Source organism: Callorhinchus milii, unplaced genomic scaffold, assembly GCF_018977255.1.
Source record: "Callorhinchus milii isolate IMCB2004 unplaced genomic scaffold, IMCB_Cmil_1.0 Scaffold9, whole genome shotgun sequence".
NCBI classification, from domain to species: domain Eukaryota; kingdom Metazoa; phylum Chordata; class Chondrichthyes; order Chimaeriformes; family Callorhinchidae; genus Callorhinchus; species Callorhinchus milii.
In genome coordinates this window covers 23,730,852-23,802,006 of record NW_024704750.1, presented here as the reverse complement: position 1 = coordinate 23,802,006, position 71,155 = coordinate 23,730,852, and the positions used below count along the sequence as shown (strand labels likewise).

Below are 71,155 nucleotides of genomic sequence, written 5' to 3'. Positions count from 1 at the left end.
CTTCGAGACGTCTCAAAGCGCTTCACAGGATAGACTGTAAAGTGAATTGACTGTGCATTTTGTGGGCTAAAATATATAACGTGTAAATTAAGCGGCAAGATTGCCACTTAATAAACATGATGTGATGGTCGTTTATGTAAATTGTAAAGCCCTTGGAAGGTATGAACATGATATTCTCTTGCGGTTTGCTAATTTGCGGCTCTGGACAGAGCAGCAAATTGACTGATAGCTGGTGTATGTGACCCACTGTATGTTACAGTTTCCAACTTTTTTCTTAACTCAAATTATTCATTGCTACCCACCCACACACACACCCACACACTATTACCACTGACAGGGAAGTTACAGACCAGAGGGCAGTACTTTTTGTGCAACATGTTCCATGTCTCTTCTCTTTAAAGAAACTGCCCACAATTCTCCTCCCTGTTAGATGAAAGATTGGTTTGATAAGAGTATTTCCGGCTGCACAATTTGCTGCTATTTCTGTTCTGTTGTCTGCTCCTGATCTGCTGTGGGGCACAGTTTTTATCAGAGCATCTCAAATGCAAAACAGACTGACTCCATTGACATTTATAAGAGCTACTAATGACTAGCCTGAGGCCAAGATAGAGGTGTCCAAATCCGGACACGTCACTGCTATATAAATCAGAAAGCTTCTACAATTTTCCCTGTTATGATTTTATTTTCGGTCGGGTATCCCAGTCAGTCCTGTGCCCGGAGGGAAGGTAACCACGAACTGTTAAAGTTTCTCCCAAAAGTAATCCAAGCCAAACTCCAGATTATGAATCCGTTCCGACAGCCGTATTTACTGCTCTAACCGGTTGTGTTTAGTCTGTACTTCTAGCAACATGAGTAACTGTGTACCCTAACCCTAACAACAACAGCAACAAAACTACATCTGTAAAGCGCCTTTCACTTCGGGAGGATGTCCCAAGGCGCTGGACAGAGAGAGTTTCAGACCCGAGCTGGGGGTCGGGGTCGGGGAGGGGGGATGGCAGGGAGGGAAGCTGGGTGATTGAAAGCACGGTCGAAGAGGAGGGTCTTGAGGTGGGGCTTGAAGATGGCAAGGAAGGGGGCGAGGCGGAGGGACTGTGGGATGGAGTTCCAGAGGGTGGGGGCAGAGTGGCTGAAGGCTCGTCCGCCGATAGTGGGCAGAACGAGGCGGGGGATGTGAAGCAGGCCGGAGCCCGCTGAGGATAGGGAGCGGGCAGGATGGCAGGTTAGGAGGTCGCAGAGGTAGAGGGGAGCGAGGCTACGGAGGGCTTTGAAGGTGAGGACCAGGATCTCGAACTGTATCCAAAGTAGGAGAATGTCAATTTGACCGCAAGAGATGATTCAAGGACGATTCCTGTACATCATTCCACACATAGGCGAAGTGACTTTGCACATGCATCAATTCCCAGAAGAGATACCGGAGATTTTCATGCAATGAAACAAGAGGCATATTTTTCTATTGACCTGCCAAGAGCAGACACTTGGCTTTCTTACCCAGCATTTGTTTAACATTCATGTCCGATGGATTAAGCTCCTGGTAGAGAGCAAACAGAAGATTCTCCCTGTGTTCTGCATCGAGCAGCTGCAGGAGGTCGAGCACTTTTGAATCAATATTGGCTAAATGTTGACCAGTAATCCCAGACTCTGAAGAGAAAAAATAAGAAGAATTTATTTGCTCAATCCACCGCGGTTTTGCGGAAAGCCGTGCGGCCAATTTGCTTCACAGTCTATCCTGCGAAGCGCTTTGAGACGTCTTGAAGACGTGATAGGGGGCACCATATCACATGCAAGGATTAGCGTTAGAATTGCAAAAGGGATGCCACAAAGCTGCAGACGATATTCGCACTGCTGTACACGTTCTTGATGCAAGAAAGCACATTGACTAACGAAAAGCAGTCGTTTGAACACTCCTTGGAACACTTCCGTGAAGATATCGTGGAAATGTGTGTGGGCTGTGGGGAGGTGTGCGAGGGCCAGATACACTTCAGTGAACTGTATTTTTAGAATACTGAATATTCTGGTGAACGTGTGATTCAAATGCCAAAAAACATCGAAGTAGAAAGTCAGAAACAGGAAGAGGCCATTCAGCCCCTCCAGCCTGTTCTGCCATTCTATAAGATCATGGCTGATCTGTACCTCAAGTCCAATTACCCCCCCCCTTTGCCCCGTATCCCCTGATACCCTGACCTGACAAACATCTACCCACCTCAGTCTTGAAGATGTGAATGGATCCAGTCATAATCCACAGACTTTTGCGGGAGAGAGTTTCAGATTTCCACTCCCCTTTGGGTGAAAAACTGCCTGACTATTGAATACTATTGAATGCGGACTTCAGTACATTTATCAGTGTTTAAGAACTTTGGTAATATGTGAAGAAATACCATAAATTATTTAATTCCAGAGTTCTGCCCCAGCAGTTGATTCAGATAAACTGTACAATGTTTAATCTTTTCAGATTTATTTTCCCTTCAGTCTATTTGAAGGAATTTCAAATACAGTGTATTTCAAAACCAGGACGAAAGAAAGTGGGAACATAAAAATGCCCTAATGTTTGTAGAATTGGTCAGCTGAACATTACTTTCTACTATGTTACATAAAGGTAGCCAGCACCTAAAAAAATATCTTTTTTTTTGTATTTGTTACAGCGCCTTATCACGTCATTCAGACATCTCAAAGCGCTTCCCAGAATATACTGTAAAATGGATCGACAGCGCGTTGTGTAAGCGAAACGGTGAGTTTCCAGCCAGAGGCCCTTATGCGATGAATTAGAGGCTGTCTTTGAGTCACTTAACCATTGCCTTGATGAACAAAGCAAATCCAACGATGGTGGGAAAAATTATTCTACGGGGAAAAATGTTCTGAAGCTTCCGGGGACATGACCTAATCAGTGTAAGCTGTTGTGTGCTCAAGTAGAGGGTATATCCAACTGAGGACATTTAACCGTGGTTCTCTGTTACGATAGATGTCGATCCAAACACTGTACCTCTTACTTGCTTGATACATGTTTCAAATCCAGAGTCCTCCAGCCACTTGCAGACCTCATCAGTTGTCATCTTTTCCAGGGTTACAGATGTTCCTGAAACGTCAGATTCCTACGAAAATGATTTGATAACAACCACAACATTACATTTACACAGCGCCTTTCACGTCGGGAGGACGGCCCAAGGCGCTGGACAGTCAGTGTTTCGGACCCGAGCTGGGGGTCGGGGTTGGGGAGGGTGGAGGGCAGGGGGGGGAGGAAGGAGGGTGGTTGAAGGCATGGTTGAAGAGGAGGGACTTGAATTGGGTCTTGAAGGAGGCAAGGGAGGGGGTGAGGTAGAGGGACCTCGGGATGGAGTTCCAGAGGGTGGGGGCAGAGTGGCAGAAGGCCCGCCCGCCAATGGTGGGTTGAGGGAGGCGAGGGGACATGAAGCAGGCTGGAGCCCGGCTGAGCAGAGTAGAGGGAGCGAGCAGGATGGTAGGGGGTTAGGAGGTCACAGAGATAGGGGGGGAGCAAGACCATGGAGGGTTTTGAAGGTGAGGACCAGGATCTTGAACTGTATCCTCTGGGTGATGGGAAGCCAGTGGATTCGGGCGAGGGTGGGGGTGATAGGGTCGTGGAGCCCGGGGCGGGAGAGGACACGGGCTGCAGAGTTCTAGATGATCTGCAGCCTGCGGAGGGAGGAGGCGGGGAGGCCGACAAGCCTGAATTAGAATCAGAACGAAAATAAAGTATGACGTGACACTGTGACACCCTGACGATTGATGTGACTTAACTTTGGGCTCCTACTTTGCAGTATGTCTTAGAATATTTCTTAATTATGCCCCTCAAAATGTTCGGTTCCTTGGTTGTTTGAGATTGGTTCTTTGCAAATAGGCTGTGAAACATGTTTCCGAGGACATGTAGAATCTGCTAACTACAAATTCTTTCACAGATTCTCGCAACTTAGAGCCCAAAGTTGAATTGCTTCTCGTGCTGCTCGTCACCTTGTCAATTCCGGCCAAGCTGTGAGCTTGCTTTGTTAGCTGACGTTTCACAGCTTCCTGTTTGCCTGTCTTCTTCTTGTTGACTGAATAAACACAAACAGAGACTTGTTTTCACAGACAAAACAGAGCCTTTGTTTTGCACACATACAGACCACAGATATATATATTGCTTTTTCCATTGCAACAGAAAAGATAATGCTTCTTATAGCAAAAGCAAAGCTATTTTCCCACCAACAGCTATTATTACTTGTTTTTTATTTTTTTGAAGGGATTATTATCTCTGGAAAAGCGATCCGCCAATCGGCTAACAACCAGGTTCCATAGAGGTGTGTGTGTGTGTGTGGAGTAAACAACAACAACAAGATTCCATCTATAGAGCGCCTTTCATGTCGGGAGGACGTCCTGAGGCGCTGGACAGTTGAGTCAGGACCCGAGCAGGGGGGAAATGGTCAGGGTGAGGGGAGGGGAGGGAGGGGGCGAGGAGGGGGGAAATGGTCAGGGTGAGGGGAGGGGAGGGGAGGGAGGAAGCGAGGAGGGGGGAAATGGTCAGGGTGAGGGGAGGGGAGGGAGGGAGCGAGGAGGGGGGAAATGGTCAGGGTGAGGGGAGGGGAGGGAGGGAGCGAGGAGGGGGGAAATGGTCAGGGTAAGGGGAGGGGAGGGAGGGAGCGAGGAGGGGGGAAATGGTCAGGGTGAGGGGAGGGAAGGGAGGGAGCGAGGAGGGGGAAAGAGAGTCGAGAGGGGAGCTGAAGGCTGAAGGTCAAAGAGAAAGGTCTTGAGACCGGCCTTGAAGGAGGAAAGGGAGGAAGCGGCGAAGGCACTGGGGATAGAGTTCCAGAGCCTCGGGGCTGAGAGGCTGAAGGCCCGGCCACCGATGGTAGGGCGGTTGGGGCGGGGGATGTGGAGCAGACCGGAGCCAGAGGAACGGAGGGTACGGGCAGGTAGGTAGGGGGATAGTAGGTCGGAGAGGTAGGAGGGAGCGACGCCGTGAATGGCCTTGTAGGTGAGAATGAGAATCTTGAATTCGATCCTCTGGGGGATGGGGAGCCAGTGGAGACGAGCGAGGGTGGGAAAGAAACTTTCCCAACGTTTCGCCCCCCCGCCCAGGAATCGAACCCAGGTCCTCTCGCTTGAAAGACCAGTGCTCTAACCACTGAACTACAGGACTCCACAATGTACTCACACAACATGATTTTGAAGTTACATTGTTTTGTCAGCAGTTGGTATCTTAGGGTGTTTTGCAAGAAATTGCATTCCCGCTCTGCCATTTCAATCAACTAACACATGTATCGTGCGAATAGAGTCTACAACGCAGTTTGAGTGAACTGCAGATTTCTGTAATTATGCAATCGATCACTCATGAAAATAACTGCACAATGTTCTCCAGTGGTGTTGGAAACAGTACATGTTTTGCAACAATTATGATAAGAACATAAGAAATACTAGATGGAAAAAAGACCAAGGTCCACCTAGTTCCCTTCTGCCTTCCTGCCGGTCCCACGCACATATGTCCCAAACTACCTCGGTCCTATATCCCATAATGTTATTCCCTAAAAGAAAACTATCTAATCTGCTTCAACCGTCTCTCTCAGGAGCCTGATCCACAGGTTCACTATTCGCTCACTGAAATAGTGTTTGCGTAGATTTGTTCTGAATTTGCCCCCTTCAATCACAGGCCATGGCCTCTGGTTTTACTATTCTGGACAAGTTTGAAGCAGCCTGTCATGATCTACATTGTTTTGCCACTTTAGAATCTTAAAGACAGCAATCATGTCTCAATCTCCTCGTTTCCAGTGTGAACATTTTGCCCAATTTACTGAGTCTCTCCTCTTAGTCCAGACCCTCCATTCCCTCAATCATTTCGTTGCTCAATCAAAATCAACTGTGATATTGTGTAAAATCCTGTGAAAAGATTAAATCTCTTCCACCTCACAATGAGTAGCACTTTCCTTGTGGTATTGTTCTTGATGATATCTCAGGAAATGTATTCAGACATTGAGATATCATCAATCTGAGCCAAAGGTGGAGAAACCATGAACACAATATTGAGAAATCTCCATGGAGCCAACTTCCATCTGTTCAGCAAAGAAGGAGTTACTATTTTATAATGGTTTCCAAGCTTCACATCGTAGATACGTCTCTGCAGACGGGGAATGCAATAAACATTATTTAACTGACTAATGTGGATCCATCTCTTCTGACGATATAGATGGACATTGGCTTTTCGTGGAAAAAGGACGATTCTAAGGAAAGCTCACACATTTAATGATGAACAGCTCCACTGTCCCTTCCCATTAAAGCAATATAGTGTGTTTCATAATATCTGTCTCAATCCGGGCACAACACCGGAGATCTCCTGGTTAATTCCAGGCATAACCTATGTGCTGAGCCTGAACAGAAAATGCTGGTTGATTTGATAACAGCGTTTAAGAGCGAAGTAGATAATTGTTTGGGAGGACAAGTTTGCCGGGCTAAGGGGAGAGAGCGGGGGAGTGGGGTTGATCGGGGCTATGGGGAGAGAGTGGGGAGTGGGGTTCATTTGGAAGCTCTTTTCAAAGAGCCGACACAGACACAATGGGCCAAATGGCCTCCTTCTGTGCTGTATAATTCGATGATTCTATGATAAAATGTAACTCAAGAATTGATGCATTGAGTAAATAATGGCCCTCCTGTTTGGCTCCGGCAACTTCTCCTCACCTCAACCGCTGACATTATCACTATTGATGGCTGCACTCTTCACCTCACCAATACCAACCCTTGGTGTCCTTTTCGACCCTCAGCTAATCCTCACATTCGTGCCGTGACCCATTCCACTTACCCCACCTCCACATCATTGCCCTCCTCCGCCTCTACCTCTCATCGCAGAGCGCCGAGACCCTGACTCATACTTTCATCATGTCCCGGCTTCACTACACCAACTGCCTCTCGCTGGACTTCCCAACTCGTCCCTCCACAAGCTACAGATTATTCAAAACTCTGCAGCTCATGTCTTCTCCCACACCAGGCTCCATGAACCAATCACCCCTATTCTTGCCCGGTTTCACTGGCTCCCCGTCCCGCAGAAACCCTCGTTCTCACCTTCAAAGCCCTTCACGGTGTTGTTCCCCTCGACCTCTCCGACCTCCTCACCCCATATCAGCCTGTCTGCTCTCTCCGCTTGGCGGACACTGGTCTACTTCAGGTCCCCCGCACTTCCCGCCCCACTATTGGCAGTCGGGCCTTCAGCATCTCGGCCCCCACTCTCTGGAACTCTCTCCTGCAATCCCTTTACCTCATCCCCTCTCTTACCTCCTTCAAGTCCGTCTAAAGACCTTCCTCTTTGACAGTGCCTTCAGCCACCAGTCCTAACCCAACCCCCCAATCCCCCCCACCCACCCCGATCCACCGCCCTCCACCCTTTCTGATCCTCACTCTCAGCTCGGGTCCAAAAAACCCCTGACTGTCCAGCGCCCTGGGATAAAGGGTTCCCTCTCACCATTTCCTGAAAGCGATAACGCTTCAAGAACTCTGTCACTTCTGGTAAAGTCCTAAATAGGTCAATATTGTGATCACTCCAACCCAGTGTAAGTACCTGGTCCTGAAAGGTCAAGAGCTTCTAAATGCTCCACCACCTTTGGTGGTCTCAGACCATTCGGAGGCTCCTCTTGCTCCGTCTCGCTTGCCCCACGATTAATTCCGTCTCCCGCCAGGACGTCATCCCGCTCGCTTTCCTGTCCCTTTTGCTCCGCCACGGTTTCCAACCCATGAAAATTCAGTTGCTCCAATATGTTTCGTAACCCTCGGCTTTCCTGCGCACCCTGCGCTCTGTACCGCTTGCCCCTATCACACCCTCCCTTCAAAGTTCCTCCAAATCCTTTGTCCCGAATTGTAATGTCGCTCCTCTGCGGCAGCGAGGCCGAAACCTGCTTGGCCGGGCTCGCCAGGTGGCGGTGGTGTTTGTCAGGTGGGACGCTCGATTTCACCTGCGTCTTAAGCAATGAAATGGACAGCAGAGAGCGAGTCTTCGTGGGGTTGGTCTGGGATTCGCTCCTTCTCTCCTTCATCGACAAAGTCAACGTCGCGACGTTTAAAGATGGATTCTCTTCCGGTTTTCTCTTGTGGTTCGGTGAAATGTCACTGGACTTGGCTGTTCTCACCTGGCCCGTTGTTTGGCCCATTAATTTCTTGTCGCCGTGGGCACCAACAGAGAACTGATTGGTGTCAATCCTTGTGGCGCTCCCTTCAACCTCCTTGTTCTTCTCATTGTCAGCCTCGATTGTGTCCCTTGAGCAAAAACTGATGTGGTCACCATGATCTTCAAGGTAGTCGCTGGCGTACATTTCCCACTCTTTCTCTCCCTTGGAAAAGTTGTTATGATCTTTGTGAGATCCCATCCAACTGGCTGCTGCGCTCGAACTCACCTTCCCACAACTCGACTCGCTCGAATGGTCAAGATGGCTGCTGTGAATGGTCTTCACGTAGTCATTAAAGCCGGTGGCAGAGGAGACATGGAGTGACGAGTGTTTGGCGGTGGGAGGTAAGGGGCAAGGGGTGACAGGTTGGGAAAGGTTATCAAACTGCTTCGAGTCTCTGTGGATCCCACCGTCAGAAGCGCTCCCGAAGCTTTCCTTCTCCGAGAGTGTTTCCGACATTTCCCGTTTTTGGAATATTGTAAAGCAGGAACTGGACACGTTTGCGGAAGGAACTTTCTTTAGGTTGTGGTGGTAGATGTCATGGAATGAGGGCGGGTCCTCCAAAGGAGACATCTGAATCACAGAAGATGAATGGGGCTGTGAGCAAAGCCATTCGATCACATAAGATTTAGTGGAGGTTTTATCCAAGTCCGATAGCTGCCTCGAAGTCTCCAATTCATCTTCGACTGAAAACCTTTTTTCCGACTTGATTTTTTTATCTTTCCTCCTTAATTTTTTCCAGGGTCTTTCAGCCATTTTCATCAAGCCGAAAGCAAAGAAAAAAAACTTGCGTCACTTCTCTTTGCGGAGTAAATCTTGCTCTGTCATATCTTTCTGCATATTTGTAAAAAAACCTATTGGGTAATTTTCAACTGGGGAAAGAAATGCAGAGATCATTGAAATATTTTTCTCCTGATCATTTATCTTTCAGCATCTCTGCCCCCCGAACCCCCCGCCCCCGCGCCCCACCCACCACCACCACCACGCTCTGGAACTCTATCCCGCAATCCCACCGCCTCGCCCCCTTCTCTTGCCTCCTTCTTTTGTCCCATCTAAAGACCTTTCTCTTCGACCATGTCTTCATGCACCCTCCCACCCACATACCCCCCTTGCCCTCCACCCCCTCTTGAACCCGACTGTCCAGCGCCCTGGGTTGTCTTTTCGACGTGAAAGGTGATATACCAAGTGTAATTTGTTGTTGTATCTTGTCTTCCCTAGCTTGTATTGAGCGCTATGACAAACTACAAGGCGCTGGACAGTTGGCTCAGGACCCGAGCAGGGGGGAAATGGTCAGGGTGAGGGGAGGGGAGGGAAGGGGGAGCGAGGAGGGGGAAATGTTCAGGTGAGGGGAGGGAAGGAGGGAGCGAGGAGGGGGGAAATGGTCAGGTGGGGAGGAGGGAAGGGAGGGAGCGAGGAGGGGAAATGTTCAGGGTGAGGGGAGGGAAGGGAGGGAGCGAGGAGGGGGAAATGGTCAGGGTGAGGGAGGAAGGGAGGGAGCGAGGAGGGGGAAATGGTCAGGGTGAGGGGAGGGAAGAGAGGGGAGCGAGAGGGGGAAATGGTCAGGGTGAGAGGAGGGAAGGGAGGGAGCGAGGAGGGGAAATGGTCAGGTGAGGGAGGGAAGGGAGGGAGGAGGGGGTAGAGAGTCGAGAGGGGAGCTGAAGGCACAGTCAAAGAGAAAGGTCTTGAGACCGGCCTTGAAGGAGGAAAGGGAGGAAGCGGCGAAGGCACTGGGGATGGAGTTCCAGAGCCTCGGGGCTGAGAGGCTGAAGGCCCGGCCACCTATGGTAGGGCAGTTGGGGCAGGGGATGTGGAGCAGACCGGAGCCAGAGGAACGGAGGGTACGGGCAGGTAGGTAGGGGGATAGTAGGTTGGAGAGGGAGGAGGGAGCGAGGCCATGAATGGCCTTGTAGGTGAGGGTGAGGATCTTGAATTCGATCCTCTGTGTGATGGGGAGCCAGTGGAGGCGAGCGAGGGCGAGGGTGAGGGCGAGGGTGAGGGCGAGGGTGAGGGCGAGTGTGAGGGTGATGTGGTCCCGAAGCCTGGTGCGGGACACTACACGAGCTGCAGAGTTCTGAATGACCTGCAGTGTGGAGGGAGGTGCCGGAAGGCCGACGAGGAGAGAGTTCCCATAGTCCAGCCTTGAGGTGATAAAGGTGTGGACCAGGTTTCAGCCGCGTGAGGGGTGAGGTAGTGCCGTAGTCTGGCGATGTTCCGGAGGTGATGGAAGGCGGTGCCAGTTGTGGTGCGGATATGAGGGAGAAAGGACAGCTCAGGGTCGGACAGAACCCCGAGGTTCCTGATGGCTTTGAGAGGTGGAGAGTGTGGCCTTGGATGCTGATGGTGTCAGCGCCTGAGGTGCGGAGACGCTGACGTGAGCCAATCAGGTGGGCCTCAGTTTTGCACACGTTGAGCTGAAGAAAGTTGTCTCTCGTCCAGGACTCGATGTCGGACAGGCAGCTGTCAGGACATCGGGGTCGTGGAGTTGAGGTAGAGGAGGAAAGGTAGAGTTGGGTGTCATCCGCACACATGTGGAAGTGAACCCCATGTCTGCGGATGATGTCACCACAGGGGGAGCATATAGAGGGTGAAGAGGAGGGGACCGAGGACAGAGCCCTGAGGGACACCGCACGAGACAGTGCGGGGGGTGGAGGAAAAGCCGTTCGTGGAAACAAAGTGAAGACAGTGGGAGAGATACGACCTAAACCACTCAAGGACAGGGCCTTGAAGGTTGAGGTGGGAAGACAAGCGGTGGAGATCTAAATGAGATATCGCACAAAAATAACTCAATTTTTGCTCAAGTTGCTCCGACACTAACTCAGCGACTGTCCGCTTGAGTTTCAGCTCACAAAAAAAATATTGTCAGGTTCGCTAGGGGAAGAGAGCCTGAAAAATAATAAATAATGAGCCCTGCTGCATTTTTATACGCATTTCCATACCTTGAAACGCCTCACAAGTTATCTATTGTAAAGTGGAACGACCGTGCATATTGTAGGCAAATGCGTCGCTAATTTGTGAAAACCAGTGTCCCACAACGAGCTATAACAAGAGAGTTGTCTCCTCACGTGCAGCCCGGTGATGTAATCACACACCAAACAAAAACAAAATGACTCCAGCACTTGTGTATTATTTGTCGGCTTGCACTCAGCGGTTCATTTTTGCGTAAACCATTGATCCGTAATGTGTATTTGGTTCCAGGACCAGTTCAGGGCGCACAGAATTGTCACGTCATCCCATGTTATCAGTTGGACATTGATATACATACATCCTGTGTACCTTTCAGTCTGTCCTCATCTGCCTCCTTACATGTTTAGAGACAGGCCTTTTGTGTCAACGTAATTAATGTCTTATGTGACGTCATGAATGGGTGTCGTCGCTTGTGATATCACAGGAACAGAACTTTATGAGGTCACTTGGTCAGCGGGGGTTGAGGGGTTTGTGGGGGTGGGGTGCTGGTGGGTGGAGGGCTGGCGGGGGGGTCGATAGGAAATCTATATCAAACATGAGAGAGGTAATGGAGACTGCGGCTCCTGCAACACAACCGGGAGTCGCTGGGAACACTCAGCAGGTCAGGCAGCATCCATGGAGAGAGGAAAGCGGGTCAGTGTTTCGGGTCCACGACCCTGGACCCATGACCTGAGCTGGAGAGTTGGGGTAGGAGTGGTGGATGAAGGCACGGTCGAAGAGGAAGGTCTTTAGATGGACGTGAAGGAGGCAAGAGAGGGGTGAGGCGGAGGGATTGCGGGAGAGAGTTCCAAAGTGTGGGGGTCGAGATGATGACTGCCAATGGTGAGGCGGGAAGTGCGGGGGACCTGAAGTAGACCGGTGTCTGCCAAGCGGGGAGAGCAGACAGGCTGATATGGGGTGAGGGGGTCGGAGAGGTCGAGGGGAACAACACCGTGAAGGGCTTTGAAGGTGAGAACGAGGGTTTCTGCGGGACGGGGAGCCAGTGAAACCGGGCAAGAATAGGGGTGATTGGTTCATGGAGCCTGGTGTGGGAGAAGACATGAGCTGCAGAGTTTTGAATAATCTGTAGCTTGTGGAGGGAAGAGTTGGGAAGTCCAGCGAGAGGCAGTTGGTGTAGTCAAGCCGGGACATGATGAAAGTATGGGTCAGGGTCTCGGCGCTCTGCGATGAGAGGTAGAGGCGGAGGAGGGCAATGATGTGGAGGTGGGGTAAGCGGAATGGGTCACGGCACGAATGTGAGGATTAGCTGAGGGTCGAAAAGGACACCAAGGGTTGGTATTGGTGAGGTGAAGAGTGCAGCCATCAATAGTGATAATGTCAGCGGTTGAGGTGAGGAGAAGTTGCCGGAGCCAAACAGGAGGGCCATTATTTACTCAATGCATCAATTCTCGAGTTACATTTTATCATAGAATCATCGAATTATACAGCACAGAAGGAGGCCATTCGGCCCATTGTGTCTGTGTCGGCTCTTTGAACAGAGCTTCCAAATGAACCCCACTCCCCACTCTCTCCCCATAGCCCTGATCAACCCCACTCCCCCGTTCTCTCTCCCCATAGCCCTGATCAACCCCACTCCCCCGCGCTCTCCCCATAGCCCTGATCAACCCCACTCCCCCGCTCTCTCCCCATAGGCCTGATCAACCCCACTCCCCCGCTCTCTCCCCATAGCCCTGATCAACCCCACTCCCCCACTCTCTCCCCATAGGCCTGATCAACCCCACTCCCCCGCTCTCTCCCCATAGCCCGGCAAACTTGTCCTCCCAAACAATTATCTACTTCGCTCTTAAAAGCTGTTATCAAATCAACCAGCATTTTCTGTTCAGGCTCAGCACATAGGTTATGCCTGGAATTAACCAGGAGATCTCCGGTGTTGTGCCCGGATTGAGACAGACATTATGAAACACACTATATTGCTTTAATGGGAAGGGACAGTGGAGCTGTTCATCATTAAATGTGTGAGCTTTCCTTAGAATCGTCCTTTTTCCACGAAAAGCCAATGTCCATCTATATCGTCAGAAGAGATGGATCCACATTAGTCAGTTAAATAATGTTTATTGCATTCCCCGTCTGCAGAGACGTATCTACGATGTGAAGCTTGGAAACCATTATAAAATAGTAACCCCTTCTTTGCTGAACAGATGGAAGTTGGCTCCATGGAGATTTCTCAATACTGTGTTCATGGTTTCTCAACCTTTGGCTCAGATTGTTGATATCTCAAAGTCTGAACACATTTCCTGAGATATCACCAAGAACAATACCACAAGGAAAGTGCTACTCATTGTGACGAGGAAGCGATTTCATCTTTTCACAGGATTTTACACAATATCACAGTTGATTTTGATTGAGCAACGAAATGATTGAGGGAATGTAGGGTCTGGACTAAGAGGAGAGACTCAGTAAATTGGGTAAAATGTTCACACTGGAAATGAGGAGATTGATAGGTGACATGATTGTGGAGTCCTGTAGCTCAGTGGTTAGAGCACTCGCCTCACAAGCGATGGGTTCGATTCCCGGCAGGGCGAAACCTTGGGCAAGTTTCCTTATTCCACACACCTAATAATTATCCCTCAAGAAAAAAAACCAATGATAATTTGGTCACTCAATCCAAGACTGTTCGTGGGAACACTGCTGTGCGCAATTGGCTGCCGCGTTTCGCCCACAAAATACACAGAAACAGTCGTGGATTGAAGTGGCCAATTTATTATTTTTTTTTGAAGGAATTATTACCCCCGACACTCCAATGCAGAGCAGGATTGAGACTTGAAACTGAGTCCCATCCATGCCTGTTCAGGTGGACGTTAAAGATCCCATGGCACGATTCAAAAAGAGAGGGAGTTTCTCCCGGTGTCCCTGGCCAACAATCCTCCAAATAAAATTGGTCACTCACTCCATGACTGCTTGTGGGCCACTGCCACATTTCACCCACGCAATATACCTGGGTTAGATTTTTGGCAGGGCGAAAAGTTCTGGCAAGTTTCCTTACTCCACACGCCTCTGTTTACTTAGCAGTAAGTAAGAACCCGGTTATTAGTCGATTGGCAGATTACTTTTCCGGGGGCAATAATTCCGTCAAAAAACATAATAATAATAAATTGGCCACTTCAATCCACGACTGTTTGTGGTACACTGCTGTGCGCAATTGGCTGCCGCATTTTGCCCACAAACTAAATGGTCACTACACTTTACAGTATATACTGTGAAGCGCTTTGAGACGTCTCGAAGACTTGAAAAGGCGCAAGGATTCTTATTATCATTATTATCATTATTATTATTATTATTATTTTTATTATTATTAAAAAGCAGACGGACCTGAGTTCAATGTCCCCATGCATAGCATTCGACTAAAATACATCACAAAAACTACCGAGGTCTTCACATAAGGGTTAACATGGGAAAACCTTTGGGCATTGGGAGTTGATTCCGGACACTCGCCATGTGGTCTAAATCCAATTTTTTCTGCCAGAGACTCTGCAGCTCCCTAAGTTTCCCGGCCAAAAAAAAACCCATCATAAACTGTGTATTTTCGAATTGAAACTTTGTTGACTTTGCAAATATCCATTGAGGGCTTTGGACGTCTCTACAGTTATGCAAAAACATTGCGCAAACTTTGTTTTGCTTCATCTGATTCACGTTAGACTTTCTAAAATAATGAAGGCAATTAACAGTGGGTTAATCCTCCCACTGGGGCCCAGGATACACATCATCGGGTCTAATCAGAGCTTGTCCTGTACCTTAGTGGTTAGCACACTTGCCTCGCAAGCGAGAGGACCTGGGTTCGAATCCCGGGCAGAGGGATTGCATTTGATACAGCGCCTTATCATCATAATAATAATAATAATAATCCTTGCATTTGATATAGCGCTTTTCACGTCGGGAGGACGTCCCAAAGCGCTTCACAGAACACACTGTAAAGTGAATTGACTGTATATTTGTGGGCGAACGCGGCAGCCAATTGCGCACAGCAATGTCCCACAAACAGTCGTAGATTGAAAATGACCAATTTATTATTGATTTTGGTTTTGGAGGGATTATTATGTCTTCGAGATGTCTCAAAGCCCATACACAGAATATACTGTGAAGTGTAGTGACTGTGTATTTTATGGGCGAAACGCGGCAGCCATTATGCGCACAGCAGCGTCCCCACAAACAGTCGCGGGTTGAGTCACCAAATTCTTTTTTAAATGTTTTTTTAAAACAAAGGGTTATTCTCCCCGGAAAAGCGATCCGCCAATTGATTAACAACCGGGTTCCTACTGACTGCTGGGGAAACAGAGGCGTGTGGAGTAAGAAAACTTACCCAACGTTTACACCGCTGCCTGGGAATCGAACCCGGGTCCTCTCGCTTGCGAGGCGAGCGGTCTACACTGCACAACAAGACAAGAATAATTTTCATTTCAGTTCACATCAAACAGTTCACCCTGTTTCCAAGTCACTGTCAGCGAGTTTGCACAGATTTATATTTTATTTAGCAGCGATGAAAGTTTGAGAGACGGTATGCAAAACATTTCAGAAAAGAAGAAGGCACCAGCCTTTAATTTACAGCACTCCACTGGGAAAGCAACTGCGGTTTTGAAACACGTGTGCGCAGTGAACTCAAAATATTCCGAAGGCAAAAACACTGCAGATGCTGGAAACCTGAAATGAAAGCAGAAGTGGCTGGGAACACACAGCAGGTCAGGCAGCATCTATGGAGAGAGGAAAGTGAGCTAATGTTTCAGGTTGATGACCTTTCATTGTCTGATTTTTTAAATTTAAACGTGGAATAATAACAACAACAATAATGATAATCCTTGCATTTGATATAGCGCTTTTCACGTCGGGAGGACGTCCCAAAGCGCTTCACAGAACACACTGTAAAGTGAATTGACTGTATATTTGTGGGCGAACGCGGCAGCCAATTGCGCACAGCAATGTCCCACAAACAGTCGTAGATTGAAAATGACCAATTTATTATTGTTTTGGGTTTTGGAGGGATTATTATTAGGCTCTGTGTGGAGTAAGGAAACTTGCCCGAGGTTTGGCCCTGACTGACCCCCCGGGGATTGAACTCAGGGCTCTCACTTGTAAAGCGAGTGCTCTAACCACTGAGCTACAGGACAACTCACACAGGCTCGTGTCCCAGAGCTTTCTGGGTTTGGCGACCTAAAGTACTAAACAATATTTGCATAGCAGAAGTTTCTGTGCAGAACAGCAACTTCTATTTGTGAATAAAACCTTCCGAAAGTTATTGTAAAAGCAATCTAATATTGTTGTGTACTGTGCCTCAACCAAATCTCCAGAGGTGATAAACAATGAACATATCAGATTGCTATAATTTTCCTCAGTACTTTCAGGTTATGAAATGAAACTTAACCGTATCGCAGTTCATCTCACACGGTTAAACCTTTATTTTAGATTTTCTGGATTTGTGTTTTTTCTGTGAACCCGTATTGGGGCCGTACTGCGAAGATAATAATAATACTTGCATTGGATATAGCGTCTTATCACGTCTTTGTGACGTCTCAAAGCGCTTCACAGGATATACGGTATGAATTGACTGTATGTTTTTAGGGGTCCACTCGCTTGCGAGGCGAGTGCTCTAACCACTGAGCTACAGGACTCCACATGGCTTTCATCCACTACGAAACAATAAAGCACACATGATACCTTACTAATAAGCTACTTTATTTAAATACATTAACAAAATATTTCAGCACTACAAAAGCCAACGCAATTGAAATAAGAATAGAAGTTAAACTTTAACGGTTTCAGTGGCACAGTTCGAGGTAAGTCCAACTTACACACGATAGGAAAATAATACCAGTCCTTACAATTGTAATAGCGCTTTTTCATATAGATTGGATAAAGCCATGAAACTCTCCCTCAATTATACAGAGGCCATTCGGCCCATCGTGTCAGTGCCGGCTCTTTGAAAAGAGCTTCCAAATCAATCCCACTCCCCCACTCTCTCCCCACAGCCCTGCAAACTTGTCCTCCCCAAATAATTATCTACTTCTCCCTTAAAAGCTGTTATCAAATTGGCGAGACTTATCAAAGCCCTTCACTGTAAAGTGGATTGAATGCATTTTTTGGGGGCGAAAAATATAAATGTACAGGATCAGAGGCCACTGTGGTTCATCTATTCAGTCGCAAAGGAAATTCAGACAGCCAGGAAAATAGAGAACGTATATTTTGGGGATGTGTTGGATATAATTGTTATCTAAAAGAAGAACAGGAGGAAGACCTGTTCCTGTTTTATATAATGGGTTTAAAAAAACAATGAAGACAAGAACCACATATTACAACATCAATTCATCATAATGATATTAATCCTGGCATTTGATACAGCGCCTTGTCGCGTCTTCGAGACGTCTCAAAGCGCTTCACGGGATACACCGTGAAGTGAATTGACTGTGTATTTTTGTGGTCGAAATAATCGCAACATAATTAAGGATTGATGATGATAATTATGTGATCATTTCCCCCAAAGCATTTTAATTTGTAACAGCAAAAAGAAAATAATGGGATTGACATTATAACATCATCATCATCATCATCATCATCATCATAATCCTTGCAGTTGTGTAGCTCCTTTCGTGTCAGTTGGATATCTCAAAGCTTTACACGGGATTTACTCGGAACTGTATTTTTCCAGCAGCCGATTTCTGATGTCCCACAGTCAGCCACGAAACAAACATATGACAAATTTTATTTTGCAGGGTTGGTGTCCAGAGAAACCGCCTTTTCTTTTCGAGTAGTGTTGTGGAGTCTTTAATGTCCGCCTGAATAGTGGAGACCTCGGTGGTGAGAGCACTCGCCTTGCAAGCAAGAGGACCTGGGTTCGATTCCCGGGCGGGCAGGGCAAAACATTGGGCAAGTTTCCTTGCTCCAAAAAATACATAGAGTCAATTCACTTTACAGTCTATTCCGTGACGGCAACTGATTTTAATTGTTTGCTTGAGGTTCTTTGCTTAGGGAACATTTGTGATTTAACTTGAGATGTTCTCTTGTGTGTAAATAAATCGAAATTGGACATAAATAAGTCATGAGAACTAAAATAGTGGCGTAAAATGTATATTTTGTGGGAGAATCGCGGCAACCAGTTGCGCACACAGTGTCCCGCAAACAGTTGTAGATGGAGCGACCAAATTTTTCTTGAGGGATTATTACCCCCGGAAAGTGATCCACCAGTCCACTAACAACTGGGTTCCTACTCACTGCTGGGTAAACAGAGGCGTGTGGAGTAAGGAAACTTTACCCAAGGTTTCGACCTGCTGGGGAATCGAACCCGGGTCCTCTCGCTTGCGAGGCAAGTGCTCTAACCACTGAGCCGCAGGACTCCAAAATAGTATGATATCCAGTTAATTCAAATTAAGAGTTGACCAGTCTGTTTGCTTATGTGTGTGGTGCATTGGGTAGATATGTTTGTGATGTGATAATAAGTCCACACTCTGAAGCTACAAGATAGCAAGCAGGTCCCAACCTTATATATCCACCCAGCATTATTCCTTTCTCTTGCTGGGCCCAATGTACATCATCTCTGGGAGATCGGTCCTTGTGTTTTGGTCTCCATATAAACCCCCTCATTTTCCGTGTAATAATCTCTTATGAAACATTGGATCCACGCTCAGATTAAACCACTATTACTTTACCTTGCTGTAAATTGTAGTAACCACAGATGTCACGGATCATGACAAGTTACAGATTTGACATCAGTCTGAAATCTGGAGCAAAGCAATAAGTTTGCAGGAACTTTCATCCAACTGACATTGAATTATAGAATATCAAAGCACAGAAGGAGGCAAGTCGGCCCATCGTGTCTGTGGAAGAGCTGCCCAATCAGTCCCACTCCCCTGCTCTTTCCCCAATATCCTTGCAAATTTTTCAGCTTCAAGTCCCTATCCAATTCTCTTTTGAAAGTTGCTATTGAGTCAGTTTCCACCATAACTGTAACTGTGCACAACATTTTTTCGTAATCTCTCCTCTGGTTCTTATCTTAAATCAATTATCTTAAATCTGGTTGCCCTGGTTTCTGACACACCAGAGGAAGCTTTACCTACTCCATCATCACCACTCATACTTTTGAACGCCTCTATTAAATCTCCGCTTAACCTTCTCTGCTCTGAGGAAAACAAACCCAGCTTGTATTATTTATTCATGTAAAGCACTGGCGGGTGGGTCAGTAACCCGAGGACATTGATTTAAAATAGTTGTTAAAAGAAACAGAGGGGAGGTGAGGAGATTGAGTGACCAAACTATTTTTTTTTGAAGGGATTATTACCCCCGGAAAAGCAATCCACCAATCGACTAACAACCTGGTTTCTACTTACTGCTGGTAAACAGAGACGTGTGCAGGAAGGAAACTTGCTTAGGGTTTCGCCCTGTCCAGGAATCAAACCTGCGTCCTCTCACTTTTGCTTGTTTTATCATGAATTGGGTGAAAACCTAGAATTAGCATTTTCTGTTTTAATAGATAAATATAGGGGCGTTTCAAACAGCCAGGAACTAATGGAAAATGTACCGTGATGACCATTTGGTAAACTTTCCCTATCATTTCCTTATTAGTGAGGATTCTGGCAGTTGAGAAAAAGCCGGGGCAGGATGTCTAGCACCAGCGACTTGCGTTTATGTAGGTCACCTCACGCAGGTAGCGTCTCAAGAGGGCTTAGCATTCTCGCCTCTGCGACCAGAAGGTCTCAGGTTCAAACCCAGTGTCTTCATGACTGTTAATTCTGGAGAGAATTCAAGAAGCAGAGACATTGATCATTTCAAGACTTAAACCAGATTTATTGGCTAAGGATGATACAACCACTAATCAGACCTTTCCAAAAGCAGAAAGGGGTGGAGACTCTTGATGTACACAGATCGGGGTTGGAAACACATCATTCTCAAAATGAAACATGTTACACATCGATCGCGAGTTCCATTTTGCGCGGTTCACTACCAACTCTAAAGCAAATTCGTTAAACAAAAAACGTAATAATCCTTTGCATAATAATCCTTTGCATTGATATAGCACCTTAGCTTATCGCATCTTCTAGACGTCTCAAAGCGCTTCACAGAATATACTGTAGAGTGTATGTTTTATGAGCGAAAAGCGGCAGCCAATTGCGAACAAACAGTTATGGATTAAGTGACCACTTTTTTTTGAAGGATTATTACCCCAGGAAAAGCGATCAGCCATCCGACCAACAACCGGGTTCCAACTTTCTGCTGGTAAACAGAGGCGTGTGGAGTAAGGAAATTTGCCCAAGGTTTCGCCCCCTGCCCGGGAATCAAACCCAGGTCCTTTTGCTTGTGAGGCGAGTGCTCTAACCACCGAGTTATAGGACTCCAATCAAACAGCGTGATCCCAACGATGGCAAAGGATATCAGAGCAGGTTAACACACATTTTAATGCTAGATTGATGGAGATGTTTTTCATTGCTTCGGAATGGGGATGAGTTTCCACAGAGTTTAAGTCTCGAAAGGGTCTCCATTTATTCATCTCTCGCGAATTTGAGTGAATTGGGTAAAGTCCAAATTCTTCCTGTTTTGCACACAGAAACCCTGATTTTTGTTTCATGCTTCCACATTTTCTCGTAATCCCAGTCTGGCTTTATCTGTCAGCTTTGAACGGATGCCAGTAAGCTATTCCCCAGTTCCCATGCTCAGTTTTACTTCTGTTGTACTTCCAGTAAACGGTATGTTCAAACAGCATATTCTTGCACTGAATAACATTGTAATTCTTATTATTCTATTTGAGCTCCCAGCATATAGTGCAACCAGCTGTACCGAGCAAAAGAGTGCGCCCAGTACAATAATAGTAACTGTATAATTGATATAGCGCCTTATCACATCTTCTAGGCGTTTCAAAGCACTTCACAGAATATATTGTAAAGTTTTGTGACCGTGTATTGTGTGGGCGAAACACGGCAGCCCAATTTGCGCACAGCAGTGTCCCACAAACACTCGTAGATTGAGTGACCAAATTATTATTATTATACATTTTGAAGGGATTATTAATGCCTGGAAAGCGATCTGCCAATCGACTAACAACAGGTTCTTACTTACTGCTAGATAAACAGAGGCATGTGGAGTAAGGAAACTTGCCCAAAGTTTTACCCTGCCCGGAAATCGAGGTCTTCTCGCTTGTGAGGCGAGTGCTCTAACCACTACAGGACTACAGGACTCCACAATATATTGAAATGTGAATTGACTGTGTATTTTGAGGATGAAATATCGCAGCAAATTGAGCACAGCAGCATTCCCCAGACAGTCATGGAATGAATTATGAAGACAATACTTTCAGATAGCACTCGCACTAGGTGACAAAACCGGAGCCTATAAGGTGGTGAAACACGATTTGAAGAGACACCAGTAGAAAGTATTTCTTTACACAGAGGGGAATTAATTACACAGTGGGGTGTTTGTACAGCGCCTTTCAGGTCGAGAGGACGTCCCAAGGCCCTGGAAAGAGTTTTGGACCCGAGCTGGGGGTCAGGATCAGGGAGGGGAGAGGACAGGGGTGGGGGAAGCAGGGAGATCGAAAGCACGGTCGAAGAGGAGGGTCTTGAGATGGGTCTTGAAGGTGGTGAGGGAGGGGGCAAAGCAGAGGGACTACGGGATGGAGTTCCAGGGGGTGGGGGCAGAGTGGCAGAAGGCCCGCTCGCCAATAGTGGGGCGAGCGAGGTGGGGGGGGGGGCGTGAAGCAGGCCAGAGCCCGCTGAGCGGAGGGAACGGACAGGATTGTGGGGACCAAAAAGTCTTCTGTAAAAAACTCATCAAATAGTTTTTTTTCAAAATGTTATGGTCATTAAAAAAGACCAACAGAAAACAGGCTTATGTCTCAACTGATGAGTTTCTTTATAATAATAATAATCCTTGCATTTGATACAGCGCCTTATCACATCTCCAGGACATCTCAAAGCGCTTCACGACGCAGGTAAAGGGTAGTGACTGTATATTTTGCGGGCGAAACGCGGCAGCCAATTGCGCACTGCAGCGTCCCCACAAACAGCCGTGGATTGAAGTGACCAATCTTAATAAGAAGACTATCTTAAATTTCGGGGAGAAAGGTCTTAAGGTCGAGAGCGTAGGGTGGAATTTCGGACGGCTGGTTGAGTAAACTCTTTTAGCTGTGGCTCAAATCTCTTCTTCTCGATCTCTCTGTCTCCTCATTGCTCTCGGTGTCTCTCTGCCCAGCCAAGTGACACTTAAAGAAACGGGTGAAATTTCTTTGGACATCCTTGGACACGAAAATGTACAGCAGTGGGTCAAAGATGTTATTGACACTGACGAAAGCACAACAGGCCCTGAAGTGAAAATATAAAAGCTGTTCCACCTGGCAGATATTGCTGCTCACAAGTGTCATGATCACTCTGTAAAAGTAAGCGATGTGATAAGGCCCAAAAATTGGCACAAATAAGAGAATGACTGCAAACAGCAATCTCTGGATTCTTCTCAACTCGGTTTTCTCCAACGAGGTGGACTGTTGGAGGCTTCTGTGGATTCCCACGTAGGTGAAGATGAATATGAAGCAAGGGGGCAAAAAGGAGAAGGAGGTAAAGAAAAGCCTGTAGATGGCATAGATCCGGTTTAAGGGGTAACTCTCATAGCACAGCTTGGAGACCTTGTCAACGTCGGCGTACATGAAGCCAGGAGTGTTGCAGACCAGTGCCAGCCCCCAGACGCAGGCACTGATGACGTACATGGTGTGCTTTCTGTGGAGCCAGTGGAAGCGCAGGGGGTAGACGATGGCGAAATAGCGGTCGAGAGCGATGCAGCTCAAGAAGAATAAGCTGGTGTACATGTTCAGGTAGAAGGTGAAGCCGGTGAGCTTGCAGGCCGCGTTGCTGAACTGCCAGCGGTGCTCGTTGATGACGTAGTCGATCCAGAAGGGCAGAACAACAATGTGAATCAGGTCGGCAGCGATCAGGTTGAGCAGGTAAATGTAAGGCTTGTCATTCACCTTCGCGATGTGGTACAGGCTCCAGAGGGCAAGGATGTTACTTGGTAAGCCAACAATGAAGACCACGCTGTACACTACGGACACCAACACTTTGTCCTCGCCAAGGTCCATCGTGCACGACGTGTTGTTCATCTTGGGGGCTTTTTTTCTCGGCGTAAAACCAGCCGTGTCCTCATACAGGGCTATGGGGTATAGAGCCACGCAGGTAAATTGGGACCAAAAGGATTGCAGTTGAGCGGAGAAGGCACAGACACAATGGGCCAAAATGACCTCTTTCTGTGCTCCCAGGTTTCTACAGTTCTATTCGTGTCTTTGGCAGCTGATAAGTTGTGGTGCCTCACCGAGCTCCCTCAGGCCTTGCTCCACCTGTACCTTTGCGGGTCCACTTACAGCTCATTTACCGAGTGGGGTTCCTGAAATGGGAGATGGCAAGAAAATTCATTACGGGAAGATTCTCCGGCCATTGGCAAAATTCACTGATCGGGTGAGTTGTGCAGTTTTCCCTTTTTCTCCGGTGAGGAACTCCTCAACGGACTTAATTCCCCCCCTCTCCACCCTACCTCTGAGATCTCCCGATCCTGCCGTTCCCATTGTCCAGCAAAAACAAGCTCAATTCATGTTTCTCCCACAGCCCCCAACCCATCTGCCCCACCATCGCCATTTTGCCTGCCCCCATTCCTGGAGTCCCTCCGACTCACTCCTTCCCTCCCCGCTTTCAAGGCACGTCAAGATCTAACTCTTTGACCGCACTTTCAGACTTCCCCTTCCCTCCCCACCCCACCTCCCTCGGTCCCCACCTCCCTCGGCCCCCACCTCCCTCGACCCCCACTTCCCTTGGCCCCCAGCTCCAGCTCAGGTGGCCAGCCGGCAGTGTCGAGCGCTTTGAGACACCTTTCCAAACTGAGAAAGGCTACGTTTCAACAATAACTACAACAGTAACTTGCACTTCTCTGTTAACAATTCGTCGCTCTAAGTTTGCGACAAAATACAGTGACAGAAGTTTTACTTTTGAGCAAGTCTTCTGATTATTCATATTGTTTCTGTGGGATATGACTCACTGAACCAAATGGCGTGAGGCCAAGATGAAAGATGGATTTATTGGCACAGTTCCTAGATCACTGTGCAATCAGCCTAGACATGATCAGATCTCTATTGGAGGAGAACTATTCAACCGTTTAGAATTTTTCTGTAGTGTCTGTGAGAGATGAGCTAGGTCAATGTGCTCACCCTGAGTTATGGGAACAGAATCTATCAGAGACCTAACAGAAAGGACTTTCATCAAGAAAAAAAACAGAGCCTCGAAATTCCTCATGGAATATTCACCATTTAAGGTCTTAAGGCCATTGTGGAGTCCTGTAGCTCAGTGATCAGAGCTCTCGCCTCGCAAGCGAGAAGACCTAGACTTGGGTATAACAAGTACCATTTCCAAGTTTGCGGACGACACAAAGTTAGGGAGGGGGTAAACAGTGAGAAGGATAGGAGCCGACTCCAGGAAGACATAGACAGAATGTAAAATGGGCGACACATGACAGATGAGTTTCAATGTGGAGAAATGCGAAGTAATGCATTTTGGTAGAAAGAATGAGGCAATATAGGCGGTAATACAATCTTAAGGGGGGGGTGAAAGAGCAGAGACCTGGGGGGTGGGCAGGTAAATGAATCTTTGAAGGTGGCAGGACAGGTAGATACAGCTGTAAAAAGGGCAAATGGGATACTAGGCTTTATAAATAGGGGCATAGAGTACAAGAGTCAGGAGGTTATGATTAACTTATATAAAACACTGGTTAGACCTCAGTTAGAGTATGGCGCACCACACTATAGGAAGGATGTTAAGGCATTGGAAAGGGTGCAGAGGAGATTTACGAGGATGGTACCAGGAATGAGGGACCTTGATGATGAGGAAAGGCTGGAGAGGCCGGGATTGTTCTCGTTGGAGCAGAGAAGGTTACGAGGAGACCTAATAGAGGTCTTCAAAATCATGAGGGGATTTGATGGGTTAGAAAGGGAAAAACTGTTCTCAGTGGTGGGTGTGTCGGTGACTCGATGTCACAGATTCAAAGTAGTCTCTAAAAGAAGCCGAGGAGAGGTGAGAAGAATTTTTTTCACGCAGCGAGTTGTTTGAATCTGGAACATTGCCTGAAAGGGCGGTCGAGGCCGATTCGATGACAACTTTTAAGAACGCGGTGGACGGGTATTTGAGGAGGACGGGTTTGCAGGTTATGGGGAAAGGGCTGGGGAGTGGGACTGACATTACATTGCTCTTCTCAAAGAGTCGGCACAGACTTGATGGGCCGAACGGCCTCTTTTTGTGCTGTACGATTCTACGATTCTCTGATTGTATGATTCTATGATTCCAACAATCCATTGCCAGGCACGACACCTTTGGAGCTGGATCAAGGATTCCTGAATCTCACGAAGCTTAACCAAATTCTCTCTTAGATGCCCTGGTCCCTGAATTATATTTGTGACCCCTGTCTTCACTGTTGCAGGAAATCCGGGTGAAAGATAGGGGTGATAGGAAGTTGATGCCCAAAGGCGTAGTCAAAAGAGAGAGGTTTGTAGAAGGATTTTTGAAGTGACAAGTGAGGGTTAATGCTGGAGGGACTTGGGGAGAGATGAAACTCGCCCAAAAGGCACGGTTGAAAAGGTAGGTCTAAACTCCCCTCCCAATACCCCGGGGCAGATCGGGCATGGAAAGCGAAGTGAGCTGGTGGTTTGCCGAGCAGAGGGAAGAGCTCAGCCAACACATTCACGGGAGAAAACCAGAGTAGAGCAAGGCTCAAATGTCCGCTCGAGTATAACATCTCCGGAGAGGCTAGGAAATAAAACAAAAGTACTTACAAGGAAGGTGCATTGTCTGCAAGCAGAGAGGTTCAGCTTCTTCAAAGTTCTGCTCATGTAGAGTCAATGATCATATCAAGACTAAAGTGTGGGAACACACTTCCGTTTCTGAAGCTGTTAAGAGCCATGTCATGCTCTTTCGTTTGCAGAACTGTGTTCAGTTGTTGCTGAAGATATTTTCAACTGATAATAATTTTTTTTTCCAAGCTCAGCCGGGTTTCTATCTGACACCCAAGAAACCCATCACCGTGCTCTTCAGAGTGTCCAAACTGAACTGAGAATTCCACGCAACCCCACCGAACGCGGTGGAAATCCCACACAGAGAGATTGTCGCACTGGAACACTCCTCCGTTCTTACCGGGTTCGAGGACTGATGTGAGTCAACCCCGCTTTTTTGATACGGCGCTTTAATGCGTCTTCGAGACGTGTCAAAGCACTTTGCGGAATATACCGTAAAGAATGCGCGCTTTGTGGGCGAAACGCGGCAGCCAATCGCGCACAGCAGCGTCCCCACAAACAGTCATGGATTGAGCGACCAAATTATTTTACATGTATTTTGAATGGATTATCACCCCCAGAAAGCGATCCATCGATTGACTAACCACCAGGTTCTTACTCACTGCCCGGTAAACAGAGGCGCGTGCGTGGAGTAAGGAAACCTGCCCAAGGTTTCGCCCCCTGCCCGGGAATCGAACCCCAGGTCCTCTCGCTTGCGAGGCGAGGGCTCTGACCACCGAGCTACAAGCCTCTGCAGAAGCTGCAGATGGTGGTCAGAAGGTATCTTAATTTGGTTCTTGTGAGGGTTTCCGAAAATTAGCTTCCAAATTCAGACTGCGGTTCACAAAGAGACAAAGTGTCCTATAGCTCAGTAGTTGTTAAGAGCCAAGCGAGAGACCTGGGTTCAATCCCTGGCAGGGTGAAACGTTGGGCCAAAAGAGTTTCCTCTACACGTCTCTGTTTACCTAGCAATAAGTAGGAACCCAGTTGTTAGTCAACCGACGGATCGCTTTTCCGAGGGGTAATAATAATAATCCCTTCAAAAAAAATTATGATTTGGTCCCTTCAATCCACGGCTGTTTGTGGGGACGCTGCTGTGCGCAATTGGCTGCCGTGTTTCGCCCACAAAAGGTACAGTCAATTCACTTTGCAGTATGTCCTGCGAAGCGCTTTGAGACGTCTCGAAGACCTGATAAGGCTCTGTATCAAATGCGAGGATTATTACTATGACAAAGAAACTCATCAGTTGAGACGTATTAAGATGAGGGAGCTCTTGCTCCTTCTTGTGTTGCAATTGCAAATAACAGTCATTTCGAATACGATAACAATAAATGCATTTGATATAGTGTTTTTCACGTCTTCGAGATGTCTCAAAGCGCGTCACGGAATATACCGTAAAGTGAAGTGACTGTATATTTGTGGGCGAAACGCGGCAGCCAATGGCGCACAGCAGCGTCGGCAAACAGTCGTGGATTGAAGGGACTAAATTATTATTGTTTTTTTCCTTGAGGGATTATTATCAGGCGTAAGGAAACTTGCTCAAGGTTTCACCCTGCTGGGAATCGAACCCAGGTCTCTCGCTTGCGAGGTGAGTGCTCTAACCACTGAGCTGCAGGACTCCATGATGAATCAATCTATTATTTTCCTCTTTATTTCCAGGTGTCAGGCAGATGGTTAATAATATTCTGAGCGCTGTTGGATTTGGCCAAAGTGATGGACAACCCAACCCAGGTACTTTCTTGGTCCGGATGATGGAGTGACCAGAAATGACTGGGCATCATCTCCATCCAGGCTTCACCCCGAGTTACTTGGCTACGGGGGTGCCTGAGCGCCTAAGTATTCAGAGTTATCGTGTTGTTGAGAAGGCTCAAAGTGCTTCACAGAATATATTATCAAGTGTAGTGACTGTGTATTTTGTGGGCGAAACGCAGCAGCCAAATGCGCACAGCAGCGTCCCCACAAACAGTCGTGGATTGAGTGACCAAATTATATTCTTTTTGAAGGGAATATTACCCCCGGAAAGGGATCCGACAATCGACTAACAACCAGGTTTCTGTTCACTGCCCGGAAAACTGCGTGTGGAGGAAGGAAATTTGCCCGGAAATCCAACCCGGGTCCTCTCGCTCGCGAGGCAAGTAAGTGCTCTAACCACCGAGCTACAGGACTCCATAAAAGATGACTGGGGAATGGGGTGGGGAGTTGATGTCTCGACCGAAAATGCCAGCGCCTCCAACAACACGGCGCTCCCCCCATAACTGACCCGGGAACTCAGTCGGGGTCGGTGGGGGGTGGGGGGGGAGGGGGTGGAAAGGAGGGGGTTTGAGGTTACACGCTGACCTCAGAGGCTGGAATCTGATCCTATTGGAACAGGACATCAAATCACATTGCAGGAAGTGTCCAGTCATGCAGAACTCCCTTTGAGAGGGACCGAGAGAACAGGAGGAGGCCATTCAGCCCTTCGAGCCTGTTCCGCCATTCTATTAGATCACGGCTGATCTGCACCGTGATCAGATGCAGATCTGCACCTTGGGCAAGTTTCCTTTCCTGACTGGCTGTTAGTCGATTAGTGCATCGTTTTTTTCCGGGGGTAACAATCCCTTCAGAAAAGATAAATAAATAACAATTTGGTCACTTCAATCCACGGCTGTTTGTGGGAACGCTGCTGTGCGCAATTGGCTGCCGCGTTTCGCCCACAAAATACACAGTCAATTCGCTTTAGAGTCTATCCCGTGAAGCGCTTTGAGGCGTCTCGAAGGTGTGGTATGGCGCTGTATCAAATGGAAATTATTATTTATTTATTATTACCTCAATTCCATTTGCTCACCCTTGAGCCACTAATAAATATCTATCCACCTCAGTCTTGGAAAATTTAAATGGATCCAGAATCCACAGCCTTTCAGGTTGAGAGATTACCAGATTTCCACTACACTTTCCACCGCCTCCTGATTTAAAAATAATAATCTTTAATAATAATAACTTCTGAGGTGCTGAGAGATGTTTTGACGTTATCAACACCAGATCGCGTGCAAGTGGTAAATTTAATATAAACGCAATTCTCCCTGATTTTACCCTTCCCTGGGATGTGGTTCCTGGGAATCAGTTGCTGATTCCTTCAAAATAAATTTTAAAAATTCGGTCACTCGACCCTCGGCTGTTCGTGGGACGCCGCTGTGCGCAATTGGCTGCCGCGTTTCGCCCACAAAATCGCTACGCTTTCCAATATATTCTGAGAAGTGCTTTGAGACGTCTCGAAGATTATTATCATTATTATTAGCAGTAGTAGTAGCAATAGCTTAGCAACAGATTCAGACAGGACTGTACCGACTTCCCCAAAAGATTATTTCGACACAGGGTTCTGTGGGAGTGAGTGACTGACTGACGGGAGTCTGTGGTGGTTATCGCAAGCCCGAAATGATGTGGTTTAAACGTGTAAAGCTTCAGTTTGCACAGCGCCCACATTAACCAGGGCTGCCCAACTCTCCTCACATTTTAGGTCTCGGAGGGTTTACAGCTCGATACAGTGGTTCATTTTCCCTACAATAGCAGTCTCCTCTGCATTGTTGCCCACATTCATTGCCGATAACCTGATTTAACTACTGACTTACCCACTTATCCTACAAACCCACTGCCTCCACCCGACCGGCTCCAGACTTCTGATTGCCCTCTGTTCCACCATCGGTGGTAACGCTTTCAGCCACTAAGCCCCAAAACACTGCAACCCGCTTCCTCTATCCCTCCTCTTCCTCTGCCCCTTCCTTCTGCATTTTCAGGTTATGCCTGAAGACCTCCCTCCTGGACCGTGCTTACGGTCACCAGCTCGGAGTCATGTGCTCTACCCAGAGCGACAGGCGCTGTGTTGTTAACTCCGGTTAGGACTAACTTACGAGTCAAATTAACCAAATTTCGGGCCAAACGACGCAGAAAAGGATAGGAATGAATCACCCGGAATTAAAAAAAAGATGCATTTTTAACCCAACCCTCAAAATACACCCCCTTTTTTGGATCGTAGCATTTTACGCCATATCCAGAGATCTAGTTGACTGGAACGCCGCTACCTTCCGACACAAATGAGCCACCTGGCTCTGTCCTTTCTGTGGCTGGTCTGCGGAATTTCCAATTTATTCCTCGCCCTCGGCTGTGGGCTTTGCGATTGAAAGCCACGGCCGCCGTGACAGGTTCCTCATGATCATTTCATGGTGAAGTAAAAGCAGCCAATCGCAAGTTTACTGAATGATAAAATATCGGATTACTGAGAAGTGGAGTCCTGTAGCTCAGTGGTTACAGCACTCACTTCCTGCCCTCTGATTTGACTCTCACAAGCGAGAGGATCTGGGTTTAATTCACCAGACAGGAGGCGAAAAGTTCAGCAAGTTTCCTTACTCCGCACGCACGCCTCTGTTCGCCTACAGCAGCGAGTAGGAACCCCGGCTGTTAGTCAACTGGCAGATGGCTTTTCCGGGGAAAATAATCCCAATAGAAAATCAACAAGAATTTGGTCACTTCAACCCACGGCTACGGCCACTGGCGGTGGAGTGGAGGGGGCAAGGGACAAACAGGAGGCCAGAGCCAGTCGAGTAGAGGTGGTGGAGTGGGGGTGGGGGGTGGGGGGGGGGGGTGGGGGGGTAAGCAGGTCGGAGAGGTTGGGAGGTGATGGGGGTGCGGAGTTTTGCGCAACGGGTGAGTTCTGAGTGAGCTGAATTTTGTGTACAGTGGAGCTGGGGAGACCAGTGAGGAGGAACATGGGAGCAGTCCAGCCCGGAAATACATTAAATCAACGTGAATTGTTGTCCGATAAGAAATACGGCACATGATTTTTTTTGAATTAAATTTGAAATAGTTTCCATCGGCTTGAGCTGGTTTGCCACAACCCGGCACTTACTTGTCTGCTCCACTAGAGGGCGCTAACGCTGCAATTTGTGACTGCACATAATAATAATAATAATAATAATAATAATAATAATAATAATAATAATAATACCAACAACAATATAATCAGAATAATACTCCTGGCATTTGACACAGCTGCTTATCACGTCTTCGAGACGTCTCGAAGCCCTTCGCAGGATACCACTGCAAAGCGTAGTTACTGTGAATTTTGCGGGCGAAACGCGGCAGCCGATTGCGCGCGGCAGCGTCCCCGACGCGGTGGAAACGCTGTCTGGTTGGAACAACCTCCAGCACGTGCCGGGCCTCTGCTTGAGCGACAAAAAAAGTGTTGGTTCGTCGTTCAGGGGGGCCACGAGAATGTTGGGGCGGGCAAAGAAATAGCGCGTCACACGACTTCCGAGAGCACTTCCCGGGAGTACCTAAAGTCACAAAGTGCTACTGATTAGCCGTGGCCTTCAGCTACGACTCCCCCAAACTCTGTGGACCTCTCTCCCTCAATCTCTCCACCTTGCTCCCTCCCTCCCTCCCTCCCTCCCCACCTTCAAGTCCCACCTAAAGACCTTCCTTTTGATGGTGCTTACGGTCACCTCCACACACACACCCACACCCGCCCCACCCACTCCCTCTCCCCCTGGCTCGGGGTCAGGCTCCGCCACTGTCAAGCGCTCTGGGACGCGACCTCGCTTGATCATCCAGAACTCTGCAGCTCGTGTCCTCTCCTGCACCAGGCTCCGTGACACCCCACCCCCATCACCCCCACCCACCCTCACCCGGCTCCATTGGCTCCCCATCCCCCAGAGGATTGAGTTCAAAATCCTCGCCCTCGCCTTCAAAGCCCTCCATGGCCTCGCGCCACCCCCTCCCTACCTCAGTGGCCTGCTCAATCGTCCTGTCCGCTCACTACACTCAGCGGGCTCCAGGCCTGCTCCCACCTGGCACAGCCTGGCCCACCCCCACCATCAGCTTCTCTGCCCCCTACCCTTTGGAACCCCATCCCACAGTCTGCATTCCCTTCGCCTCGCCCCCCTCCCTCACCTCCTTCAAGGCAGGTCTCAAGACCGTCTTCTTTGACCGCCCTCCTACCCTCCACCCTCTCTGATCCCACTCCCCCCACATTCCCCCACACACCCCCACATCCCCTTCCCCCACCGCCCTCACACCCACTCAGGCCCTAACCCCTGATTGTCCAGGGCCTTGGGGAGTCCTCCTGATATGAAAGGAACCTTACAAATGTAATTTGGTGTCCCCGACCCCTTTTGCCTCTGAGGTTATTCTCGTTCACTAGCCCGTACCGGTGTTTATAATCATAAAAAATAACAATCCTTGCATTTGACACAGCGCCTTATCACATCTCTCGAGACGTCTCAAAGCGCTTCGCTGAATACACTGTAAAGTGTAGTGACTGTATGTTTTGCGGATGAAACGCGGCAGGGCAGTATCCCACAAAGAGGCTTGGACGGAGTGACCCCATGTTTTTTTAAGGTATTATTACACCCTGGAAAGCGATCCACCAATTGACTAACAACCAATTACTAAGTTCCTGCACACTGCTGGTAAACAGAGGCGTGTGTGTGTGTGTGTGTGTGGAGTAAGGAAACTTGCCCAACATTTCGCCCCCTGCCCGGGAATCGAACCCGGGTGCTCTCGCTTGCTTTGCGAGGCGAGGGCTCTAACCACTGAGCTACAGGACTCCACGCACATCAGCCTCCGAACCTCTTAAACCTCTACACCATTACCCTCTATGGAATATCAGCGCCTTTGGATGTCCTCCCGACGTGAAAGGCGCTCTATAAATGTAATTTTGTTGGTGTTATTGTTGTTGATGTTTAGTTTCCTCGGTGCTTTGACCAGTTTCTGGTGGTGAGTCTACTCTTCGTGTCTTAACTAAAATTCCCCAGATAAAATTGGTCACCCATTGCCGCTTCGAGTACAATACCTCGCTTTGTACAGGTCGGGCTGCCACATTTGCCTAAAGATACAATCACAGAACATTTACCATGATGTAATTCAAGGCTCCGTGGCAGGTTATCTCTTCCAATTAATACGCTGTGACAGGTAATTAATAATTTTTCTTATTTGAATAACAGCCAGTAACTGTTGACGCACTGAGAAGATACATAACCAGTTGAAAAGAGTCTCGAGACAAAAGCTCACAGTGACGAGCAGGAACCTGCAGTGACTCCGTTTGAACCGTAGAGTTCTACAGCACAGAAGGAGGCCATTCGGCCCATCGTGCCTGAGCCCGAACCCTCCTGTGGCATCTCACAGCCATTCGTAATCACTACCCAGGTATGGAAAACTCTACTCCTTCTGTCTCTCACCTGAGCAGTTAGTTAACAATAATAATAATAATAATCCTTTGTATTTGACACGGCATCTTATCACGTCTTCCAGACGTCTCAAAGCGCTTCACAGGATACCCCGTAAAGTGGAGTGACTGTGTGTCTTGTGGGGGAAATGCAGCAGCCAATTGCGCACGGCAGCGTCCCCACAAACAGTCGTGGACTGAGTCACCAAATTATTTGTATTTATTTTGACGGGATGATTACTTCTGGGAAAGCGATCCGTCAATCGACTAACAACCGGGGGTTTCCGACTTACTTACCGCTAGGGAAACAGAGAAAGGCAAGTGTGGAGTAAGGAAAATTGCCTGAGGCATGGTCGAAGAGGAAGTTCTTTGGACGTTGCCACTTGAGAAATTTGTATATATCCCTGGCTGACATTCCCCCCTGGGCGCCGTAACCAAAGTTCTCCCTTACAACCTCGAAGTGAGATTAACCTGAATTCATACGCGGGCCTTTGAGGCTCAGGGCAGGGAGTTTGGGGGGTGGTGGGGTGGGCGGGGGTTGGGGTTTGGGTGAAGTAAAGGAATGAGGGGGAGACCATTAAAACGTCTGCCCTTTGGGTTCGACGACAGGTCGAGTCGGAGTCCGCGCGGCTCGGGATGGATCTTAACGTGACGGGCGGTAACGCCAGCTGCCCGATAGACACCAGGGTGGAAAGCGTCCTGGTTCCCATCCTGTACATGTTGGTGCTGGTTGTCAGCCTGCCGGGGAACTGCCTGTCCATCTACGTGGCGTGTACGCACATAGCCCGGGACAACGAGATTGGCGTGTACCTGCTAAACCTGTCGGTGGCTGATCTCGTGTACACGCTCACCATCCTGTACTGGTTCTGGTGTTATCTGACCGAGCGATCGGCGAATGTGGCTCTCCACAACGGCTTGAACATCCTGATGTTCACCACCATGTACCTGAGCCCTGCCTTCCTCTGCTGCATCTCGGTGGACCGTTACCTGGCTGTGGCTCACCCGCTCAAGTACCCCAGCTTGAGGACGGTCCGCACGGCCTTTCTCGTCAGCGGCATCTGCTGGGCTGCGGAGCTGGTCTGCCACACCCTGCTGCTGGTCAGCCACAACGCATTCTCCAGCTTTTACACCTTGAAGGTCTATGAGGACACCATTCCCATGCCCCAGCCCATGGTGTTGGAGTACACTGTCCGTTTCATCAGTGGTTTCTGCCTCCCCCTCATCCTGATGCTGTTCTCCTCCCAGCGCATCTTTAACGCGGTCAAGCACAGCGTCAGCACCCTGGACAGCGAGAAGAGTAAGATTGGGAAACTTCTCCTCATCCTGATCTTGGTGTATTTTGTCAGCGTGGGACCTTACCAGGTGATAATGCTGACCCGATGCCTTGCCGAGTCGGGCAACTGTGTCTTTGCCCAGAGGGTGTACATCTTCTACAAGGTCTCCTTCGCGATTACGGGTGTCAATTCCGCTGCCGACCCCCTTCTCTACTGCCTACTCTGCAAAGCCGCCAAACAGGACGTTCTGAACTTGGTCAGGTCCTTCAAGAGCAAGTTGCTCTCAATTCTACCTCACTCCAAATCGAGATGCTCTTCAAGTTGACGGGAATCCTATTGAGAAATATTTCGAACCAGACCCCAGAACGAGGGAGAGCATTAACTGGGTCGCTTGAGATCTCCTGATTTAGGTGAAATTAATAATAATAATAATAATCGTAAGAATCCTTGCATTTGATATAACGCCTTAGCACGTCTTCGAGACGTCTCAAAGCGCTTCACGGGATAGACTGTAAAGTGAAGTGACTGTGTATTTTGCGGGCCAAACGCGGCAGCCAATTGCGCACAGCAGCGTCCCACAAATAGTTGTGGATTGAGTGACCAAATGATTAATATTTTTTTTGAAGGGGTTATTACCCCCGGAAAGCGATCTACGAATCGACTAACAACCGGGTTCCTAACAACGGGGTAAACAGAGGCGTGTGTATGGAGTAAGGAAACTTTCCCATGTTGTTGTTGTTGTTGTTGTTTCCCAACATTTCGCCCCCTGCCTGGGAATCAAACCCAGGTCTCTCGCTTGCGAGGTGAGTGCTCTAACCACTGAGCTATAGATTGCATCCTTATGTTGAAACATTCGGGACAGTTTGCGGAGCGCAAATGACATATTAAAGAGGTCTAATACACGACAATGGAGTTATTTAACAATAAGCTCAGGTTCCCAAATCGCAGGAACTCCATTCCCACTTTGATCTAAATCTGGAGTAGAGATTTTGTAGGTCGGCAAAACCTGCTTCCAGTTCCTGAGAGCTGGTGCAGACTCAACGGGCCGAATGGCCTCCTTCTGCGTTGCAGATTTCTTTGACCTCCAATGTGAGGTGGCCACACTATACAATCCAAATTCACATTTACACAGCGCCTTTCACCTCCCAGCGCTTGAGAAACCGGGATGGACAACCAAATTGGGGATCAAATTGGTCAAAGTGTTACGTTTAGAGATGTGCCTTTAATTAAGGGGAGTGAGGGAGTTGGAGGAACTATCTCCTATCTCCTCGCCCAGGGGTTGTAACTCTATCAATCTCTGGGATGCTTTGACAAGAAAATTCAAACCAAAATCGCATCCGAATGCACAGTAAATAAGGGCTGGTGAGGAACCCAGAGATTTTCTTTTCTTTTCAAGAGCCTCCTCTCCTTTTCGGCCGCACCTTCGGTCACTCTCCAACACCCCCCCACCACCCAACCCCTCCCTGCCCTCCACCCCCTCCTGATGCCAACCCCCCAGCCCGGGTTAAAAGAGAATTGACTGTATATCATGTCGATATAACGCTGCAGCCAATTGCGCACAGCAGCGTCCCACAGACAGTCGTGGTTTGAGTGACCACATTATTATTATTTTTTAAAAAAAAATTTTTTTGAAGGATTTATTACCCCCCGGAAAAGCGACCCGCCGATCGACTAACAACCGGGTTCCTACTTACTGCTGGGTAAACCGGGGCGTGTGGGGTAAGGAAACTTGCCGAAGTTGGTGCAAAATTCGAATATTTTGTGGGGAAAATGTCTCTCTTGTGCACTACTCGCAAATACTGTTTTTATGGAGGGAAATAACTGGAAAGTAGTCATGGTATATGCTCTGGGCATAATGGTCAACATTTACAGGCTGGGGGAGCGAGCACCAGCACAGGCATGATGGGGAGAGAGAGAGAGAGAGAGAGAGAGAGAGAGCGGGGAATTTTTTTTTAGAGTAGAGAGCTCCAGTGGTGGCGCGAGCCCCAGCACAGACCCTCCCACCCTCGCCCGACTCCACCGGCTCCCCATCCCCCAGAGGATCGAGTTCAAGATCCTCGTTCTCACCTTTAAGGCCACCCATGGCCTTGCCCCCTCCTCCCTCTCTGACCTGCTGACTCCCTACCAACCCGCCCGCTCCCTCCGTTTATTGGGCTCCGGCTGCTCCATGTCTCCCGCACGACCCGCCCTACCATCGGTGGCCGGGCTTTCAGCCTCTCTGCCCCAACGCTCTGGAAGTCCATCCCATGGTCCCTTCGCCTCACTTCCTTCTTTGCCTCCTTCAAGGCCAGTCTCAAGACCCTCCTCTTCGATCGTGCCTTCCCTCACCCCGACCCCACCACCCCCCCACCCCATTCTCAGGTCCTGTCCAGCGCCTTGGGACGTCCTCCCAACATGAAAGGCGTTCCATAAATATAATTTTGTTATTGTTGGTGTTGATGCGGAGAGAGCAGGGAATGGGGTTAGAGTAGAGAGCTCCAGTGAGGGGCGTAAGGACCAGTGGAACGTTGGGGAAGCAGTGATGGGAAAAGAGCAGCAAAAAATGGGGGTTAAAGATGAGACCTAGTTGGGCTGCGTGGTTCATCATTGCTGCAGTATTTATGAATGTATCATTGTAATGTGGGTTCATGTCAAACAACCGCCTTGCTCTCTGAGCTCTGCCGCGATGTTATCATTGTACCAACATCACACCACCCGACCCAAACTGTCAAAGAATAGTCAGGTCACCGCACGACAACAACCAGACCGTGTTTGGCTGTGGGATCATGTTATTTTGTAGCCCGATCATTAGTCCAAACCCTATTAAAAAAAGTTGTATTCTTACTTCCTGTGCAGATATTTTTTTTCTTCCCCTTTCTCTTCATTAGCAGCAGACGGGTTTGATTTAAAACAGCGGAGGGTGCAATTGGGTTTTGTAGAAGTTCCAGGCTTGATGGGCAGAAAGGCCTGCCATTCACCCTGCTTTGGCTGTGTTTTGTTATGCCTTAGCGCAGAGATCAAAAGGACAAATGTGCTTTACACCCAGACTTTACAGCCCAGCTTCAGAGATGCACTGATGCTCATGGTAAGTGGATCGTATTACACTTTAGTGAGTCAGCCTCTCATGATAAGAGGTTCTGATAAGGCAGATGACAAGAAAATGCTTCTGTGGGTGGGCGAGTCCAGAGGTCTGTCACTTGGGGAAGCTTCAAAGATTCTTTTCTTGTTAACCGGCTACTAAGTCGCTTGATGTCCCCAGTTCACCTCTTTTATATTTTTTCATTCAAAAATGCCCGGCGGACGTCTAAAATAACTCCCCAAAAGCGATCTGCCAATCGACTAACAACCGGGTTCCTACTTACTGCAGTGTAAACAGTGGCGTGTGGGGTAAGGTAACTTGCCCTACATTTCACCCTGACCAGGAATCGAACCCTCTTGCGAGATGAGTGCTCTAACCACTGAGCTATAGGAAGTCCACTAATGTGGCCTTTCTGGTTTCCTTTTGAAATACAGTTAACATTGGCAGAATCAACTTGCACAAACTTTGGAGTAATCAAGGTACTAATAATCATCTCGATAGCATGATAACCAACACTGAGACTCTCACTCTGACACGCTGAATGATCTTTGAGTAACAGTTCGTCAGCTTTCTGCCTAATCTCGTCATTATCAGCTGTTTTAGAACGCCCACTGCAGGATCTTTCTGAAAATCAGTTTCTCTGATATTCTCGAGTTTCCTCAGCGTCTTTCAGCGTCGATACACTTACATCATGCGACGGTGAACCTGATTCAGTGAAATCAGCTCAACTATGAGGCCTGTAATTACTGCTCTCTGCTTAACATGTGCTACGCACCATTTTGAGCTGCATCCAGATAGAAGTGAACAAAAACTTTCACACCAGGGCTCAGATCTATAAAAGTATCCTGTGTATGTTTTTCATCACTGTACACTTACCATTCTTCACAAAATAAATAGCAGACAATCATTTTGGGGTGACCTTATCATACACATACATATATAGATAGATAATAATGATAATCCTTGCATTTGATATGGTGCCTTATCATGTCTTTGAGACGTTCCCATACTCGACCGCCCGTTTAAAAGGCTACCCCCTGAGACCCTCAAAAAAGGCCCTCACATCCTCAAACATCCTATCCCTCTGGCCTTCCGCCCGCGGAGATCCTGAAGCAGCCGTCCAGCTGCTCCATGATCTTTTTTCCTCAACTTTCAACTCCCTCGTCCCCCTGAAATCCAGGACCATCTCCAAACCCACCCGATCCTCTTGGTACAACAATCATCTCCACCGACAAAAAACCCAAACCTGGCTGCTCGAGTGCAGATGGCGGAAAAACTGGCCTGACAGTTCACCACCAACTGTGGCTCGAGCATCTGCACAGCTACTGCCGTTCTTTGACACGCGCGAAAACGGCCTTCTACTCCAACATCATCTTGGAGGCCAAAAACAATCCCAAAGTCCTTTCTTCCACCACCCACTACCTCCTCCGTGCCTCCCCTCAGGCCCTTCAATCTTCATATCAAATGCCAAGTGCGAGGAGGTCATGGACTTCGTTTGCTCTAAAATACACAACATCCGCCAGGCAGCCTCATCCACCTGCCTCTTGTCACCCATCACCACCCCCTCTCCGCTCCCCTCACCCTCCCCACAATCTGCTCCTACCACCATCCTACATTCCTTCCTCCCCATCTCTCCCTCATCCCTCTCACCCACCATCACCTCCATGAAACCCACTATCTGCTGCCTCGACCCCCTCCCCACCAACTTGCTGGTCACCCAGCTCCCACTCCTCTGTCCACTACTGGCTGAAGTCATTAACCAGTCCCTCTCCTCTGGATCAGTCCCTGCCCCCCTCAAAACTGCTGTCATCATTCCCCTCCTCAAAAAACCCTCCCTAGATCCCTCAAACCCCAGCCACTAACGCCCTATTTCTAACCTGCCCTTCCTCGCCAAAGTCCTAGAATGCATTGTTGCCAACCAACTCCGCGCACACCTCTCCTCCCACTCCTTCTTCGAACCCCTCCAGTCCGGTTTCCGCCCACAGTACAGAGACTGCGCTTGTGAAAGTCACAAACGACATCCTCTCTATCTGTGACCAGGGCTCCCTCTGCCTCCTTGTCCTCCTGGACCTCTCCGCCGCGTTCGACACAGTCGATCACGCCATCCTCCTCCACCGCCTTTCCTCCGTCAACCACCTCAGTGGGAGCGCACTCGCCTGGTTCAAATCCTACCTCACAAACCGCCAGCAGTACATCTGCACAAACGGCTTCTCCTCCCACTCTCATCCGGTTACCAAAACAGTACCCGTTGCCTTCGTTCTTCCGGGTCTGGCCTCCTCCTTGTCCCCCGAGTCCTCCGTTCCACCCCCAGCGGCCGTGCCTTCATCACTATGCTCCGAGGCTCTGGAACTCCCTTCCTCACTCCCTTCGCCTCATCCCCTCTCTTCCTATTTTCAGGTCTCTGCTGAAGACCTTTCTTTTCGACCGCACCTTTGGTCACCTTCCTCCCCCTCCCCTGGCTCCTCCCCTGGCTCCTCCCCCTCCCCTGGCTCCTCCCCTGGCTCCTCCCCCTCCCCTGGCTCCTCCCCTGGCTCCTCCCCCTCCCCTGGCTCCTCCCCCTCCCCAGGTGTGTGTAGATATATATAGATATAGATATAAATATAGATAATATATATCAAAAGAAAGCGTCCTTGGGCAGAGGTAGAGGACCACACGTAAATTTTCCAATATTGTTGGGAGTTCTGCCAACATTTCCTGGAAAATATTCAAGGGTTTGTTGATGAACTACAGTCAAATTTATTCTAGTCGACTGGATTATTCAAAGGAGCATAAATTAGCTACGTTGTTCGGCTACAAAATATTGGGGAGATGGGCAATGGAGATACGCAAAGCAGCAGCAGGTAGAAATAGAAGTTATGGATATATTAGAAATTGAAAAATATGATCGAAAGATCAAGAGATGCATTAACTTGGCTGAGTCCTTAGTGCTCTCATATCTGACTAGTCCTGCAGCTCAGTGGTTAGAGCACTCGTCTCGCATGAGAGAGGACCTGGTTTCAATTCCTTACTCCACACGCCTCTGTTTACCCAGCAGCGAGTAGGAACCTGGTTGTTAGTCAATTGGCAGATCACTTTGGTTAATATTCCCTTCCAAAAAAAAAATAATAATAATAATTTGGTCACTCAAACCACGACTGCTGTGTTCAATCGGCTGCCGCGTTTCGCCCACAAAAATAAACAGTCAATTCACTTTACGGTAAATCCTGTGAAGCGCTTTGAGACGTCTCGAAGACGTGATAATAATAATAATCGTTGCAGTTGACATCGCTCCTTATCAAGGTGATTATCATCTAAGCTGACCTCTGCAGTGCAGGGCTGGAGACGTTAAACTGAGGTCTCAACTGTCTGTTCCAATGGGTGTTAAAGATCTCGTAGACTGTTTGAAAAGAGAGGGAAGTTTCTCTTGTTGTCCTGGGCGACAATACACCAGATAAAATTGGTCATTTTCTTCATAGCTGTTTGGAAGTCCTTGTTCATGCACAAATTCACTGCCATGTTCTCCTACAAAATACTTTCGCAATACTGAAACGCTCTTGATATATCAAATGCAGGTATTATTATTAAAATAATTAATAATATTAACAATCCTCCAAATAATTAAGCTAAACATTTCATGGACTTTGCTGTGCTCAAATACCTTGTGTGTTTGCCTACAGTTCAACAGCAATTCTCTGTCAAGTGCTGTGAGATGTTTTGATGTTATATCTCAATATTAGGGATTATGAATATTTATTATTAATTGGACAATTGTTTGAAACATCGATAATAAGGGTTTTTAAAATACAAGCCAACAAACGGTGAAAGTATCCACCAAAAGAGCAATCAGACAACAGAGCCCGAGGTCAGGGATTAGAAAAATAACAGTCTCGTTCTGTCTTCAACAACAACAAAAACATTACATTTTTAAAGTGCCATTCACGTCAGGAGGATGTCCCGAGGCATTGAACAGTCGGGGATCAACAACAACAACAACAAGATTCCATTAATCAAGACCCGAGCATGGGTGGGGTGGGGGGCAGGGTTGGGATGATGGAGGGCAGAGGGGGTAGGATGTTGCTGAAGGCTCGGCTGTCCTGAGTTGTGCCTTGAATGAGGCAAGAGAGGGAGCGAGGGGAAGGGATTGTGGGATTGGAGTTCCAAAGCGTGTGGGCAGAGAGGCTGAAAGCCCGGCTGCCGATGGTAGGGGGGGATCGGGCGGGAGACCTGGAGTAGGCTGGAGCCTGCTGAGCGGAGGGAGTGGACAGGTCGATAGGGGGTCAGCAGGTCAGCGATGTAGGAGGGGGCAAGGCCATGGAGGCCTTGAAAGTGAGGACGAGGATTTTGATCTCTATCCTCTGAGGGATGGCGAGCCGGTGGAGTCGGGCGAGGGTGGGAGTGATGGGGTCACGGTCCCGGTGCGGGAGACGACACGAGCTGCAGAGTTCTGGATGATTTGGGGCTTGTGGAGGGAGGGGTTGGGAAGACCGACAAGAAGGGAGTTAGTGTAGTCGAGCCTCGAGGTGATGAAAGCATGGATGAGGGTCTCTGCGGCCTGAGGGGTGAGGCAGTGACGGAGTCAGGGCGATGTCGCGGAGGTGGGGGGGAAGGCAGAGCGGGTCATGGCACGGACATGGGGGAGAAAGGTCAGTTGAAAGTCGAACAAGACGCTCAGATTCTTGAAACTCAGAGAGGAACAAGCATTGAGCTGTTCTGTCCAGAAGCAGAAGAGGAGCTCAGCAAATGGTGTCTAAACACAAACCGAGCAATCTGGATCGTGAGAGGTGTTTAACAGAATTGTGTTGGAAACCCTTTGCCAGGGACTTGTCCTGGTTCTCATCACCTGTGGTAACGAAGGCAGAGAGGTACTTTGGAAAGGCAAGAGAGCTGGCTCTTGCTTCCCAGACAAAACAGAGCGTGAAATATTTCTGAACATCCAAAATGAAAGCAGGAAGTTCTATAAAACCACACGTTTATTACACAGAGAGAGAGAGAGAGAGAGAGAGACCGGGTTCAACGCTTCAACTGCGGTCGACGCAATGCTCCACCCATCAGAAGTGGATCAGTGGTTTTGGAAGGTCACAAAGCAACTTTATAGGTCGAAGGAGAACGTATAGGAGGAGCCCAAGAGGGGTGGGGGCGGGGGGGGGGGCAGGCTACGAGGAAGAAAGTTAACTACTTCCATTGTCACAAATTAGCGAGGGTAAGAACAATCTTTTCTTGTCTGTCTCGTTGGGTGCAAATCATTACTTCCATCTCCATCACTCTCTCCCCCTCTCTACCTCCATTGTCACCTCCCCACCTATCTCTGCTGTCTCCCCAACCCCTCCCTACCTCTGCTCATCTCTCTCTCTTCTCTCCTCTCTCTCTCTCTCTCGCTCTCTCTTCTCCCCTTCCTTATCATTAACCTCCGTTTCTCTCTCCACTCCCCCTCTCCGGCTCTCACTCGCCTCTTCAATACAGCCCCCCGCACCCCCACCCCCCCTCAACCCCTCTTCTCCGCTTCTCTCGTTGCCTCGCAATGAACTGCACTAACGGAACCAAGTGCCACCTGGACCATTCCATGGACTCTTGGTTTTTCCCCATTGTCTACACCACCATCTTCTGCCTGAGCTTCCCGCTGAACAGCCTGGCCCTCTGCGCAGCCATTAGACAAGTGCAACGTAGAACCGAGCTCGGGGTCTACCTCTTCAACCTGTCTCTGGCTGACCTCCTCTACACGTTGACGCTGCCGCTGTGGATAGACTTTTCGCTCTCTGACGATAACTGGCGGGCGGGGATTGTCCTGTGTAAGATCTGTTCCTTCCTGACGTACACCAACCTGTATGCGAGCGCTGGGTTCCTCTGTTGCATCTCCTTCGTCCGGTTCCTGGGCGTGGTTTACCCTTTGAGATTCCTGCAGATCCGCACAGTCCGGGCCGCGGTGGTGATCAGCCTCGTCGTGTGGGTCTTCCAGTCGGCGACCCACGTTCTCCTGCTGATCAAGGACGAGACGTACATTGACGATAACATGCACGTGCTGTGCTACGACATCTACCCGCTCGAGCGGTGGAAAGCGCACCTGAACTACGTCCACGTGGCCTTCGGGTTCGTCTTCCCGCTGGTCCTGCTCCTCGCCTTCCACCGCGGGATCTGCAACGCCATCCGGGGCAACAGGGCCACCAGGGCCCACGAGAAGAGGCGAGCCAAGAAGCTGATGTTGAGCATCACCCTGTCGTTCGTGCTGTGCTTCGCCCCTTACCACGCCGTGCTCCTGGTCAGGAGCGTGAGAGAACCGGATGACTGCTGCTTCGCTCGGTCCATCTTCAAGGCATACAAACTGTCTGTGGCTCTGACCACCCTGAACTGTCTGTCAGACCCCGTGCTGTACTGCTTTGTCAGCGAGTCGGTGCGTGATGACATGCTGCCCTTTTCCTTCCTCCTCGGCCGAAGAAGGAAACCGAAGTTGGCGTCAGCGACAACCCAAATGGTAATGGAGTGAGCAAGAGCGCGGACCGGGCTGGGAGCCATCCTCGCTCCGCAAAAGGACATCACCGCGGTGCATTACTGAGCCAAACCGACCGAGCTCTGGGCAAACTCAGGCACGTCCGACTCACTCCGCTTATCAAGTCCGTGAATAAATTCAGGTCTGAAAGAAAATTCCTTTCTTTGTGAGCAGTTACTGCGGTTTACGGTCCGTGAGGCTGAGTCAGCTCAGAGAGTCCTGGGAGAAGCGCTTTAAAAACTTTCACGCGATGAGTGTGGCACTCNTTTTTTTGCGCTCAGCTGGGGAGAATCCCGGGACCGCGCTTCAGAGTACCTACTCATGTTAGATCGGAATTTGCTCATTCAATCCACGGCTGTTTGTGAGGACGCTGCTGTGCGCAATCGGCTGCCGCGTTTCGCCCGCAAAATATACAGTCAACTCGCTTGATGGTGTATCCCGTGAAGTGCTTTGTTACGTCTCGAACACGTGATAAGGGGCTCTATCAAATGCAAGGATTTATGATTATTATTAACCACAATAAACTGAGAGTTCTATGTACACCATCCGCACTTGAACATCTCTGTGGAACATCTATACCCAGAGGGAAGCTCCCCTTATTGTTCTTAAAATATGTTAGTCAGTGTGAATTTTGAGAATGGTACAAATTTCCACTTTCCACTTTCCCACTGTCTGCCATACTCATAGGTTAGTTATAGCGTAGGTCACATACAGAGAATGCTCTCCCATCAAGTAATCCCTGGTCAGCTGCAACACGAGTTAGAGACAGAGTAAAGTTCCTTCCACTGCTACAACAACAGCGACAACTTGCAACTTGCATATGACACCCCTCGTTCAGGGTAGCGTCCCAGAGCACTTGACAGTAAGACGCCAGGCTGGTGGGAGGTGACCTTAGGCACAGTTGAAGAGTAAGGTCTTCAGGGCGATCCGCAGATGGGGAAAGAAGGGGTAAGGCAAAGGGATAGAGGAAGAGTGCTTGGGGGCGTAGTGGCTGAGAGTGCGGCCACCGATGGTGGAACAGAGGGCAAGAGAGGGACATGCAGGAGGCTGGATGCAGTCGAGCGCTGGCAACGGGTGGGTGGGTTGGGGAGTGAGCAGGTCGGAGAGGTAGGGTGGTGCCAGGGCATGAAGGGATTTGAAAACAACAACAACAAATGACATTTACACGGCGCCTTTCACGTCAGGAGGACGTCCCAAGACTGAACAGTCAGGAATTTGGACCCGATCAGGAGGGGTTGGAGGGGTTGGAGGGCGGAGAGGCTAGGGATAGCAGGGTGACCGAAGGCACGGTCGAAGAGGAGGATTCTGAGACGGGTTTTGAAGGAGGCAAGGGAAGGGGCGAGGCGGAGGGATTGTGGGATGGAAGTCCAGAAGATGGAGGCAAAGAGGCTGAAGGCCTGACTGCCAATGATGGAGTGAGCTAGGCAGGGGACGTGAATCAGACTGGAGCCCACTGAGCAGAGGGTGCGGACAGGTTGGTAGAGGGTTAGGAGGACCCAGAAGGAGGAGTAAGGTCATGGAGGGCTTTGCAGGTGAGGACCAGAATCTTGAACTGTATCCTTTGAGTGATGAGCACCCAGTGGAGCCAGGCAACAGTGTCAAAGGCAGCAGAGAGGTGGAGGAGGACAAGGAAGCAGAGAGAGCCCTGGTCACAGATGTTCAGGATGTTGATAGTGACTTTGACCAGGGCTGTTTCTGTGCTGTGGGCAGCACGGATACCTGATTGGAGGGGTTCAGAGAGGGAAGGGCGGGAGAGAAAAGAGTGAAGCTGGGAAGCAAAGTCACATTCCAGGGTCTTGGAGAGGAAAGGGCGGTTGGAGATGGATCCAGGGAAGATGTTTTGAGGATGGGGGTGATGACAGCTATTGTTAGGGGGGTCTGGGAACAGCGCCAGTGATAAGCAAGGGTTGCTAATGTCAGGTAAAGAAGAGTCAGGAGGTGGAGCTGGGAGATGAGGAGAGGGGTGGGGATGAGGTCGAGGGAGCAGGTGGGTGGGCTTCATTTTTAGGATAATGGAGGCAACGGAAAAGCGGGAGACAGGGTCGAAGGTGTATAGGGAGGGATGGGTGGAGTCCGGCGTGAGGGAGAGGTGGTGAGGGGGAGGTAGTGAGGGGGAGGTGGTGACGGGGAGGTGGTGGGCGGGGGAGAGGAAGCCGAATAAACCCTCTCGATTTTGGATTTGAGAAAGTCTAACAACTCGTGGCAGTTGGAATTGGAGGAGAGGATGGACGAGGCGCGGGAAGGTGGTTGGAGGAGGAGGTCAGTGGTGGGGAAGAGGAGCCGTGGGTTGTCCTTGGCCTCCAAGATTCTCTTGGAGTAAAAGGATGATTTGGCGAAGGCGAGGGTGGAGAGGTAGGTCTTACTGTGGTCAAACCAGATCGGCCGATGGACCTTTGATTTGGTCCAGGTGCGTTTGGTGGCCTTGAGGGATCGGAGATGGCTGGTGTACCAGGGGCATTTACGGACGTCAGAGGCAGTTCAGGAGATGAGGATGGCAAGGGAATCAAGAATGGAGGAGAGGGAGTTGTGGAGAAAAGAGGGCAAGGAGGGTAGGTCATTGTGAGAGGAGGGCCAGAGGGACAGGAGTTCGGATGATTCCAGGGCAGCGGAGAAAGGGGGGAGATTTTTTTCGAAGGGTGCAGGAGATAGAGATGGGTTGAGTGGTGGGGAGGGGGATAGAGGTGTTCAGGGAGATGAAGTAATGATCCAAGATGTCCGAGAGGAAGGTTGAGGGAGGGTTTTTAAGAGGGGGGGGGTGCGCGATAGACAAGGAGAATTTTGAGGGAGAGCTCGGAGGGATAATAAAGGGTTAGGTGCTCGAAGGAGGGGAAGGTTTCAGAGGAGCAAAGGGATAGGCCGAGTGGGGAACTGGAGACGTGAACAACACCGCCATCAACAGCGGATAGTGGTACGAGAATCTTGAAATTGATTGGTGTGACGATGGGGAGGCAATGAAGCCTGGATAGAACTGGTGTGATGGGGTCACAGAGTTTAGTGCGGGTGAGTATGTGGGTGGCAGAGATTTGGATCAGCTGGATTGTGTGGATGATGGAACTGGGGAGACCGGAGAGGAGGGCATTTGACCAGACTGTCTCTCCAACACTCCTAGGCTGGTTCCAACATGACCTCAATACATTTATCACAAGGCTCCACCGTCGGTGGCCGCGCCTTCAGCCACCAGGCCCCGAAACTCGTATCACTCTAAATGTGGGCCCCAATGCATCAGAAGGTGAAATTTATTTACATGCGCATTTGCACACCTCTAGCAGAAGTTTGATAGGTTTGTCATGCAACGACAGGAAACCAGAGCTGTATCTATTTGGATCCAACTTCCCATAGATACACGACTCACAGTGAGATCGTATCACCAAGTAAACTGTCTAAAGTTTAACCGGTGAACCCGGAACAGAATCAGAGGGGATTCAAGACATGGGAGGGAATCTGAGGTTGAATTTCAGACACATCAAAGGGTCAAAGATATTCTTTACTAAAGCATCTTATCATAAGCTCCGCCTGCACTTGTGTTATCCTGTAGCTCATAAGAACATAAGAATTAGGAGCAGGAGTAGACCTTTCGGCCCTTCGTGCTTGCTCCGCCATTCAATAAGATCATGGCTGATCTTCTCACCTAACTCTGATTACCTGCCCTATCCCCATATCCCCTAATCCCTCTATTTTTCAAGAATCTATCAGTCTCAGCCTTGAAAATGTTCAAGGACTGAGCATCTACAGCCTTCTGGGGGAGTGAATTCCATAAGTTCACTACCCTCTGAGTGAAGAAATGTTTCCTCAACTCTGTTCTAAAAGGCTGACCCTTAATTTTAAGACTGTGACCCCTGGTTATAGATTCTCCTACCAGGGGAAACAGTCCCTCAGTGTCTACTTTATCAGCCCTTTAAGAATCTTATAAGTTTCAATAAGATCTCCCCTAATTCTTCTGTACTCTAGAGAATACAGCCCTAGTTTATTCAGCCTCTCCTCATAGGTCAGTCCCCTCATCCCAGGAACTAACCGAGTGAATCTACGCTGCACCCCCTCGAGGGCAAGTATGTCCTTTTTTAAATAAGGAGACCAAACCTGCACACAATACTCTCGGTGCGGTCTCACCAAAGCCCTATACAGTTGCAGCAAGACTTCCCTACTCTTATATTCTAAACCTTTTGAAATGAACGCTCACATGCCGTTCGCCTTCTTAGTTGCTGCTGCACCTGCAAACTAACTTTTTGGGACTGGTGTACAAGGACACCCAAATCCCTTTGAATACTAACACTATCTAACTTCTCCCCTTCCAGAAAATAATCTGTTCTTTTATTCTTGCTATCGAGATGAATAATGTCACACTTGCTAACAATGAATTCCATCTGCCACCTACTCGCCCACTCCCCGCGCCTATCTATATCTTGTTGCAATCTTTTTGCATCATCCTGAGAGCTCACTCTCCCACCGAGTTTAGTATCATCCGCGAATTCAGATACGTTACATTCTCCTCGTCCAGATCATTGATGTAAATGGTAAATAGCTGAGGCCCGAGCACTGATCCTTGTGGCACTCCACTAGTTACATCCTGCCAATTCGAGAATGATCCGTTTATCACTACTCTCTGCTTTCTACCCGATAGCCACTCTTCTATCCATGTTAATATTTTCCCACGGAGACTGTGAGTCCTGTAGCTCAGTGGTTAGAGCACTCGCCTCGCAAGCGAGAGAACTGGGTTTGATTCCTTGGCAAGTTTCCTTACTCCACACTCCTGATAATAATTATCCTGCAAGAAAAAATAACTGTAATAATATTGGTCACTTCAATCCACGGCTGTTTGTGGGACGCTGCTGTGCGCAATTGGCTGCCGCGTTTCTCCCATAAATATAGACTCAATTCACTTTACAGTACAGTCTGTGAAGGGTTTTGAGAAGTCTCGAAGACGTGATAAGGCGCTGTATCAAATGCAAGGATTATTATTATTATTATCTACAATAATGTCTAGTCAAAGCGTATCACAGGGAATTGTGTAGTGGCTGTGTATGGGTTAGCAGGACAACAAAGCTCTCCGTAACAGCCGTCAACGAGCCATGAAGCAAATGATCAATTTATCTCTGAGATTGTTGGCCAGGACACTGGGAGAGAGAAACTTCTCTTTTTGAATAGCACCGAGGGATTTTCAGCTACCGCCTGAAAACATTCCTGGACACCACGGAGACTGTGAGTCCTGTAGCTCAGTGGTTGGAGCACTCGCCTCGCACGCGAGAGACCTGGGTTTGATTCCAGGGCAGTGGGCGAAACCTTGGGCAAGTTTCCGATTGACGAATCGTTTTTCCAGGGGTGAATAATAATTCCTTCAAAATAAATAATAATAATAATAATAATCCTTGCATTTGATACAGCGCCTTATCGCGTTTTCTCGACGCCTCAAAGCGCTTCGCAGAATAGACTGTAAAGTGAATTGACTGTATAGTTTGTGGGTGAACGCGGCAGCCAATTGCGCACAGCGGCGTCCCACAAACAGCCGTGGATTGAAGTGACCAATATTATTATTTATATATATTTTTGGAGGGATTATTACTCCCGGGAAAGTGATATGACAACCAACTAACAAATGGGTTCCTATTTACTGCCAGGTAAACAGAGGCGCATATGTGTGTGTGTGTGTGAGAGTGCGTGTGTGTGAGTGTGTGTGTGTGTGTGTAAGCGTGTGTGTGTGTGTAGTAAGGAAACTTGCCCAACATTTCACCCTGTTCGGGAATCGAACCCGGGTCCTCTCGCCTCGCGAGACGAGAGCTCTAACCGTTACGGTACAGGACTCCGGTGAATTTATATTTTGGTGAGACGTTTATTTCTGACCCGGGCAGGTCCATGGTACTTGACTAATGTCACACACCTTTGTAATTAGGTCAACGCTGAATGCAATGGAAACATTTTAGTCGTAGTGTCAGTGTTGACCACCAGGATTTTCGGGGAGGCAGTGGGAAACCACAGATACTACTGATACCTGGCACAACCATCAGAGAGAGCGAGAGAGAGAGAGAGAGAGAGCACAGTGGAAAAAATAAAATTATTCTTGAGAGGCTGCAGTGCACGAGAACACATCAGCGCTGATGATTAAATGAATCTGGGACCTCCTAACCTAGGATATAAAAATGATGACGGTCCTTGCATTTGATACAGCGCCTTATCACGTCTTCGAGACGTCTCAAAGCGCTTCACAGAATATACCGTAAAGTGTAGTGACTGTGTATTTCGTGGGCAAAATGCGGCAGACAATTGCGCGCAGCAGCGTCCCCACAAACGGTCGTGGATTGAGCGACCAAATAATTATTATTGTTAAGTTAGTTTTTTTTGAAAGGATTATTACCCCCGGAAAAGCGATCCGCCAATCAAATAACAACCGGGTTTGTACTTACTGCTGGGTAGGTAAACAGAGGCGTGTGGGGTAAGGAAACTTGCCCAACATTTCATCCCCGTGCCCGGGAATCGAACCCGGGTTCTCTCGTTTGAGAGATTTTGCCACCCAAAACGGTCACTACAGTGGAAGCGATTATCTTGTACATCAAGTTAGCAGGCCTGCCCCACATGTGGGGTAAACAACAGCGACAACATCAAAATTATATTTGGACAGTGCCTTTCACGTCGGGAGGACGTCCCAAGGCGCTGGACAATCAGGGTTTCGGACCCGAGCTGGGGATCGGGATCGGGGTGGGTGGAGGGCAGGAGGGGAAGGATGATTGGAGGGTCTTGAGACGGGTCTTGAAGGGGGCAAGGGAGGGGGCAAGGTGATGGGACTGCGGGATGGAGTTCCAGAGGACGTGGCAGAAGGCCTACCCGCCAATAATGGGGCGGGCGAGGCGGGGGAACGTGTGAAGCAGGCCGGAGCCCGCTGAGCGGAGGGAGCGTAAAAGCACGGGCGTGCCAGAAAGTGTAGGAGAAGCAGAGGTGAAGTTTCTCACCTTCGCTTGTTTGGTAGCGACAAACCGTGGTGAGTGCGTGACCACATGTAAACGAAACAGCGTCACAACAGCTGGTGTGCGAGGGAGCCACATTGTCTTGCTCCATAGCTTCGTTTAATGTGGCTTCCAGTGGGGGCCCATGTGGTTTGCTTGCCCGAGCAGCCAAATGTACTTCAGCTAAACCTCCTGTCCAACAATCCACCCCCAGATGAATTGGTCGTGGTCTGCTTGAGAATTACGGTAAATTCCTGATAACTCGTCTCTTCCCCGGGGGAAAGGTGGTGGGGGTGGCAGGGGGGTGGGGGCTCGGTGACGAGTTATCAGGAGTGGCGAGTTCGGCACATGCATAAAGATATACATGAACGCAGCTGAGATAGAGCGCGATGACTTAAGTGATAGTGACCTATTGAAGGCCAGCACTCGATACCGTGCCTTTGTTGGAAGGTCTGAAGGCATTTTGCAAGCTGATACCACATAAACACACATCCCTTTGTGGTGTGTTATCACCGTCCATCATAAAGCGGTCTTGAGTACTTTTTCTCCGAAACATTGTTCGAAGAGTTGAAACATGTACGCAGTAGTTTTCACGTGGGCAGTTCTAGCTGAGCCCCGACACCGTGGGTGGGAGTGACTGTGAGGAGAGGAGAGATGATCACAGGCAGAGGGGTATGTTTTGCAGTGGTACCTTGGAAGAGGGGAGGGATGGAAGGGAAGGGAATCAGGTGTTTCCATGTGTCATCAATGGAGTCCTGTAGTTCAGTGGTCAGTCGTGTGTGGAGTGCTGTAGCTCGGTAGTTAGAGCACTCGCCTCGGAAGCGAGAGGACCCGGGTTCGATTCCCGGGCAGGGGGCGAAAAGTTGGGGCAAGTTTCCTTACTCCACACGCCTCTGTTTATCCAGCAGTAAGTAGGAACCCGGTTGTTAAACGATTGGCAGATCGCTTTTCCGGGGATACTAATTCCTTCAAAATAAATAAAAATGATTTGATCACTCGATCCACGGCTGTTTGTGGGCCACTGTGCGCAAGTAAGTGGCTGTCGCGTTTCGCCCACAAAATACACGGTCAATTCACTTTACAGTGTGTTCTGTGAAGCGCTTTGGGACGTCCTCCTGACGTGAAAAGCGCTATATCAAGTGCAAGGATTATTATTATTATTATCCTGTGAAGCGCTTTGAGACGTCTCGAAGACCTGATAAGGTGCTGCATCGAATGCAATTCTTCTTATTTGATATAAAACTACAAAAGGACATTGCAAATGAAGTTTTATGCAGCAGTTTTTAATTTCAGATACAAATTTCTACATGGCTCAAGGTTCAGTGCTCTATAGACAAGTGCAGCAACAACAAATCACATTTATATAGCGTCCTTCACACTGGGCCCTATTAAACAGAACGTCAGAGAACCTGGACTTGCAGCTGGAGGAGAAGTAGATTTGTGTTTCATCCACATAGCAAGTAAATAAACAAAAGAAGGGGCCTGAGGATGGAGACTCGGGGTATCTGCAGTTGGCCAGGGAGGGATGGGAGAGGGAGGAAGAAACATTGCGTAGTCAAAATGATGGCGGTTGGTTAAGTAGGACTCAAACCAGGCCGTTGAGGGGGACAGCGCGATTGAGTGTACAGCCATTACCTTCTGTGACATACTCTGTACCATTCAATGATTTCTCCATAGCTACATTCACCTGAGCTCAGCCAGGCTGACAAACACAAGAGGACGGATTCCCTGAGAAGGTTTTCACCTGAATTCCTACAATCACGGCACGATACAGCGCCGAATACAGCACAACACAATTCACATTTACACAGCACCTTTCACAACCGGACTCAGCTTTCGAAGAGGGACGCTTTTTTTTTAGATGGGCCTTGAACGAGGGGAGGGAGGGAATGAGGGAGCGAGTCGGAGGGACTGTGAGGTAGTTCCGGAGAGAGTGAGGGCAGAATGGCTCTCGTCTGAGTCTCCTGTTCTTTATCAAGCCTGCTTTCCTGCACCTCCACAGCATCGCCCATCTCCATTCCTGCCTCACCTCAGCGCAGTTCAAACCCTCTTCCATGCCTTCAGTACCTCCAGACTAGATTTTTTCAACCCCCTGCTCACTGGCCTCCCCGACTACTCCCTAGACAATCTCCAGTACAGCCAGAACTCCTCAGCCCACAATCTCTCTCACACGAGGTTCCACAAACCAATAGTCCTCCCCTTCTCCACCCTGCGCCACTGACCTACTGCACCCACTAAATTGACTTTAAGATCCTCATCCTTGCCTCGAAATGCACCTCCAGCCTTTCTCCATCCTACTTCTGCTATCTTCTGGTGTCCACCTCCACCACCCATTACCTTCACTCTGCAAACTCTGGCCTGTTTCATGACCTCCGCAGTGAAATCCTCACCTCCCGCCCCCTAACCCCTGGCCACCGCAATCTCTGTGAGCCACCTTGCAAGGTGCTGTGCAAAATATTGTGGTATAGAACTGTAGTCACTGAGGGTGTCACTGCTGTCGTAGTGGTCGCTATCACTTTACGCCCAGGGGAGAAATCACCAGGTGAGGTTTAATTCTGGGATCTGCGCAGGGTGATGGTCTCGGACCTGCTGCTATGGTTAGACGGGTTCCTCAAACATCTCAACCCTCTGCGTAGGTCGTGTCTGCAGTTTTCACTGGTAAAGACATAGAGGATGGGGTTGATGGCGCTGTTTACGGTGCACAGGCAGATAAAGACCGTGGACAAGAAATGGATCTTTTTCTCGAAGGCGCAACTCACTTCATAGCTGAGGAAGGAAACGGCAGCTCTACCCAGGAGAAGGCAATGGTACGGGGCAAAACAGAACAAGAAGATGGCTATGACAGAAATAGTCAGAAACCTCACTTTGCTTTTCTGTCTATCAGTCAAACTCCCGCTTGCCTTGACAATCAGGAACATCTTAATGTTTGTGGCAATGAGCGTGATCAGGGGAATGAAAAAACCAATACAGAACCGGGCACAACTTAAGCGGGCCACCATATTGGTCATCGGAAAGGTTTCGAAGCACGATCCTTTGTCGTTGTCTTCTTTCAGGGTGAAGACAGGAATGTGGGATATCACGACAAGCAGCCAGGTGATGATACAGATGGCCCAGGCTTTCTTCTGCCGTCGCTGGCCCCGTGACTCCAGAGAGTAAACCACCGCTACGTACCGGTCAACCGAGATACAGCAGAGGATGAGGATGCTGACGTAGAGGTTGTTGAAGAAAATGAAGCCCGTTATCTTACAGGCTAATTCGGAATCCTGCCACTTATGATTGTTCATCACGTAACGGATCCACTGAGGGATGGTGGCCATGTACAACAAGTCTGACACAGACAAGGTGAAGAGGTAGACAGCCATCACGTTCTTCTTCTTGATTTGCATCATGGTAAGAAACAAAGTCAGAAAGTTTGCTGGGACGCCGATGATCAGAACCGTGCAGTAGATGGTGACCAATGGGGTGTTCCCAGTCTCATTGGTGAAATTACAACTCATGTTCATTTGCGGAGTGTTTCCAGTGTTCCACTCATCTGAAAGGAAGAATTGGACTATGGGAAGTAGTTCAGAACAAATCCGTGGAGACACGACTTCACTGAGCGAATGGTAAACGTGTGGTCCAGGCTCCCAAAGCAACAGCATGTTACATTTACACGGCCCCTTTCACGTCAGGAGAACGTCCCCAGGCGCTGGACAGTCAGGGATCTGCACCCGAACTGGTGGTTGGGATCAGGAGGGGTGGAGGGCGGTGGAGGGTAGGGGTAGGAGGGTGACCGAAAGCACGTCTGAAGACGAGGGTCTTGAGACGGGGGTCTTGAAGGAGGCGAGGGAGGGGGCGAGATGGAGGGACTGCGGGATGGAGTTCTAGAGGGTGGGGGCAGAGAGGCTCCTGCCAATGGTGGGGCGGGCCGGGCGAGGGACGTGAAGCAGGCCGGAGCCCGCTGAGCAGAGGGAGCGGACACGTTGGTAGGGGTTAGGAGGTCACAGAGAACAAATTAGATAGATTTCTGCTAGAAAATAATATTTTCGACATGTCAAGCCAGGATGGGGAACTAGCAAATTCTTATGTTCTTAAGCAACGCAGACAGAGATCAGGGATCCGGGGGATTGGATACACACAGCATTAAGAGCTGGTTAATGCCACGTCATTTTGTGTTCACCAATAAATGTTTTTTATGTGTGGTTTGCAATATCCATTTTACAATTGCCCCCCATCACCCCAGTCCTCGCCAGGCTCCACTGGCTCCCAATCATCGAACGGATCGATTTCAAGATCCTCTGACTCGTTTTCAAATCACTTCATGCCCTGGCACCTCCCTACCTCTCCGACCTGCTTACCCCCAACTCCACCACCTGCTGCCTCCGCTCGGCTGGCTCCTTAGTCCCCTCCCTTTCACCATCGGTGGCCGTGCCTTCAGCCATTACGCCCCAACGCTATGGAACTCGCTCCCTTAATCCCGCCGCCTCGCACCCTCTCTCCCCACCATAAAATCCTGCCTAAAGACCTTCCTTTTTGGTCATGCTTACGGTCACCTCCCCCCTGCCTCTCCCCCTGGCTCGGGGTCAGACTCCACCACTGTCAAGCGCTCCGAGATATTACCCCGTGTGAGGACGCTGTATAAATACAAGCAAGTTGTTGTTGTTATACAATGCTAACTCTGTAACCGTTAGTCCTTTATAAGTGTGAATGATAGCTCCCCCCGGCCTGGACTAGTCGGGCTGTGGAGAGAGGACTTGGGTTCGATTCCTAGGCAGGGCAACATTTCCTTACTCCACAAGCCTCTGTTTACCTAGCGGGTAAGTAGGTACCTGGTTGTTAGCTGATTTGCGGATCGCTTTTTACAGAGGTAATAATCCCTTCCAAAAAATAATCATAATAATTTAGTCACTCAACCCACGGCTGTTTGCGGGACGCTGCTGTGCGCAATTGGCTGCCGCACTTCGCCCACAAAATATACCGTCAATTCACTTGACAGTGTATTCTGTGCGGCTCTTTGAGACGTCTCAACGATGTGATAAGGCGCTACGTTAAATGTGAGGATCGTTATTATTATATTTCTCACGGATGTTGTAGAATGTAACAGCAAGGAAGGCAGCAGGAGTCAAATAGAGGCCTGGGCTTGTGGAGTATTGTGTTCAGCTCTGGGAGCCCATATGAGGAAGGAGATTCTGTAATAGAGGAAATACAGAAATAATTCCTGCGATTTTCTCTATCGTCACCAGGGTGTCTGACACACACAAAAACCATGCTTCGGAGCATCCAAACCAGACCGATAGTCCCCTATACGTACACCGTCCACACATGGAAATTTCCCTTTGTCTGGAATGGAATGTACAATGACAACTTGCACTCATATAGCGACCGCCACCAAACCATCAGCCGGCTCCTCCATTCCTCCCTCCCATCCCTCGCCCATTCTCTCCTGAGGAGATGCTGGATTTCTTCGAGTCCGAAATCAAGGGGTCCCGTTCAGCTGCCTCCACCCTCCCAACCGCCACTCCCTCCCCGTCACCCCTCCCGCACTCTGACCCCTGCCCATCCCTCCCTCCATATTTTCGAGCCTTGTCTTCCCCTCCTCTCTCATCATCACCATGTCCAGCGTGAAACACACCACCTGCTCCCTTGACCCCCATCCCCACCCTCCTCCTTACCTCCCAGCTCCACCTCCTCACCCCTCCACTTTCGGATACCATCAATCCCTCCCATCCCCCTAAAAACAGCTACGATCATCCCCCATCCTGAAAAAATCTTCCCTGGATCCATCTCTGCCTTCCAACTACCAGCCCATCTCCAACCTCCCTTTTCTTTTGAAGATCCTTGAAAGAGGTGTTGTTTCCCAGTTTCACTCGTTCCTCTCCTACCACTCCCTTCACGATCCCCTCACAGCACGGAAACTGTTCTGGTCATGGTGAGAAACAACATTTTGTCCATCTGTGACCAGGGCTCCCTCTGCCTCCTCGTCCTCCTCGACCTTTCTGCTGCCTTCCATACTGTGGAATATTCCATCCTCCTCCACTGCCTCTCCTCAACATTCAAGGTTCTGTCCTTGAATGCTCCAGGTCTTATCTCTCACACCACCTCCAATCTGTCTCCGCCAACGGTTTCTCTTCCAGTCCCTGCGCGTGTGGTCTTGTGTGGTGTTCCTCGGGGCTCTATCCTCGGTCCCCTCCTCTCCAACCTCTACATGCTCCCTCTTGGTGACGTCATCCGCAAACATTGGGTCAACTTCCACATGTATGCGAATGACACCCAACTCTCTCTCTGCCTCCACCCTCGACTCCAGGACCACTGACATCCTGACAGACTGTTTGTCTGACATCAAGTCATGGTGAGAGCCAACTTTCTACAGCTAAATGTCAGCAAGACCGAGGCCCCCCTGATTGGCAGCATCAGCATCCACAGTTGCACACTCCACCTCACTGAGCCAGTTAGGAACCTGGGCGTCTTGTTCGACCCTCAACTGTCCTTTCTCCCCCATATCCGTGCTATGACCCGCTCTGCCATTCCCCACCTCCACAACATCACCCAACTCCGCCACTGCCTCACCCCTCAGGCCGCTGAAACCCTCATACACGCATTTGTCACCTCGAGGCTCGACTACAGACACTCCCTGCTTGTCGGCCTCCCCAAAACTTCCCTTCACAAGCTGCAGATCATCCAGAACTCTGCAGCTCGTGTCCTCTCCCGCACCAGGCTCCGCGACCCCATCACCCCCACCCTCGCCCGACTCCACTGGCTCCCCATCCCCCAGAGGACAGAGTTCAAAATCCCCGTCCTCACTTTCAAGGCCTCCATGGCCTTGCCCCCTCCTACATCTCTGACCTGCTGACTCCCTATCAACCTGTCCGCTCCCTCCGCTCAGCAGGCTCCAGGTCTCCCACCCGACCCCCCACTACCATCGGCGGCCGGGCTTTCCGCCTCTGGCCCCAATCGTTGGAACTCCATCCCACAATCCGTTCCCCTCACTCCCTCTCTTGCCACCTTCAAGGCACGACTCAAGACCCTCCTTTTTGACCAAGGCCTTCAGCCGCCCTCCTACTTCCCTCTGCCCTCTTTCATGCCAAACCTGCCCCACTCGAGAGATTGAGGGAGAGCATTCCAGAGTTTCGGGGAGTAGTGGCTGATGATAGGGCGGGGGCTGCGAGGGACGGGCAGGAGGCCGGTGTCTGTTGAGCGGAGGGAGTGAGGAGGTCGGAGAGGTAGGTAGGTGCCAGAGAGTGAAGGGGAGTAAATGTATGCCCTTTTTCTGGAGAGAAGCATCTTGCTTACCTAATTCTGGAGAGTATTAGGCACACGGGCTGGCTAGGAGCCAAGGCTTGGAAGAGCCCATCTGTTGATGGTTTCCAGTATGGCCAATCGTCAGTTTCCCTCAGTTCTGGGTCAGAAGGGTGTGGGTTTGAGAACTTGAACTCAATCTAAACTGACACTGCAGTACAGTGTTGGAGGGAGCACATTGTCCAAAGTGCTATCCTTCAGATGAGACAAACTGAGGTCCCATCTACCTGTTCAGGTCAACGCTAAAGATCCCAAGGCACGATTCAAAAAGAGATATTTCTTCCCACCCCCTGGCCAATGATTCCACACAGACACATTTTCAATTGCTGTGAGGCTGTGTGTGCCATGTATAAATTGGCCGCAATATTTTCCCCCAAAAGTCACAGAACACAGTCACCACACAATTCACCGTGAAGCAAAATGTAATGTAATGTGTGTTAATATTAGGCAATGAGAATCAGGAGGGTTTAATGTCTCATCCAAAGGATGGCATCTCTGATAATGGAACGCTCCCCCAGTGATGCACTGGAGGGTTTGACTAGAGTCTGAGTTCAAAGTCCCTGCCTGGGGCTTGAACCCACAACCTTCTGACTCAGGAGCCAGAGTGTTGCTGACTGATTGAGCCAAGCTGACTATGAAAGCATCAATTTTCCTTTTAATTACATTGATGCTTTTGCTTCGGGGCAGCGAGTTCTATGTTCTCACCATCCTCTGCGTGAAGAAGTTTCTCCTAAGCTCTACTGTTAGATCTGTGCTTGTATCTGAGATAGCTTCACTGCCTGGCACCTCCTCACTCCACCACCCGTCGCCTCCGCTCGACTGGCACCGGCCTCCTGCCCGTCCCTCACAGCCCCCATCCCAACATCAGCCCCTACGCTCCAAAACTCTGAAACGCTCTCCCTCAATCTCTCCGCCTTGCCCCCCCCCCCCCCCCACTCTCCTCTTTCAAGTCCCGCCTGAAAAACCTTCCTCTTCAACCGCGCTTACCGCCACCTCCCTCCCCACCCCACCAGCTCGGAGACAGGCTCCGCCATTTTAAGCGCTCTGAGACGCTGCCGTGGAAGGCGCTGTATAAGTTATTGTTGTAGCTTATATTTAGACCCACTCGGTCTGGACTCAAAAACAAGCGGAAACGTCCCATCTGTTTGTGGGACGCTGCTGTGCGTAATTGGCTGCCGCGTTTCATCCACAAAATATACAGTCAATTCAACAATAACGACAACAAAGTTACATTTGTAAAGTGCCTTTCACGTCAGGAGGACGTCCCAGGGCACTGGACAGACAGAGTTATAGAATAATAATAATAATTCTTGCTTTCGATATGACGCCTTACCTTTCCATTTCTAAACTATCCTCCCTGTAATATAGCAAGCAAATCTTACACGAACTGGAAAATGTGGTTTGACTAAGGTTTTATATAAATTACATGTCACTTCTGTATTTCATTACTCTATTCCTCTAGACAGAGATATATAATCTTCATATTCAATCCCATGTAGAATTTTGTAATAATAATTCTTGTATTTGATACAGCGCATTATCACGTCTTCGAGACAAATCAAAGCGCTTCACAGAATAAACTGTCAAGTGAATTGACTGTATATTTTGTGGACGAAACACAGCAGTCAATTCCCACAAACACTCGTGGATTGAGTTGAGTGACCAAATTATTATTTTTTCTAAATATATTTTCAAAGGAATTATTACTGCCCAAAAAGCGATCTGCCAATCGACCTACAACTGGCCTGTGGAGTAAGGAAACTTGCCCAAGGTTTCGTCCTGCCTGGGAATCGAACCCGGGTCCTCTCGCTTGAGAGGCGAGCGCTCTAACTGTGCTGCAGGTCTCCACAGCTCTATGAGGTCCCATCTGTGTCCCATCTTCTCTCTAGACTGCAGAGCCCCAGCTTGTCTGACCGTAGCTCATACCTCATTCCTCTAAGATCGGGGAACATCGTCGTTGTTCCCCTCTGCATATCCGCTAGGCTTTGACCCGCACTTTGTGCAGTATTCAAAGTGCAGACTGTACAGCCTGAGAATAATATCTGGGCAGCTAACGTCAACAGTTTAGCAATCTAGCCCAGCTTCCTGTTTTCTTTATACACTGTTTTGACATAGTGAGCTCCAAATAACCGACACCTCTGGATCTCGTTCAACTGTCGTCCCACCCAACATGTTCTATCTCATCCATGTAGTTGGATAGTAACAACAACATCATCATCTGCACCTGAGCTGGTGGTTGGGATCAGGAGGTGTACAAGGCAGAGAGGAGAGGGGTAGGAAGGGGGATCAGGTAGCTCTGTGAGCCAGAGGTGAGAGCGTTAACAACACAGCCAGGCTGACACACACACACAGTGGATTTAAGAATTTTCCCAAAATATTTTTGAAGATTGAAAAAAAATGGTCTGAGTGGGGGAATTTTGTATCTCTGGAGCTCTGTGAACAGCTGTGTTCGCAGCGACATGAGGTTCCTGAAGACATGGTATACGTGCACCATCGATGTGCAATTTGAGGTTTCGGGCAAGATATCACAAGTTTTGGGGCCAGTTTGCAACAAACACACTGCGGCGTAGGATGTTGCAAGGAGCCTTGCCAGACTGGGCAGGTCCGTGCTCATTTAAGCGTAGGTTTTCCACTGAGCAAGAAAAAGAATAGCTTTGGGCAAGTCGGTTAGTGTTTTGGTATTTGTAAGATTGTTGTACCACTAAAAAAAAAATCAATTTGCTGTGTTTTTTTTGGGTGAGGTGAGAGCACGCGTGTATGTGGGTGTGTGTGGGTGTGTGGGGGTGGGTGTGTGCATGGGGGGGGGGGGTGGGCTGAACAGCGATTTGAATAAAAGTGCACCACTTACTATGTGTAGCTTGAATAGTAATAATAATAATCCTTGCATCTGATATAGCGCCTTATCAGAATAGACTGTAAAGTGAATTGACTGTACGTTGTGTGGGCGAAACACGACAGCCGATTGCGCACAGCAGCGTCCCCACAAACGGCCGTTGAAGTGACCAAATAATTCTTTAAAAAAATAATTGGCTGTTTACTTACAACCGGGTTCCTATTTGCTGCTAAGTTATCAGAGCCGTGTGGCGTAAGGAAACTTGCCTACGGTTTCACCCTGACCCGGGAATCGAACCCAGGTCCTCTCGCTTGTGAGGCGAGTGCTCTAACCACTGAGCTACTGGACTCCAGGATTAGACACAATCTGTACCTGATCAACCTACCCATTGTAGGTCCCCAGCTATTAGGTTTTACTCCATCTTCTCTCTCCCCAAAGATACTTTTCTCCCACACCACCCACAAGGGGGCGTTAGTGTTCAACATTGTTCACCATTAGCCCTGGTCCTCCTCCACCTGGTGTGAAGAGCCACCACATGTGAGCGAGCGCAGAGGAGCTGCCCTCGGCAGTTTGGAATCAGAGTTGTCCTTCTCTTACACCAGCTGCTAACATGACAGTTCAAGATCCTGGTCCTCACCTTCAAAGCCCTCCCCGATTCTTGCTCCTCCCCACTCCCTCTGTGTGACCTCCTAAACCCGGCCCCCCCGCCCCAACCATCATCGGCGGCTGGGCCTCCAGCCTCTGGAACCCCACCCCACAGTCCCTCCGCCTCGCCCCCTCCCTTGCCTCCTTCAGGACCTGCCTCAAGACCCTCCTCTTTGACCGCGGCCCACTTCGGGACTGGTAACTTCTGAGCTGACGGTCCGATGTGGCGCTGGGCGAGGCCTGCATTGCCGGAGGTGCTGCTGCCCTTCAGATGAGACATTAAATCGAGGTCCCAACAGTGTCCGTCAACCTGGACGTCGAAGATCCTACGTTGCTGTTTGAACACGAGAAAGGGTTTCTCTCCCAGCGTCCAGGGCAACATTGCCCCCAAACAAAATGAGTCATTGACTTCACAGCTGTTTGGGGGACTGTTTGTCGCTGAGCGCAATCGGCTGCCGCATTTGCCCCTCGAAAGCCCACAGTCACTACACTTTACAGTGCGTCCCCAAAGTGCTTTGGGGCGTCCTACCCACGTGATCAAATTCCAAGGCTCATTCTTAGTCGATTTGGACCTGGGGTTTTCTGCGGATCTCGATTGGAAACCGGCTTCCAAATTAAGATGGAATTCAAGAATTTTGGACAAATTCTGCGCTAAGAGAAAATGCTCTCGCGAGCTCGGACTGGTTGAAATTTCAAGCTGAGCTCCCGATCAAGGCACCGAACAGCTTGAGGGTGGGGACCCGAACAGATCAGCGTTAACACAAACTTATTATTACAGTATTAATAATAATCCTTGTGTTTGACACAGCGAGTGTGTGGTGACTGCGTGTTTTTTGCAGGCGACAGATTACAATCTGTCTGCGCCCGTTCAGTACAGTCAGTCACTTTTAAGCAGATTGTTTTGGGGGTTCGCCAGCGTGTCTGACATCTGCAGAATCGCATCGCCTTCTTATGAGTAGCCAAACCAAACAGAGTTCTAAGCATTCCAGCTACCCACGAACACTCCCGGAGTATGAAGGCAGACAGACTTCTGGCAGCTCCTGTGTTTTAGTACACGCAAATTAAGATAGTTCTAAATAGCTGGAATGTAATGCGCTTGTTACACCCACGCCCTCTTGGTCAGAGGATTGCGGGTTCAAGCCCCGCTATCAGGACTTGAGCTCAGGGTTTAGGCTGACGCTCCAATGCAGTGCTGTGGGGTTGTCAGATGTTACACTGAGCTCCTGTCTGTGCCTGTTCAGTCGGATGCTAAAAGTCCTCCAATGCTATTGGAACGAATAAAGGAGTTTCACCCTGGCCATCAATCCTCCTAACCAGTCACTCTCTTTTGTGGAAGGCACACATTGACTGCCTCGGCGTGCCTAAAAATACACAGTCACTACACTTTTTATTGTAAGCCTGGTATCTTCTTACACGCACACACACACACACACCCACGCGGAAACATCACCACGCTCAAGAATGTTCGAACCAAACAACTGAAAGTTATATTAATTATTTGGGCGTTGTTTAAGATATTTTTGACACAGCATCAATGTGATAGCTAGTTTAAAAGAAACGTTTCTTCTGTCAGACGATTCTCGGCAAACCGGCAGTGAAACACTCTGAGATGTTCAAATAGTGTAATATAATAATAGTAATAATAATAATAATCCTTGCATTTGATACAGCGCCTTATCACGCCTTCTCGACGTCTCAAAGCGCTTCACCGAATACACTGTAAAGTGAATTGACTGTATAGTTTGTGGGCGAAACGCGGCAGCCAATTGCGCACAGCAGCGTCCCCACAAACAGCCGTGGATTGAAGTGACTAATTTATTAGTTTTTTTTCTTGCGGGATTATCATCAGGCGTGTGAATTAAGGAACCTTGCACAAGGTTTCGCCCTGACCTGCCGACCAAACCTAGGTCTCTCGCTTGCGAGGCGAGGACTCTAACCACTGAGCTGCAGGACATTGATAACATCTGATGGCAAACAATGACAATAAATGTGCAGAGGAGTTCGGGTGTATGATCTCTGGGTAACAATACATCTAAACTTGTAAATTTGCCACAGGGGAAATAACTAGAGCTGGTCAAGGATTTACAGAGACCATATACAGCACGGAAACAGGCCACTCGACTCACCCAGTCTGTGCCGGTGTTTATACTCCACATGAGTCTTCACCCGTTCCGTGACGAGTATAGAATATCAAAGCAAACGTTAGAAGAACTGTACAGAGCTGTATAAAAATGATCACAATTTCTCCTGCCTGAGATAAGTTCGTTCCTCGCGTATCTCTCTCTCTCTCTCTCTCTCGTTCTCTCTGTGTTTCTCTCTCTCTCTCTCTCTACATCTTTCTCTCTCTCTCTGTCTCTCTCTTCGTCTCTCTGTGTTTCTCCGTCGGTCGGTCTATCTGTCACTCTTTCTCTCTCTCTTTCTCTCTCTGTGTCCGGCCACAATGTGCCGCCTTTTCTTGCCCTTTAAATCAAATTGCAACTGCAGTTCGCTCAGCAGGGTCTTGCGCTCGAAAAATCACCTGTCGATAACGTAAGTGTGAGTTTGGGGCTTCTACAGAGCCATATGGAAGCTGCACGTGACCTCGCTCTCTCTCTCTCTCTCTCTCTCTCTCATCCATCAACAACAACAACAACAACAACAACGAAATCACATTTGCCAGTTAGCCGTAGGGAACGCGGTTACAGAAAAACATTGAACCCTTTGCAAATGCACGGCAAGCTGTCAGTTCCACGGCTGACAATTCCTGGCCTGCTACTCTTTTCTCTTGCGAATCAAGCCTCGCAATTATCTCAGACATTGAGAGACACGACCACAATATCTCACTGCATTCACACCCAGCCAAAGGTTCTCACTCAGCTGTCTGCTTTGCTTCAGCCTCCCACTCATGTTTCCTGTGTCAATGTCTCACTCACACTCACACTACTACCCTTTATGGCTGGATATTTTTGTGCGTATCTGTCTGTCTCTCTTTCTCTCTCGCTATCTTTCTCTCAATCAATCAATCAATCAATCAATCAATCAATCAATCAATCAATCAATCAATCAATCTCTGTCTGTCTGTCTGTCTGTCTATCATCTCTCTCTATCTCTCTATCCCTCTGTCTGTCTGTCCCTCTCTATCTATCTATCTATCTATCTATCTATCTATCTATCTATCTATCTATCTATCTATCTATCTATCTATCTATCTATCTATCTATCTATCTATATCTCTCTCTCGCTATCTATCTATCACTCTCTCTATCACTCTCTCTATCACTCTCTCTATCACTCTCTCTATCACTCTCTCTATCACTCTCTCTATCTATCTATCTATCTATCTCTCTCTCTCGCTATCTATCTATCACTCTCTCTATCACTCTCTCTATCACTCTCTCTATCACTCTATCTCTCTATCTATCTATCTATCTATCTATCTATCTATCTATCTATCTATCTATCTATCTATCTATCTATCTATCTCTCTATCAATCAATCTATCTCTCTATCAATCAATCTATCTCTCTATCAATCAATCTATCTCTCTATCAATCAATCAATCTATCTCTCTATCTATCTATCTATCTATCTATCTATCTATCTATCTATCTATCTATCTATCTATCTATCTATCTATCTATCTATCTATCTATCTATCTATCTATCTATCTATCTATCTATCTATCTATCTATCTATCTATCTATCTATCTCCCTTTCTCTCTCTATCGCTCCATCTGTGTCTCACTCTTTCTATCTCCCCCCTCCATCTCTCTTTATAGCACACGCCTCTTCAACGAGCAATGGAGCCAGATAAGGGATTAAGAGGTTATGATCCTCACCACGTTTCGTTTTGGGGCCCTATGAGCTACGCACAAAAAGTATACAACAAAACCTTTCAAAAGACTTTCTTGCAGGACTTCCTGGTTGCAAACGTCTCAACTGCCTGATCGTAGCTAAGCGTAGGTATCGAACCGTGGCCGGGGACAGACAAGGGCATTCGCTCTTGTCCTGGACCTTTGCAGACAGGTACCGACCAGACTGGTTGTTTGAGAGCGAGGGTTTACCTTCGCAGACGCATAGAGAGGACGTGCGAAAAAGGGCCTGAGGTTTCGGAGACGTTGATTTCCGCATTTCGCGCGTTTAATGCCCTTTTTTAGCGATTCTGTTTCGCCCGCAAACGCACAGTCGATTCGCTTTGCGGTGTAATCCTGCGAAGGGCTTCGAGGCGTCTAGAAGATGTGATAAGGCGCTGAACCGAATGCCACCACAAAAACAACATCATTTGGGTTTGCGCGGTGCCCTTCACACGGGGGGTGGGGTGGGGGTGGGGGTGTGGGGCGGTTGGCGCCCCGGAGAGCTTGACAGAGGTGGAGTCTAACCCCGAGACAGGTGGGAGGGAGGAAGAGAGAGGGAGGTGGGGGGTGGGGGGGGTGGGGGGAGATGACTGTAAGCACCATCAAAAAGGGAGGTCTTTAGGCCGGAGTTGAGGGAGGGAGGGAGGGAGGGGGGGCAAGGCGGAGGAATTGAGGGAGAGAGTTCCAGAGGTTCAGGGCATATTAGCTGTATTATTATTATTATTATTATTTTTGAAGCATCCAGAGAGGGCACCAATTCCTGGTCCCCGCCTGGCTCATGGTGTGTCTTTGGCGTCACTAAAGGTAAGCTCTGTGGGCTGCTGGACGTGGCTCCCGCTCTCTCAGCTGTCTCTTAACCGGGCTGGCGTCCTGGAGATATGGCTGAGGGCTCACCTCCCGCTCCCCCCCCCACCCCGCCCTGCCTCCCGTCACTCTCCGCGCTGACTCTCACCAGGTCGTGGCTCAGCTGCCGTATTGGTCAATCAAGCCCTGCCCCCAACACATCACTCTAAACACTCATTATTCCACCCGTGGCAGTGGAATAGATAAGGTGGGTTTTAAAGGGAGGGAGCGAGGGAGGGCGAGAGCCTAGTTAGGGAGTAAGTGAGAGAGGGAGGGAGAGAGCTGGGGAGAGAGGGAGCTAGAGAAGGTGGGAGGAAGTTCCAGAGAGAGGGGGCAGAATGGCTGTCCTGTTCCACCTTGACCTTGCCAGGCGCCACTGCCTCCCAGCAGCTCAACCTCACTCACAATCGCTTCCAAAGCCGAGTGCATTCACTCTATCCTGGACCACCCCACCCCTGACCCTCCTCCCTGCCTGCCCCCACCATCGGCAGCTGAGCCGTTCAGCCACTGCGCCCCCACAACATCTGAGGTTCCCTTCCCCAGTCGTTGGCCTCGTCCTCTCTGTCTGCCTTCGATGTAAATAATTCACGGTTTCCTTTCGTACCTGAAGATGGCGGTTCGCACAATGTGGTGCGTGAATTTGCTTACAGAGTAGAAGCTGCTGCCCGCACGACAACCACATCTTTTGGTAGCAAAACAGTGTAACCTAGTGTCAAGGAATTATCTCCGAAGTCAGACCACTTGCTAACCTCACTTGCACAAACCATTACCCCCAGAAAGCAATCAACCAACAAGCGGGTTCCTAGTCGCTGTGTGGAGGCATGTGGAGTAAGGAAATTTGCCTAAAGTTTCGGCCCCGGCCCGGGACTCGAACCCGGGTCCTCTCTCTTGCGAAGCGAGCCCTCTAACCACTGCACTCCAGGGACTTGTACTGAGTCTGCAACTGCTACTACGACTGCGACCATCACCCCCCCCCCCCCACCCAAGGCTTGGCTCTCGCTAATCTGCTCCTCATACTTTCCAGAATTAGGTAAACAACAACAGCAGCAACGCATAATATTTACACGGCGCCTTTCACATTCAGTCCCAAGGAGCTCAACAGTCAGTCAGGGATCAGAACCCCGGCTGGGGGTTGGGAGCAGGAGGGGTGGAGGGCGGGGAGGATAGGGGCAGGAGGGTGATCGAAGGCACGGTCGAAGAGGAGGGTCTTGAGATGGGGCTTGAAGGTGGCGAGGGAGGGGGTGAGATGAAGGGGCTGCAGGATGGAGCTCCAGAGGGTGGGGGCAGAGTGACAGAAGGCCCGCCCGCCAATGGTGGGGCGAGCGCGGCGGGTGACATGAAGCAGGCCGGAGCCCGCTGAGCAGAGGGAGCGAGCAGGAAGGAAGGGGGGTTAGGAGGTCACAGATGTACGGGGGAGCAAGGCCATGGAGGGCTTTGAAGGTGAGGACCACGACCTTGAACTGTATCCTCTGAGTGATGGGAAGCCAGTAGAGTCGGGCGAGGATGGGGATCGTGATGGGAGTGAACAGAATGCGTCCCTCCAGGGAGAGAGGACTTCTCTCCTTCCCCACTGTCTTTGCTCTTTGTGCCACCTCTGTAAAGTGCTCCAAACCATAACTCTCCATGAAGGGTGTGACGTAAATTCAAGTTGTTGCTGTCCATGGCTGCCTCTCCATAAAACACTAAGAATTTTTTTGGGTCAGTTGAGTGTCTGATACCTGCGGAAACCGAGCACCGTTGCTGAAAGTGCATCCAAACCAAACAAAGTTCCTTGCATCCCAACTACACGTGGAAATCCCAGCGATAGAAGCTCTGGAATGGAATGCGCGCTCTCTCCCTAGAGGGAGACATCCTTCTTACCCAATTCCAGAAAGTATTAGGCACAGGTTGGCAAGAGCCAAGGCTTGGGGTAACTGCTGGAATCTAACCAGTTCAAACCACATAGCTTGCCACTGACAGTGCTATCTGGCAAGCTCTCCTGCTGCTTGTCCAACTAGGACCACCCCACCCATTAGGGCTTTGGCTTGCAGGGTTAACAGGAGCTGAGAGGGAGGATTGACTGCTCCCAGTGGCTAGTCGGCCCTTCCAGGTCCTGCCAATGAGTCAGGCCGGGCTGCGCTGTCATCAGCAGTGAGTGCCCTGGAGTACTACAAACCCGCCTGGCTCAGGAACTGGACGACCGAGACACCACCACACGTCACCTTGGAGCCAGTTCAGCTCCAAGGAGACCCCCAATTATGCCCCCACCAAGGAGGACAGTCACTAGTAGATCATTTTACATCCGGCAAGCGTGGGTTTGACTGGCAAGAAAGAAAATCGCCGAGAAAGAATCAGTCTTACCGTCTCCACGAAATGCTTCCTCTCTGCAGCTGCTGTCGGTCCAGAATTTACAGAGAGGGTCGAGGGGGGATGTGGTGGAGGACGTAACCACGTGTACTGTCTGACTCTAAAGTGAACGTTAATATGAAACAAAAGGGAAAGTGGGGTGGAGTTGAATTTCCACGTAAACTTACATCCCTTGGTTTACTTCCTGTGGGGCGGGTGGGGGGGGTGCGAGTCTGCACAGGAGAAGCAAAGCAAACCGCCTGAACTGAGGCTTACTCGCAAACTGAAACTAATAGGTCAAACCCTCGAGGCTGGGTGGTAGAACTTAAGTTCGTATCGGTCGGTTCGCGGTTAAGCTCGGGTAGGAATAGTGGAAAAATTCTTAAATTCATCATCAATTTAGAAGCTTTCATTTCTCTGCCCCTCATTCCAACAGTTGTTATGGGCGCACTCATGTGTATTGCCTAATCAGTTGAGTTCAGACCTCGAGGACATGTTCCAACTGAATAGTTCTGCGATGATAGTAGTAATAATAATAATAATCCTTGCATTTGACATAGCGCCTCATCACGTCTTCAAGACGACTCACAGCGCTTCACAGAATAGACCGTAAAGTGAATTGACTGTATGTTTCGTGGGCAAAATTGCGGCAGCCAATTGCGCACAGCAGCGTCCGTCCCACAAACAGCCGTGGGTTGAGTGACCAAATTATTATTATGCTTTTTGAAGGGTTTAATAGCCCCAGAAAAGCGATCCGCCATTTGACGTACTACTTACTGAGAGGCAAGCGGGAAGCGTGTAGGGTGAGAAAACTTGTCTTACATCTGGCCATGCCGGTAATCCAACCCAAGTCCTCTTGCTTGCGAGGCAAAGGCTCTAACCACTGAGCTATGCAGTGATGAGCCCACTGTGTTCAGTTCTGGCCACTGTGATACAGCAAACCCACCCAATGAGGTACAGACTCAGCAGCTTTAAATAGAGATGAGTCAGAGTTAACCTTATGGAGATGTATACGATTGATAAGAACGTATGTTGCTGATTGCATTTGAGAAACTAAGCCCAAAATAATACTTTGAGAGCCACCAAGAACAGCCAAATGAGAGCACACAGGGTCAGGGATGGGAAAGATAATTCCAGGATAGACACCACCTAACGTTTCTTTACACAGATGAGGGATAATTATAATATTAATCATAATAATAATCCTCACATCTGATATAGCACCTTATATATGCTCCCTCTTGGTGACATCATCTGCAGACATGGGTTCAATTTCCACATGAATGTGGATAACACCCAATTCTATCTCTCTGCCTTCCACCCTGTACACGGCATTCATTACATCGAGGTTTGACTACGCAAACTCCCTGCTTGTCGGCCCCCCCAACTCCTCTCTCCCATGGCTGCAAATCATCCAGAACTCTGCAGCCCGTGTCCTCTCCCGCCCCGGGCTCCGTGACCCTATCACCCCCATCCTCGCCCGACTCCACTGGCTTTCCATCACACAGAGGGTACAGTTCAAGATCCTGGTCCTCACCTTCAAAGCCCTCCATGATCTTGCTCCCCCGTACATCTGGACCTCCTAACCCCCTACCATCCTGCTCGCTCCCTCTGCTCAGCGGGCTCCAGCCTGCTTCACGTCCCCCGCCTCACCTGCCCCACCATTGGCGGGCGAACCTTCTGCCACTCTGCCCTCACCCTCTGGAACTCCATCTCAAGGTCCCTCCGTCTCGCCCCCTCCGTTGCCTTCGATCACCCTCCTGCGCTCCACCCTCCCCGATCACCCCCTCAGCTCAGGTCTGAAACATTGATTGTCCAGCGCCTCGGGACGTCCTCCCGATGTGAAAGGCGCTGTACACGCTTAATTTTCTTTTTGTTCTTATCACATCTTGGAGCCGTCTCAAAGCGCTTCTGATATAGCGCCTTATCAGCATATACTGTAAAATGTAGTGACTGCGTGTTTTGTGGGTGAAAGGCGGCATCCAATTGCGCACAGCAGCATCCCACAATCAGTCGTGGATTGAGTGTCCACATGATCATTGGTATCATTATTAATACATTGTAATATTTAGATTATTTCCAGCGTTGTTTAATGATCAACCTCACTATCTCATGTTCCTATAATCGCAACCACATCACATAACGTGTGTCCCTGAGACATTTTGTCAAGATAATAGCAATGCGTCATGCTCGGACTGTCCCTTGCTCTTGTTCTGCTGATCAAATTCCCCACTGACGTTAACCTGGGACTGGTGGTGGGGTTTTCCCTGATGATAGGGAAGCCCCTCAGAAATGAGCTCAAAGGAGAAGCTGCCTTCGATAAGCAGACTCCCTCCTTCCAAGTGATGCAAATTATCGCTCGTCATTGTAGTCAGAGTCGAAATTCCACTTTCCACTTGGCCAACAGATGAAATGGGCATTCACCTTGTGATCGTGGGCTTTGCTGGGAGCCAAATGGCTGCCGCGTTTGCTTACAAATACGCAGTTCACTGCACTTGGCAGCGGTTGCCCAGAAAACGCTTTGAGATATTGAGATGGTATAGGCTCCGGATCAAATAGGAACATGAAGGATTTGCCGGGAAAAAGAAGTCCAAGGTCCATCTAGTTTGCCTTCCACCATC

At 49.1% G+C, this 71,155-nt stretch overlaps 4 protein-coding genes across 5 annotated transcripts; 2 read left to right on the top strand and 2 right to left on the bottom strand.

Annotated features, from left to right (window-relative positions):
• Positions 1 to 22,185: 22,185 nt before the first annotated feature.
• LOC103187385 (G-protein coupled receptor 4-like) lies at positions 22,186 to 23,133 on the bottom strand. Its single transcript, XM_007906846.1, has one exon. It carries the CDS (start codon positions 23,131 to 23,133, stop codon positions 22,186 to 22,188), a length of 948 nt encoding a protein of 315 aa, XP_007905037.1.
• Positions 23,134 to 33,691: 10,558 nt separating this feature from the next.
• Positions 33,692 to 34,654, top strand: LOC103187386 (G-protein coupled receptor 4-like). The gene has a single exon (XM_007906847.1). It carries the CDS (start codon positions 33,692 to 33,694, stop codon positions 34,652 to 34,654), a length of 963 nt encoding a protein of 320 aa, XP_007905038.1.
• An 8,103-nt stretch (positions 34,655 to 42,757) lies between these two features.
• On the top strand, positions 42,758 to 43,981 carry LOC103187387 (G-protein coupled receptor 4-like). Its single transcript, XM_007906848.2, has one exon. It carries the CDS (start codon positions 42,885 to 42,887, stop codon positions 43,842 to 43,844), a length of 960 nt encoding a protein of 319 aa, XP_007905039.1. The 5' UTR covers positions 42,758 to 42,884; the 3' UTR covers positions 43,845 to 43,981.
• Positions 43,982 to 52,057: 8,076 nt separating this feature from the next.
• Positions 52,058 to 68,576, bottom strand: LOC103187382 (probable G-protein coupled receptor 132). 2 transcript variants are annotated; one of them, XM_007906844.2, is made up of 2 exons: positions 68,550 to 68,576; positions 52,058 to 54,311 (listed from the first exon to the last, which is right to left on the bottom strand). In XM_007906844.2, exon 2 carries the CDS (start codon positions 54,280 to 54,282, stop codon positions 53,329 to 53,331), a length of 954 nt encoding a protein of 317 aa, XP_007905035.1. In that variant the 5' UTR covers positions 54,283 to 54,311; positions 68,550 to 68,576; the 3' UTR covers positions 52,058 to 53,328. The 2 variants fall into 2 exon arrangements, with proteins under 2 accessions (XP_007905035.1, XP_007905034.1); XM_007906843.2 differs by lacking the exon at positions 68,550 to 68,576 and adding an exon at positions 55,842 to 55,908.
• Positions 68,577 to 71,155: the final 2,579 nt, after the last annotated feature.

Coding starts and splice junctions, on each gene's coding strand:
- LOC103187385 (XM_007906846.1), bottom strand. CDS start 23,133: ATGGACCTTGGCGAGGACAAAGTGTTGGTGTCCGTAGTGTACAGCGTG.
- LOC103187386 (XM_007906847.1), top strand. CDS start 33,692: ATGGATCTTAACGTGACGGGCGGTAACGCCAGCTGCCCGATAGACACC.
- LOC103187387 (XM_007906848.2), top strand. CDS start 42,885: ATGAACTGCACTAACGGAACCAAGTGCCACCTGGACCATTCCATGGAC.
- LOC103187382 (XM_007906844.2), bottom strand. CDS start 54,282: ATGAACATGAGTTGTAATTTCACCAATGAGACTGGGAACACCCCATTG.